This window comes from Lucilia cuprina, chromosome 4, assembly GCF_022045245.1.
Source record: "Lucilia cuprina isolate Lc7/37 chromosome 4, ASM2204524v1, whole genome shotgun sequence".
Taxonomy (NCBI): Eukaryota; Metazoa; Arthropoda; class Insecta; order Diptera; family Calliphoridae; genus Lucilia; species Lucilia cuprina.
Window position 1 is genome coordinate 46,855,780 of NC_060952.1, and position 72,089 is coordinate 46,927,868.

Sequence of the window (72,089 nt, forward strand, 5' to 3'; positions counted from 1 at the left end):
TCCACTTCAGAAAATAAATTTGTTATTTTAATGTCCAAATGTAAACATAAAACAAATAAAAATAATTTTGTTTACTTTTTTCTTAATTTGTTTATTTTTTTTCGAATTTTGGTTAGAAAAAAATTATGCTAAATCCGGGAAAAATAGTATTTGTTGAAATTAAGTTTTCCCTAGTGAGTTATAGAAGGTTAGTTATTAGAAGTTAAATGTCGAATATATTCGATATACGAAAAACTGTCACCAAAAAATACCACCAATATTTTTTATGAATATTGTTTTGTAAAATGTTTTCTTACACTTATATCAATGCAAGACAATTTAAATCTGGATAGCCCGATCTCCTAAAATTTTTTGACCATTAAATGAAACCGTTTTTTTTAACATTTTTAAAAGGGTTTTTTAAGAAGTAGACATTAAAATACTTTAAAAATACCGAAGATCTTTCAAAATCTCAATTATACATATAATAAAGTCTTAAATTTCAACTAAATGAAAAAATTAACAAGTAAGAGTGTTATATTCGGCTATGCCGAATCTTTTATACCCACCATCAAATCACTGATACACAGAGAAAACAGATTCGTTGTGATAACCGAATTTGTTTCCAATCGAATTCAGTCGGTTCTCACAACTATGCCAAGATTCGATTAATGTTTTTATTAACTAGACTGTAAGATCAATTATGTTTAAAATACACTATGGTGAAGGGTATATAAGATTCGGCACAGCCGAATATAGCACTCTTACTTGTTGTTATTATTATTATTATTATTGTTAGATCATCTAATGTTTTGTAAGTATATTCTGCGTCGTCATGGTCGGGGGACCCGGCAATAATTTTCCAAATTTTTCCTAATGTATTAATTGATCTAGTTTTTCTTTTTGGTGCGTAGTTCTTAAGTGTATCTAACAAGTCTATAGTTTGAAATAATTCGTATTTTAGTGTTGGTTGTAGAGGATTCGTCTCAGGTATGTACAGTGTGTGGAAAAAATAAGTTTCCAAAAAAAATATATATTTTGTAACTCGTTTTATATTATTCAAATAATAATATTTATTTCACTTTACATAAAAAATATACAAAATATTAACAAAAAAATATTTCAGTATTTTCTTATGAAATTGTTTTAGAGAAAATGGATGAAAATGTAGAAAAAATAAGTTTCCATTTTATTTAGTAACCGCAGTGACCACCTCAACGGAGTGACATTTTAGCAAGTCGATCTGGCATAGTGTCTATTAACTTTAGACATTCTTCTGAACTATTTTTTTTTTCCAGTTAGAAATGATACAATCTTTGAGTTGGCTTAAATTTTGTGGTGCTTCCTCGGCAATATGAATTTTTAGCATAGCCCAAGCGTTCTCGATTGGAGAGAGGTCCGGACTTTGAGGTGGCCACTTTAAAATTGTAACATTTTTCTCCGAGATATATTGTACAACTTTTTTTGCAGTATGAATTGGTGTATTGTATTGTTGGAATACAAAATGTTCACCTATTAAGCGATTTCCCTCCGGTATTGCGTATTCTTCTAAAATTTTTAAGTACACAGATGCATTTACTTTTCCTTCTAGTACTACTATTTCACCAGTACCTCTAACGGAAAGGCACATTAAACCTTTCTCAACTGCTTTTACAGTCGGTATAGTGCATTTGTAAGATAAAGCATCCCCTGGTTTACGCCAAACGTGAACCATACCATGGGAATATTTTAGTCTTATCATTGATTCATCAGTCCATAAACTGTTATACCAAAATTCTCGTGGTTTTAAAACATGTTGTTCGTAAAATTGCATTCATTTCTTCATATTTAATTTGCTAACGTAAGGAATTTTGCGTGCCACTCGACCGTGTTTGCCACTAGCTCTGAGTCTATTACGAATTGTGAATGTGGAGGGTGCTTCTTTGCCTTCGTTAAGTAGTTGGGATCGAATCTTTGGTACCGAAATTAGTGGATTTGCCTCTGAGATTTCAAGAATTCTTCTATCAACTCTATCGCTGGTTATTTTAGGGCGTCCTGGTCTCTTTTTAGCAAAAAGTCTGTGTTCATTCTCATAAGCAACAATGACTTTACGGACAGCTGTACGTGACTTGCCAAATTTTTGCCCAATATAACGCAAGTTATGGCCATCTTTATACAGATTAATTATTACTTTACGTTCTTCAGTTGTCAATTGCTTGGATTTACCCATTATTTTGTCCAATTTTAATATTTCCTGCCAATATTTAGAAATTAGTACTAAAACTCCAAAAAAGTAAAGATTTTTCATATTTGCAAAAATAATTACCTTATTATTTGTTAAACGTAAAGAATTACAATTAAATTCAATGAAAATGTCTATAAAGCAACTCTAATGTGTAAATTAATGTTCTGGAAACTTATTTTTTCAATATTACATTACATTATAAAAGAGAATTTGATGTACCGTTATTTTATTTAAAGTGAAAAAAATTTAATTTTTTTCACATATTACTAAAATAAATAAAAACGCAATCACATGTTTCAATATCCCAGTTGTCCAGTGCTCAAAACTTCCAAATATTTAAATATGCTGTTGGAAACTTATTTTTTCCACACACTGTATGTCTTAATATATTTTTTTGTTTTTTGCAAAAAAATCGTCATAAGAATTTAGATATATTTGATGTATAAATTTAAATGTTCCTTCCTGAATTTTTCCGTATCCGTCACCTATCATCACAACGTGCGAGTCCGTGTAATTAAGTATTTGAACTTCTGCTTTAAGCAGTGGTAGGAACAGTATGTAACCAAAAAAATAATTTATAAACAAAATAGAATGTAAATTTATTTAAAATATTAATTTTTTATATGGTCTTTATGAACCGTTCTGTTAGATTCTGTTAATACGGTACTCCTGTTATTTTCTTTCACTATTTCTTCTTTATATCTTGATGACAATTTAGATCCTAATATTTTATTAACTTTTACATTAATTTTCTGACCTGGGGTATGGTCCTTAAAAGGTTTTCGTTTTTTGTTATGATTTTCAATATCTTTTGCTTGTTTCTTGACTATGGCTTCTATATTCTTCTTTCTTGCGTTTTCATATTGTTCTGGACTAGTACTAACTCTTCTTCCAAAGAATAATTCTATGGGTTTTTTTGCCTATGTGTCTTCTCTGTTTTAAGGCAACGCATAATTTCTGACAATGTGGAATGAAATCGTTCCACTTGGCCATTAACGGTACTTTTGTAGGGAGGAGTCTTGAAAACTTTTATGTTCAGCTGATCTTCAAGCTTAAATAAAATTGAATCTGAATTTAAATATGTTTCGTTATCTACACTACCATTCTGGGGACACCAAAATTAAATAATATTTTCCTTAATGGCTCTCTAATATCTGCTATTGACCTTGAATTTCTAATTGTTGAGTGTGCGTATTTTGTAAGCTTGTCTATTGCAGTTAGTGTTAAATGTTTTTCAGTGGACCAAATGTCTACGTGTAGTATTTCTCCTGCATATTGTGGGATTGGAGTAGGTGATATATTTGATTTATTAGGGTGTCTATCGTATTTTCCTTCTTTACAAACTTTACATTGTTTTATTATACCCTACACCACTATAGTAGGGAGGGTATTATACGCTTGTGCTGATGTTTGTAACATACAAAAATATTGGTCCAATACCCACCTTAAAGTATACCGGTCGACTCAGAATCATTTTTTGAGTCGATTAAGACATGTCCGTCCGTCCGTCCGTCTGTCCGGCTGGCTGGCTGTCCATGTAAACCTTGTGCGCAAGGTACAGGCCGCAATTTTCAAGATAATTTGATGAAATTTGGACCAAGCATGTTTTCTGGCACAGGGACGAAGCCTATTGAAAATGGTTGAAATCGGTCCATTATTTCACCTAGCCCCCATACAACCGTACCTCCCGATTTGAACTTTGTATGTCATAATTACGTCAAATATTCTATTATCTCTCTAAAAATTGGCACAAATAAGTTTTATATTAGTATAAATGACACTGCAGATTTTCGTAATGATCGGCCCTTATTTGACCCTAGCCCCCATACAAAACCCCCTTCAAAAAATATCTTGAACGTCTAAAATTGACTTGTAACCATTTGTATCGCAATTAAACTCAACAAAACTAACCGTTATTTAACAAGTAAGAGTGCTATATTCGGCTGTGCCGAATCTTATATACCCTTCATCATAGTGTATTTTAAACATAATTGATCTTACAGTCTTGTTAATAAAAACATTAAAAAAATTTGAGTCGATTTAAGCCGAATGTTTCGGCGGCGGCTCAAGCAACTAAATATAGTTCGGCGGCGGCTAAGCTCCGACTAGAAGTCGGTCGACTTCGACCTCTGATTCATTGCTGGTAAACATTGACGAGACGTAGATTTTGTTTTTGTTTATCGTAAAAAAAATTGTTTTCAAAAGCACTTGGGAAAAATTTGTGTTAGTTTTAAATTTCAAACTTACATTATTCGCATAAAAATTATTGTACAATAACTCACAATCTACTCTCATATAATTGAAAACGTTTTAAATACTTTTTTCTATTCATTAAAAAATATATTTGCAATACAAAAGGGAATATTATTTTATTTTAACAAAAAATGCATATCATATTTTTTTGCTGTGTATTTTTTGTATGTATGGATTCCAAACAAAACAAAAAAATACACAGCTGAATAAAACCAAATACATCTACACACACACATGTAAATCTTTTTCTATATTCAGTGTTGTTGTTGCTTTTATAACAATTTTTTGATGAAATTTTCAGAGGTTGTCTCGGATTTTTGTTCATATCTCCGTTATTTACCGACCGATTTTGCTGATTTTAAATAGCGATCTTCTCGAAAGCATGTCTAATAGAATTATTGAAGATTTGGATTTCGCCGATATCTGGGGTCCTCTAAAAAGTTTATTTATACAAAGTAAACATTTTAAAAATATACTCATAGTGTAGGGTATTATGGTCGGCCATGCCCGACTATACTTTCCTACTTGTTATTTTATTAAGTTTGTCACTCATCTTTGGAAAGTAATATTTTTCTAATAGTTGCAACTTATTTTCTTTAGCGTTTCTGTGGGCTCTTTTATGCACTTTCAGAGATTCTTCTTCCTGTCTAGAGGAGTCAACCAAATCTTCTACTTGACTTTGTGTGTATTTTATTTTATATTTCGAAAAGTGAAGGGGGTATACTGATTGTATCTTACCCATTATGCTTTCGCATGTAAACAAACTACACTTGGATTAAGATACCTCTTCAGAATATCCAAAAGAGAGTCTTCTGAAAAGCTTGGGGTTGTAATAATATGCCTATGAAAAGTTGGAAAAGGTAATTTGAATTGGTATTCAGTCGTTTCTCCTATAAGGATAAAAATCTGATTTTTAAAGACGTTTATAGGACATTCAACTGAAGGAATCATATTCTCTCCAGAACTATCATCGCTGAGTAATGTAGCCGTTAAAGAGTTAACATGAGTATCGCTTTGTGGTGGTCTAGAAAGAGCATCTGCAACCACATTACTTTTACCGGGCTTATAATGGAGTTCATAGTTATATTCTTCCAATATTGCCTTCCAACGCTTCATTTTTGCGTTGTTGTTTTTGTTACTTAAAGCGTATGTAAGAGGTTGGTGGTCAGTAAATATTATGACTTTGACGTGGCCATACAGATAATTTCGCGAGGAATCAAGTGCCCAAATTATGGCTAACATTTCTTTCTCGTTTGCTGCATAGTTATCTTCTGTTTTATTCAGAGATCGAGAGATAAACGTAATCTCGTAATTGGTCTGTTTTCCTGACTAAGGACAGCGCCAATAGCGTGGTTTGAAGCATCTGTTGTTAATTCAAAACATTTAGTAAAGTTTGTGTAAGTTAATATTACATCTCTTGAGGATAACATCTTTTTTAATTTGTCAAATGCTACTTTTGCAGATTCATTTAATTCTATTTTTTCCTACTTGATTGATTTCGGGATATTCGTCCCTCTTCCCCTCTTAAGAGGTTTGTCAAGGGTTTTGCTATTTTAGCGTAATCCTTTACAAACCGACGATAATATCCGGATATTACCAAAAAAGATCGAAGATCTTTTAATGTGTTGGGATAAGGGAAATTCGCAATTGCTTCGACTTTCTTAGGGTTAGTTTGAATACCCTTGTGAGTCACTAGGAAACCTAGAAATTCAACTTCGTCCTTAAAAAACTCACACTTATCGAGTTGGACTTTCATATTTGCATGTTGTAAAGTGCTGAATACTTTAGCAATATCTTTAAAAAGTTGATATTCGTTTGGACTAAAGATTATTATGTCATCTATATAGACATAACATCTCTCTTCAATGTGAGGACGCAAAATGTCATCCAGCGCGCGTTGAAAAATAGCTGGCGCGTTCTTTAGCCCAAATGGCGAACGTGTAAATTCGAATTTACCATTATTAATGGAGAATGCTGTTTTCTCAATATCTGTTGGTTTTAATGGTATTTGGTGAAACCCGCTTTTCAAGTCTAACACAGTAAAATAACGACTTTTTCTTAATTGTGCAACTACTTCATTAGTTTCAGGCAATGGATATTTATCTGAAATAGTGATAGAATTTAACTTCCTGTAGTCTATAACCATCCTGAACTTTCGTTCCCCGCTTGCGTCAAGTTTTTTTGGAACAATCCATACGGGTGAATTGTATGGGGATTTGATGGTCTGATTATGCCTTTAAGTAATGTTGTAACTTGGTCTTCAATTTCCTTCTTAAGGCTCATGGGGTACGGATAGATCTTTGAGTAAACTGGGTCATTTGTCCTTGTACGTATTTCGCCTGTTATACGTGTAGTGTAAGTCAGTTTTTCGTCTGGAGATGAAAAAAGGTTGTGATATTTCGACACAATTTGGCTTAATTTGTCCTGTTGTTCATGAGTCATGTGGCTAGTTCTGAGAGCAGTCATGTGAATATCGTCTGCTGGGAGCTGTTTAAGTGCAATTCTTTTCCCATTTTCAAGTGCCATGTAATTGTCTTTCGCATAAATGATAGCAACAAGGTCTTTTAATGTGTCATTTCCAATGATTCCTTGGAATGTTTTCAGTTGTGGTAATAAATAGAATTTAACCGGAACGTCCGTTTGTCCGAATAAAAAGGTATTTGTGTGAAATTTAATTTGAGTCTGTCCACCTACGGAATTTGCATAGAAATTTTCCTTATTTGGAATAGGGTTTCTTACTATATTCGGTGTAATATAATTTTTGTTTGATCCAGTGTCGATTAAAATTTTTATAATCATTCCGTCATCCATCTTGCACTCAAAATATGGCAAGGTGGATGAATTTAATCTAAAAAATGAATTTCGTTACTTTTTAAATTTTTCTACACAATATTTAATAATATATTTTTTATCAATTTAAAATTTATTTAAATATATTTTTTTTGTATAAATTCTAGGATTTAGCTAGGATATAATTAGCTCTTAAATCTTGTTATTGTGTTTTATATTTTAGATTTATTACACTTTTGTTAATTTAACTCTTAAATCTTGTTATTGCGTTTTATGTTTTAGATTTATTACACTTTCGTTAATTTAACTTTAAAATTCATGCCTTTTACTTACATTAAATATAAACTAATCATCCTTAAATATAAGTGGAGCAGCGGCAGTTGATTTCCAACACCCTTTCCTCTGTCCGCACCAGCTACTCGGGGGCCCTTTTTGTTTCTGCTCACTATTCTTCGGGATACCGCGGGAACGTGCTGTCTTGTAAGACGATTTAATTTTTACGCGTACTGGATTATACTTTTAGGTAAACACTGCCCTATTCTTCAAGGACGTGGTAACGTGCTGACTTGCAGGACTATTTGTTTTACTACCGTACTAGGTTATCCTTTTGGCAACAGCAGTCCCTGCTCTGGCGCCAATTAAACTAACGTTTTATTATTAGTTTTTTTTAAATAGCTTCAGACTAATGTCTGAAGCGTTCTATATTTTTTTAATATAAATTAATAAAGATTTACAATTGAACTGATACTAAATTATGTTTTTACTTAAAATAATAAATAATGCAATATTCAATAAATTTCACCCAGACGCAAAGTCAGCAATTATGTTTAAAGGTATTGCAACATAAGTTTATTACATTTGATGCTAATTTACTTAGGTAAGCTTTAACGTGCAATGACCTGAAGTATTTAAATTTAATTGTAAATATTTTGGTTCTTAACTTATATACTTAGCTGATGGAACTATGTTTAAACAAGTAGGAAAGTATAGTCGGGAATGGCCAAACATATAATACCCTACACCATGAATTTATGGATAAAAAACAAAATTTTCTAAATGAGGCTTTATAAAGAATATCGGTCAAACATTGGCCGACCCTCATTAAATTTGAGAAAAGGGTATAATTTTAAATAACAGTTTTTTTGAGTTTTGCGATATAAATGGTTGCAAGTAAATTTTAGACGTTTAAGACATTTTTTGAAGGGGGTTTGTATGGGGGCTAGGGTCAAATAAGGGCCGATCATTACGAAAATTTGCAGTGTCATTTATACTAATATAAAACTAATTTGTGCCAATTTTTAGAGAGATAATAGTATATTTGACGTAATTATGGCATAAAAAGCCAAAATCGGGAGGTACGGTTGTATGGGGGTTTGGTGAAACAATGGACCGATTTCAACCATTTTCAATAGGCTTGGTCCTTGTGCCAAAAAACATGCTTGGTCCAAATTTCATCAAATTATCTTGCGGCCTGTACCTTGCGCACAAGGTTTACATGGACATGTCTTAATCGACTCAAAAAATTATTCTGAATCGATCGGTTTACTCTATGGTGGGTATTGGACCAATATTTTGTGTTACAAACATCAGCACAAACGTATAATGGGTAATGGTGAAGGTTTTTTAATATTTAAAACATAATAAAATATTGGCAAATAATGTTTTATTCGTGCAAAACTTCAAATGCAACTTGTTATCAGTAATAAAACTATTATTAGAACGTTATACGCTAACAAGTGATAAAAACAAATGCGTAATATCATTGAATGGAGTATAATGTGCTATAGCAACTTTGACGAATAGCCTATTTGAGCTAGATGAAGATAACTTAGGAAGAATAGTGAGTGATTGCATTAATAAATGGTATATACGTTTTGGACATAGAGACATAAACGCAATTAAAACCGCAGTAAACAAATCATTATTTAAAGGAGTAGGTGTTTCTAATTGTAATTGTAGTAATGTTCGTGAAACATGTTTAAAAGCAAAAATACCTAGAAAGCTATTTCCGAAATTTTCCTAACATCGATCTTTAGAAACTTTAGATTTAATTCATAGTGATTTATGTGGATAGTCGATACATTTTAACATTAATTGATGATAAAAACCGTTTTACTTTAAAATAAAAGTAAAACTATTAATAAGATCAAACAATTTGTTGATTATACTGAAAAAAAACTAGCAAGCAAATAAAAAATACGAAGTTTTAGAGGTGGTGAATATTGTAGTAAGAAAATGGATATATTTATTAAAAGTAAAGGCATTAGACATCAATTTACAACTCCATGTACACCACAACAAAACGGTGTAGGAGAAAGGAAAATAGGAGCCTAATTAAAATGGGAAGGTGTTGAAACAGCAGATTATAATTCAAGTTCTGAAGAAAATAATCAACTAAATCAAAGAGTATCATAAAGATCCACAAAAGCAATAGCACCTAAAATATACGCAAGTATCAAAAGGTTATTCGCAAAAATATGGTCAGTATTACAATGAAATATTTGATTCTGTTTTTAAGATAACAACACTAAGAATTTTGCTAACAGTAGTTTCTTACGAAAATATGTTTGTAAATCATATAAGCTGGAGGTCCACACCACGCGTTCTACGCTTTCTTGCATTCTATGCGTCTGTCAAAAAAGTAAAATCAAGCCTTGACGCGTAGAATTCTTAAAGTAGATCTACTTTCTTCTTTTATAAGCGTCTCAAGCGGAGCACAAACATGTCACCTGATTTTGACATTTAATATTCTTTATTTAATGCCTATTTATTAGAGTTAATTAATTTAACGATTAATCGTTCGAATAAATGAAAATTGTCAAATTTCAAATAACGAATAAACCGAATAATTTCTATCAATTAACCGATTAAGAAAAACTCAGTATTTAGTAGTAAAATTGCTATGTATTTTCTACAAAATTTAATATTTTTATAATAAATTTTCTTCTTTTCTTAATTTTTTAATCAATTTTCTATAATAAAGAAAATTTATTTGATGATTTTTGAAAAGAAAACATGGAAATAATTATATCGCTTTTATTTTTTCAACCAGTTTTTTTTGGGAACATTCTTGTATTCTTAAGAATTTCTAATAAGTTTTCAGCAACAATTATAGTTGAACTAGTGTTCAATGGAACGTATGAATACTAGAACTCGTTGAAAATCTTAAAAACAGTAATGTCTTTATATAGAAAAGCATTTCACATAAACAGGATTTCTAGTATTTGATAAAAAACTGAACAAAGAATTGAAGTGAAAGAAGTGAAAATAATATGTTTGTTTATAAACCGTGCAAAAGTTATTTTCAAACATGGAAAAATCTATGCGTACAGGAAATTGTGGACCATTAGTATTAATTCTGTGCTCCTGTAAAAGGACTTTAAACTTTAACAGACATCCAATTTCAAAAGATAGATTTCCAAATTTATATTAAAAAGTTGGTGTTAATATTAATTTCAAATGAAGCTGAGTTCCTTTACTTCGAAATAATATAATTTATTTCAAATCATCAAGATCATCAAAAAAGAATTGGAAATCTTAAAGAAAATTTGTCACAAAAAAGTAGTTAAAAGTTTTTTAGTCAAAAATAAAACCTTTCTAAATTTAATTTCGTTTTTTCTCTAAGTGAGACAGGTAAATAATATAGATAAATTGCCAATATAAGAATTATATGCATATAAATATTTTGAATATTCGTTTGTAGTCCTTTAAACTTTGAAATTCTTTTATAAAGACATAAAAATCGGAGTACGCAATTCTATAAGTGGAATCTATTTTCACATGCTTATCAACTTTTCTATGTGTGAATGCTTTTTTCAAAATTGTTACAGGGTGTATATGAAGAAATTTATTGTTAAAAGCAATAATAACATCTAGTTTCCTTTTATTCGAATAACCGAATAATTTTTAATTATCCGATTATTAACCGGATAACGTAAAACCTCAAATAATTATTTGTCGAATAAACCGAATAAGACAAAAACCCGAATAATTGAATACCCTACTATTTATCAATTTGAATAAAATAATGGAAGTTTTTTAAAAATAAATCAAAAAATTTACGCTTAAAAAGTATAGAACGCGTAATGCTTTGACGGGAAGACGCGTAGTGTGGACCTCTGGCTATAGATGTTAAAACAGCATTTTTAAACGGTAATATTGATGCCGAAATTTACAAGAAGCAACCAGAAGGTTTTGTAGAACCAGGAAAATAAAAAGTAGTATGTTAATTAAATCGTAACATATATGACATTAAGCAGTCAGCTATATGCTGGAATCAACGAATAAATGATGTTTTCATTAAATTTAGATTCAGAAGAGGAAAGCTGATAATTATTTATATGTTAAGAATACCAAAATAATTTTATTTATGTACTTATATGTACATACACTGAATCAATTAAGTAATTTGCTTATGAAAAATTTTGCAAATGTTAAGAAAAAACTTTATCTGATCAATTATTTTTACCAAAATTATAAAATTAAAAATTTTTTACCATAAAAAGTAAAATCGTGATATTAATTAACGAAATTTTTGATAAAATGTATTGCTAATGTTTTAGTCAATAAAGTATTTAGTTTTTTAGGTTTTCTGTTAATTTTTTTAATATTGCTGTATTATTTTATATCTCAAATTTTTGTTACTCCTATATACCTTAATAACAACTTTTAGAGATTTTAGTATAGGTACGTATAAATTTCGAAATTTTTTAACCGATTTATTACCCTTTGTACCAATAAGAATTCATATATATTGACTTAACATAAAATCTAACGTTTCTTTGATTTTATTTCAAAAATAATAAGTAAGTAATTTTGAATTTAATACATAATATATTAGAAAATCAGTGGACCTATTTTGCATATTTCTAACATTTTTATAGAATATTTGGCCTTATAGGTAGCGGAGTTGATTAAGCTATGTCCGTCTGTATGTCTGTCTGTCCGTCTGTGTGTTTGTTGAAATCAGTTTTTAGAGGACCCCAGATATCGGCGAGATCCGAATCTTCAATAATTCTGTTAGACATGCTTTCGAGAAGATCGTTATTTAAAATCAGCAAAATCGGTCGGTAAATAACGGAGATATGAGAAAAAATCCGAGACAACCTCTGAAAATTTCATCAAAAATGTTATATTTTTTCATGCTTTGTTAAATAAAAAAAGATGTACACGTGTGTGTTGATGTATTTGGTTTTTCAGCTGTGTATTTCGTTTTGTATGTTTGGATGCTGTTGGCGTCATTGAGTTGTGTATTTTGTTTTGTTTTTGTGAATTCTGTTCGTGTATTTGGATGTAGGTTCGTTTTATTGCGTTGTTTATTTTGTTTTTCTGTGTTTTTCGTTATGTATTGGTTGGTTTAGATGCCTTGTGTTTTTTATTTCGCAATGCTTAACACGTGTCCTTTTAACAATAAAACAATAAATTCCCAAAACTAATTAAAAAATGATTTGAAAAACAAAATTAACTCAAATTTTAAAAATGCAAAATTACTTATTGACCTGTAAATTCTGATGAAAAATAATAAAATGCAACAACAAATGCAGCAAAAATTATACTTTAATATTATTATCTTGGTTTTCCCATTTTACATAATCTCTATTTTTAATTGGAAAACATAAATTTACTTTTTACCGGTTTTTTTTCGAATTTTATTTATGAACAAAAAAATCAAATTCTTTTAATAAAGGTCGGCAAAAAATTTAGTTGATTCACTGTATGTTTAATGAATCACCATCAAGAATTAAATTTTTTTAAATTTAGAATAACAAAATATTATGTTATTGAGAAGGGGTGTTAACTTCTTAATTTGTAAACTTTGTTTAATTCAATAACTTTATAAATTTTGTTATTATAATGATCCAGTGTTTATTAATTTTGTATATCAAATCAACGCACAATCATTGATACATATTTCTAATATGAGATCAAAATACAAAATCAATTATCAAAGAACGCTTCCTACAATACTAAGTATTAACATACCTACTTCAAATTAAAAATATTGTAAAAAAACTGATTTGCAAAAACTAATTTTCACTAATTTTCCATAGTTTATGCTCTTTTTGTTCATATTTTTAACATACATAAATATTTTTAATATATTTTTTACTTTTTGTTTGTTTTTTTATTTTAATTATTAAATACATAATATATACGTATGCAAATAAAACGTTTTTAATTGTTATAAAAAAATTCTGAATACCGACCTTATGCCAAAAAGATCAGTAATATTTTTGAATATTAAATTACAAATTATGTTGCGTGACCTTCGAATTAAATGAAAAACCATTTGAAGTCATGCAAACAAAAATACAATTAGAGGGTTAAATGAAAACACTTTATTTATTCAAAATCGCTAGAATTTCATGAAAAAAAGATAAACAAAACTCGCCGAATTGCCATCACTCCAAGCAAGCGTTGTCAAAAACGTTTTGATGTTTTGGAAAAACTAAATTAAAATACACCGAAATTCATTAAAAATAAAAATAATTTATTAATACACAAAACGAACATGCCGCCAATAGAAGTAGATGTGACGGTCGATAATAACCAACAGTCCAAGCCAATGTCTGGACCCATAATTGGCATTATCTATCCTCCGCCGGAGGTTAGAAGTATCCTTTTCTATATAAGCACTTTTTTCTTAGTAAATTTCCTAGGTTTTTCAGACTTAATTAAGATTTTTTAAAAAATAGATATTGTCGATAAAACTGCTAGTTTCGTAGCACGTAATGGTCCAGAGTTTGAGGCACGTATTCGTCAGAACGAATTGGGCAATCCGAAATTTAATTTCTTAAGTTCCGGTGATCCATACCATGCATACTACAGACATAAAGTTAATGAATTTAGGGAAGGAAAAGGTAATATATTTAAAACTATATTTACAACATATTTTTACTTTTAAATTCAATATTTTAATATATTATTTACAGATGCTAGTGCTCCTAGTGTAGTTAGTGGTATTAAACAGTTATCTGTGACCAGCGCTGCTCAACAAAAACAGCAAGAGCTTTTAAAACAAGTGGCCGAGCAACAATTTGTACCAAAAGATCCTCCGCCAGAATTTGAATTTATTGCGGATCCACCATCAATTTCGGCTCTCGATTTGTAAGTTAAAAACCAAATATATTTTAAAAATAAATTGTTAAACAATTTTACTACAGGGATATTGTTAAGTTAACAGCTCAATTTGTGGCACGTAATGGACGTCAATTCTTAACAAATTTAATGAATCGTGAGCAGCGCAATTTTCAGTTTGATTTTCTGCGCCCTCAACATTCGCTTTTCCAGTACTTTACTAAACTTTTGGAACAGTATACAAAAATTTTAATTCCTCCAAAGGATTTACTTGGCAAGCTAAGGGCTGAAAGTAATTCAGGACGATCGAGTATGAATCTTGTACTCGATCAAGTTAAATATCGGGCAAATTGGCAAAAACATCAGGAAGCACAACGTCGTCGTGAGGAGGAAAAAATTGAAAAAGAAAGAGGTAAATAATATATTTTGTATTTGTATAGTAAACGGGTTTAAAATAAAATTGTATTTGTTTGTTTCAAGTCGCCTATGCTCAAATTGATTGGCACGATTTTGTGGTAGTAGAAACTGTCGATTATCAGCCATTCGAAACGGGCAACTTTCCACCACCAACTACTCCCGAGGAAGTGGGCGCTCGTGTTTTAATGGAGGAGCGATTGCAAGAAGATGATGGCGACATTGAAATGCAAATCGAATCGGATGATGAAGACAGCCAGGATGCTCCCAGTACAGGTGGTGCTGTCAAATTGTCACAAATGGAGAATCGCATTGGTATTCACATGAAAGATGTTTCATATCAAAATCAATCATCTAAAAAGGATAACATTCAAGTTCAAGATATGGATGAAGCTTCGAGTGATGAAGAATCACCCGCCGCTAATAAAATGCAACCACCAGTTGCTCCACTATTACCGCCCACACACGATAAGGTTGTAGTTAAGAAATACGATCCTAAAGCTGCTCAAGTTAAACCACCTAAACCTGCGCCAACGGATGAATTCCTTATTTCGCCAATTACAGGTGAAAAGATTCCGGCCTCCAAAGTGGCTGAACATATGCGCATTGGTCTCTTGGATCCACGTTGGGTGGAACAACGCGACAAGCATACCGTGGAGAAAATCAATCAGGAAAATGTATATGCCGCTGGTACAGCTATTGAGGCAAGTTTAAAACAATTGGCCGAACGTCGTACAGATATCTTTGGTGTTGGTGATGAGGAAACAGTGATTGGTAAGAAATTGGGCGAAGAGGAAACCAAGAAGGATGACCGTGTCACTTGGGATGGCCATACATCTAGTGTTGAAGCCGCAACACGAGCAGCTCGTGCCAATATTACTTTGGAAGATCAAATTCACCAAATTCATAAGGTATTTAGCTAAATGTTTCAAATTACTACAGATTTCTTTATTAAAAAAAATAAATTTTAAACAACACAGGTAAAAGGACTTCTGCCCGATGAAGAAAAGGAAAAAATAGGTCCTAAACCCGTTGGAGGTAAACCAAATAGTGGAGGTAATCAACATCATAGCAATATTTCCAAGTCAGTGCATAATCAACAGCAGCCACACCAGCAGGTTCAACATCATCACCATCATCAACAACAGCACCATCCACAATCGCAACCACAGCAACACGCATTGCCCCCCCAACCTCCTGTCATGATGATGCAAATGAGACCTCCCCCTATTATGCGTAAGTGTTATAATTTCATTGTAATTACCAGATAATACATTTTAATTTATACATATTGTTCCACTTAGCACCGCCATTTTCTGTACCAGGTTATATGGCCCCCTTGGCAGCAGCTGGAGGCGGTCCTCCGCAAATATCGCCAGCTCCACCAGTACTTGATCAAAACATTATTCCAGTACCACAATCAATTCCGGTCGATGATGAACCACCCAATAAAAAGTTGCGATCTGAAGATAACTTAGTACCCGAATCAGAATTTATTGCAATGCACAAGGTAATTAATGACATTTTATGATGAAAGAAATTTTGTTTGTATATTTCAACTATTCTTTTTCATATTTGTTGTTTAGAGTCCCATAACTATACAGGTGCAAATTCCAAATGTTCTGGATAAATCTGAATGGAAATTAAATGGTCAGACAATAGCAGTTTCTCTAGCTTTAACCGATCCTGTTTCATTACTAAAAAGTAAAATACAAGAGGAAACTGGTATGCCACCAGCTAAACAAAAAATTTCGTATGAGGTAACTAAAACTTCTAGATAAACTTATGTTCATATATATTAATCTATTAGATTTATTTACTTTGAAAAACTTGCATTTTAGTTGATCATAATTATATCATAATTAATTCCTTGTTAGGAATTTAGGATTTCACATATTTTGAACTAAAAGAACAAATTACACAAATTGTGTTTTTATTTCGTTTTAGGGCATGTTCTTCAAAGACAGCAATACAATGGCTTTTTACAATTTGCTTAGTGGTGCTACTGTTCACTTGCAAATTAAAGAACGTGGTGGACGTAAAAAATAAATTCAATTGCTATTTGGCAAGAAAATAACAAAAAAGTTAATATTATATTCGTCAACATATTGTTAAAATGAAATATAAAGTGTTTTTGTAGTTTTATTTTAAAAATATTCAATTGCACTTTTATCAATAAATTCGAAAAACAAACGTGTCTTGTTATTTCTTTATAAATATGCGTAAGGCAAATTAACAATAAATGAAAACTACACAATAGCTTTAAGGAATTTGATTTGTATGAAAAAAGATTCGGTTCAAATCTCTTTATAATTATTATTACTCTTTTATAGTTGTATGTAGTAAGTTTTTTTTTATAATATCCGAAAGTATTAATATCATTTGGTTGATTGCAGTATATTGGCCATTTGACGATAACGTTCTAACATGGGGGTGTATATTTCGTCGCTGTCTTTACTAGGTTCGCATACACGTTCCAAGAAATTCGGAAGATAACTTATTATAAAATCATAATAACTTAAAATGTCAACAGTGGACTTTGTATCCTCCTTTTCTATTTCATCGCCCGCATTCTGATTTGTTTTACTCATATTGGAAATATCCTGCCTCAAGTCGTCTACATATTTTGCATACTTTGCCCGATACGCCGCACCCTGCAAGGCGGCCTCACTTGCTTTCTGAAAATATAGAGGATAAACATTGAATTATGTCATATTTCTGATTTATCTGTAATTTGTAATGATTTTACAAACCTGTATATAAACTGGAGCATTAAAAACATCTGAAATTACTTGCAATATAGACTTATTCACAGATGCCCCTCCAGTGGCAATGATTTTTGTCTCTTCGCCAAAGTGAAATCCCATGTCGGCTGCAACTGCTCTGCGATGTAGCATTTGCCCCTCTATCAATGCTCGGATTTCAGCTTCGGGCGATGTAAATCTTCAAACAAATACCTAAGTCTAATGCACTTGTCATAGAGGATTGAGATTAATTTATACATACTTGCTAATTCCCTTTGCAGCATCTGGTGAAGAAGCTGTATGATTTTTATTCCAACGCAATGTACCTTTAGCTGTGGGAATTATTTCCATTGTGTGGAAATGTATTGCCATATTCCCATAGTTACCGCGTGGTGTAGAATCCAGCAGTTGACTAAATATTTGCCAACTATTTTGAGCCTCTGAACGTTTAAAAGCATCTCTCACCAACGAACCATTACGAAAGCTAAACCAATAACAGCTCAGATAAAATAACTTAAAGATTTATTCATACTCATAAAAATTTACAAACCATAACAGTCCCATGAATTGATCTTCATCGGTGGGATGGCACAAAACGTGACCTTCCTCTAATACAGGTGGCTTTTCTAAATTCATCATTAATGTGTCACTGGTGCCCAATGACATTACTAGACAATCCTTTTCAACCAACATACCAGACAAAGCAGACGGATTGTCACCGGTAAAGGCGGCCACTTTGCATGTTTCAGGCATGCCAAAACGTTGGACAAAAAACTCACATATGTTTCCTATAATGGAACTTGTTTTCACCGGTGTACCCAGACGTTCCTCCAAATCGGGGGCACACGCATTCAAACATGCTTTTGACCATGTTTTTGTATTAATATCAAATAAATTCATTCCCGAAGCATCTGCGTAGTCAATAGGTGCTACATCGCCTAAAAATATTGACGCTAAAAAGCTGCTAACCAACGAAATGCGTTTTGAATCTTCGTACGCATGTGTCCGTTGTTGATAGACTTTTCGGATCTGGGGTCCGGTAAAACGTGGATAGCATTTACTTCCCGTTAAGCTGACCATTTCCGTACGACCCCCAATAGCCATTTCCATTTCAAGGCACTGGTTCTCTGCCGATCCATCCATCCATATCGGCGTACGTGTCAGAACGAATGCTGAATCATCCACTTGTAAATGCAGGAATTTACCTGGATCAAGGTTTTTTAAAGTCTCTACGCCATGACGTGACCAATATAATGATCCATGTTGTTGTGCTGAGCCTCCAAGTGCTACCACAGTACTTAAATCAGCGCCTTCCATAACCAAGCGATCCATTACAATATCCAACGCTTTCACCCACATAACTGGTTGTACAAAATATCTAAAGAAACCACATTTACAAGCGACTTTCACAAGTATACATGCTTTGCAGTTTTATTTTTATGTATCTTACTCATTCTTTCTTGAACCAGCATTAACACCTCCCGTGGTACGGAACTCTGGTAGATCTGAGTCGAATTGCACTTCAGCGGTAACTAAAACTTTAAGTTCATTATTTAGCTGCACGGCTTTAAGCTGAAAAATATTAAATAAAAATGTACGAATTATTTACATATTTAGAATTTATTCTAAAATAACAAGTTCAAGAACAAGTACAAATAGACCCACTTTTGATTCTTGAATAACTTAAACATTGATATATTATCATATGAAATATTATCATTAGTTGTTACTTTTTTGCATTAATTTAATTATTTAAAAAAAAAAATTATCCTTTTGATCATAATCAGTTAAACATTTTTGCTTAGAATACAAAACTCATTTCTACGAAGAGTTTTGTATTCTAAGACCTGTATTTTATCTTGCACCCAAAGTTATACGGACAGCCAACCGAATAGGAGGCCAACATTTTACAAGATCAATTCAAGATTTTACCAATATGTATTTAAACAAGTAAGAGTGTTATAGTCGGCTATGCCGAATCTTATATACCCACCATCAAACCTTGTTGAATCGAATGAAACTTACTTATATCGAATTCCATCTATATACTCGTATTTTTAGTCCATTTATAAGCGTTAAAGTAATATTCTGAAGGGGACCTTATATGGGGGGTAGGGTCAATTTTGGACCGATCCTCATAAAATTTTGCATAGTGATTTTGGATCATAAGAATCTTACTTATGTCGAATTTCATCGCTATATTCGTATTTTTAAACAAGTTATGACTGTTAAAGCAAAATCAATATATCTCCAATCCGTTCTTGAGTTGCGATCAAGACCCTATTTAGTTATTTTTAATTGTTAAGAGTTTCGAAATAAAATTCCGTTTTTAATTTGGTCCATAATAAAGCAAATTTTGAGACAGGTTACAAAAAGACGATTTTGCTACATTCAGAGTGAGTCGGTCTAATTTAAATATATAGTTATTTTGAATGTAGGATGTGTTACATAAAATCCGAGGAAATACACCTAGGTCACCTGTTGTGCCTCAGGTGGCAATCGAACTCAGTGTTGTAACAGGCTATAATACTTAGTCAGTGCAAGATTTTTTTATATCCCTGTAAAATATGTATTCATATCCTGAACACACCCCCATTCATTTGACACTCCTAAATAACAAAAATTAATCTAATGTACGTCATAGGGTGCGTTCTTTTTTCTGGTATTTTTATGTTAATGGATTTAAATTTAATTAAAGTTAATATAGAGTAACGTTATCAATTTTTTCTTTACACTGAGTTCATTTATTTGATAATAGGACAAGTTGCAAAACATATTCGTACATACAGTGTCTCACATGTTAGTTAGTTAGTTAGTTAGTTAGTTTGAAAGGAGGATGTATAGACATCAAATCCGAAGAAATACACCTAGGCCTCAATAGGGCCTGTTGTGCGCTCCTCAACCAGTGCCACGGGTGGGAATCGAACCCACCACCTCCGGTCTACCAGACTAGAACACTAACCACTAACCTACCGGAGGCCACAGTGTCTCACATAAATTTGTACATTTTTACATCGATAATAAGATAAGAAATACCGAAAAATATAGAAATATTCTAAAAAAGTAGCTTGTTGCTCCCTTTCTATAAAATTAAAACAGTTATTATTGAAAATGTACTATATTGTAAAGGTTCTGCATAAATAGATCAAAATTTAGAGAAATTTTGATAATTTTTTTATGTCTACAACTTTCAGAAACTTTTGTGAGACCCTATATATGTACATATTCACATAAAACAAACACAATTTGTATGTGTTGTAAAATACAACTGTTATATCAATATTTTTACAATTGTACGTGATTAACTTTTAGAGCTGATAATTAAACCTTTTAATTTCAATTTGTCTTATCAAGAATATACTAATGAGAGCTTTAAATGTTTATTTATTACTAGTTGATATTATTATTTTATTTGCAAACAAATTATTAGTCCAGCATCATTTGACCTTCAAATGATTTTAAGATATGTACATCTATACATAGTACATATGAATATTTAAATTTAGTTAAACTACAATTTAAAAAAAATTAGGTTTTGCATATATTAGTTCTTCAAATAACTATTTTTACGCAGATATAGGGATAAAGTATACAAAACGTGCAGTTTTTGATAACACTAATAAAAATTCACGTAATTTTTATTCGTTAGTTATCTTAAAATTATCCTTTTTTTAATTGCTTATTTTTTTACCTATATATAATAAATTTAAATTTGATATACTAGTCTTTAATATCATGTGCTATATTTAAGGGATGTCAAAGGTCATAAAAATCTTTTTTTTTACATTTCAGTTGAATACTATTTTTACATAACATTAGTTGTTCTCGAGCTCTACTATAGTGAAGAATGTATTTTGGATTTGAGCTGATATTTGTAACGCACAAACATTTTCGTCATATAAAAATTATACCAATTGGCTTAAAATCATCATCATCAAATCTGAATATTTTTAATGCCGATACTGATTATGTCACAATTTGTCCATGATGTAATAAGTAAGGATAGAGCGTTTGGGCAACAACCGCAACAAACACAATATTTTTTTGTTTGTTTAGAGTATGGGGTTTGTCAAAATGAAATTTCTAAAATTAAAAAATAGTAAATATTTGAAAGAAAATTTGTTGTGTATTTCATAATATTACATATAAAACTGTCGTTGTATTTAAATTGTATTCGCAGCAGGACAATGTCTTATTGGTGCTTCATCTGAATTTCTTCATTTGGAACCCCTTTATCAGCATTTTCATTCATAATTTTTAATTTGAAATTTTTTCGTTTGAAAACACAAATTTAATTTTTATGTTACAATAATAATAAATAAATTATTTTTGACAAAACCCAAGCACTTTTACAATAAACAAATAAAAATCAGCTGCCTTGACGATTTCACCTTAGTGCATCCTGAATTTGTCTTTGTAATATTAGAACATTTTTTATAGTTAGTAATATTTTTTCTTTAATTAATATTATGAAATCAATTTTCAATGTTTATTTTATATTTTTCATATTTCATCGAAATCAAAATTCTTCATCATCATTTGATCTCCTGATAAATCTACATAGGTATTTGTCAGATAATTTGATAGTAAAAATGTAAATAAGCAAAAACGAAAAGTGAATACCTAGTTTAGATTATGAAAGAATATTTTTTCCACTTTTAAAATATAGTCTATAGTCATCTCTATTGTTTATAAAGTTTGGATCCCAGATCTTTTATAATTGTGTATAAGAATTTAGAATGTTTTTTAAAAAAAAAACTTTTGTACTTTTTCTTGTTGCCACAGAATTATTAAGATAAAATTAATATGATCTAAAGCCAGGAAGTTATTATAATAATTTATAAGTTATTAACAATGTTGTATTGTATTTCATTAGCTTTAGTTTATCAGGAATTTAAAAATTTATTAGGAATTTAAAAATAAAAATAATATTAACATAATTTTCCGGATACATACATTAGCCCGACTTTTGTTACCTAAACCTGGGAGAATTCCTTCACTGATACCTCAAATGTGTATGTACGTATGGATCAATGGATGTATATATGTAAATTTTTACGCATTTTATTATCTCACTATGTTTTCATTCATTGTATTTGCTCTTGATTTTTTTGTATAATATTTTATGTACGAATGTATGTATGAATTTATTTTTATTTGTGGTAAACTTTTAATTTCCATATAATAACCCAGCAAAAAAAGTAAGGAAAAAGTAGAATTTTCACCACAAATAACATACTTGAAGTAGTATATCATTGGTGGGATGTTGTTAATTTTTAAAACTATGAATCTTATTCATAGATGCAATAAAAATTCGATATTGGGATGTCAAAAATAAACCGAATTCGTTCAATGACATGCTTATGTTAATTTCACTGGTTTTTCACAAAAGTTTGATGTACTTCGAATATGTTATTTGTAATGAATTTTCTACATCTCTTTCCCCACTTTTAACTGAGTTTTCATTTGCAAGGAAATATTTGGTTTATAAAAGCGAAAAATATATTTTCGCATTTTAAGATGTGATTAAGGTGTCGTTTGTAAAGTATGACATCAATTATTTTTAGCTGGGACATAATGTATAAAGTTAAACAATTATGTACAACATATTTCAATAAATACGTACAACACTTTCTTTAAGCAGGAAAATTGAAACTTAAAGCAACTTACCTTTTGGGTACTTAAATCAAAGCCCAAGTATGTTGACTTTTCCTCATCCACTGCTGTGCTGTTCACTTTCATGGTGTTTTTTATTTTTGAAGATTCAATAAATTTGTAATTGATCTAGTAGTATGTATTTGAATGATAGATGATTAATTAAAATGTGATTCTTGTTTTAGATCCCACGTAATTTTTTTGGAAACATTCAATAAAATATAATTACACTCCATTTAATAAGAGTCTTTCAACTTACTACAAGGTAATTAAATAAATCACTGTTTTAGTTATGTCTTTAATCAAGTTTTCTTCTGTTGTATGAATAAAATAAATATTTAAATAATAAAAAAAATATTGCAAAACCGTACCGTGTGCTTTCTTATTCTGCACATAACAATTTAATAAACAAAAAACACTTGTTTAGGGAGGCTTCTGTAAGGTGGTGGCAGCTGTTAAAAAAATAAAGACACCAGATGTCAAAAAACAGCTGTAGACACTGCGAAAAATAGTTGAAATTTTAATATACATTTAAATTTGTGAACAATTATTTTTAAGCTTTGTATGTAAGAAAAATTTAATTTTTTTATATTCGAACAATTGGGGGGATTTTATGTCAATTGGCATAACTTTTGAAACCGAATTTTCAACAAGATCGGGCAAGAAATCTATGAGTTACAGTGAGATAAAGTCTGGCAATTTACCTAACAAATTGTCAAACTTTACTTCAACAGTTCAACCGTCACAACGAAGTCCTCAAACTTTTGAAAATTTACAACAAAATATTGGAAATAGTCAGAATCGAAGTGATCCTAGAGCCTTAATGGTTGAAAATCCATCGGTATCAATTCCTGAAATTTTAAAATATTAAAAAAAACTTTCTTAACATATAATGTTACAGTAATAAAACATTAATTAATATTAGAAATCTTGGTTTAAAATGTATTTAAAGAGCCTTAATGGTTGAAAATCCATAGGTATCAATTCCTGAAATTTTAAAATATTAAAAAAACTATCTTAACAAATAATGTTATAGTAATAAAACTTTAATTAATATTAGAAATCTTGGTTTAAAATGTATTTACATACCTAGTTAAGATATTTTTTTTTAATTTTGACTTTATTTTTTTACTATCTGCGAATTCAGTCAGCTGTAGAAAATCGTTGCTGGATAATATTTACAAATCATAAAGTTACAGGATATTTTTTACTGGAAAGTACGCGAACACACCTAATATAACAAATTGAATTGATTTAACCATTTTTAACAAATTTCGTCCTTAGATGAAACAAAAAATGCACATGTGCCCAAAATTGCGAAGTATAGTTTTAATACAAGGTTTACATAGATGGGCAGTCGGACGAACATTGCTAAAATGCTATAGTGGTGCTGGGAATGTAACTAAAAAACAAAAATGATTTCTGTTTCAAAATTTATTTTCAAAAAATATTTAAGACTATTTATCCTGGGAAATTTCGTCTTGTTTAAAACAGGGTGAACACACGTAATTCAAAGTGGAACCCTCATATATTTCAATGCACTGTTTGAACGTAAAAGAGAGCATTTCAAAACCATACGTATAGCCAAAATTTCAGATTTTTAGAGAGGACCCAAGATATTAGAAGCTTGTTTAATGGAAAAAATTTGTCCGCTATGCCTATATTGTTCTTTGGGTTGAAAAACTATGTAAAACAAAAAATTTCCCTGTTATTCACTTTTTGTCAAAATTTTGACATTAAATAATTAATTTTACACATTAATGTAAACGAATCGAATGCATAGAATAAGCATTCGAATTTAGGTATAATATGAAAAGAAACTAATTTTAATAACATATTTTGTATGAAAAATTAATAAATAAATTTATTAAATTCACTAGACAGTCCTTAGCTTTGATATTTCGCTTTTTAAAACTGGTACAAATACTCCAAAATTGTGGACCAAATGGTCCAAAAATATATCCATTCGGTTGATAGTTACCCCTTAAAACAATTTTTAGCAAAAAAACATTCGATTCTAATTTTTATGTTTCGTATAATATAGTCAAATATGAAATACAGAAAACATTCGTATACTTTTGAGAGTAATTTTATGGACTTTTTTTAATTAAGGCTAAATTAATTTAAATAAATGTGAATTTTTAAAGTTTCAAAATGCGTGATATCAAAGCTAAGGACTGTCTAGAGAATTTAACAAATTAATTTATTAATTTTGCATACAAAATATGTTATTAAATTTAGTTTCTTTTTATATTATACCTAAATTCGAATTCTTATGAGAGACACTGTATCTATACCCAGCAAAAACGTTAGGAAAAAGAAGTAGAATTTTCACCACAAATAACATACTTGAAGTACTTCCAGTTTTGGTGAAAAACTTATGAATTTTACATTAGCGTGTCATGAGGGAGGGATGTTGTTCATTTTTGACGACTATGAACTACATCTAATCCTATTCTTAGATGCAATAAAAATCCGATATTTTAATGTCAAAAATAAACCGAATTTGTTCAATGACATTGTATTTTTACCAAAGTTTGATGTACTTTGAATATGTTATTTGTAGTGACTTTTCTAAATATCTTTCCTCACTTTTAACTGGGTTTTCATTTGTAAGGAAATATTTTGTTTATAAAAGCAAAAAATATATTATCGCGTTTTTAGATGTGATTAAGATGTTGTTTGTAAAGTATACAGCAATTATTTTTTGCTGGGTAATTTTTTAGTTTTTGTCCTTATAAGAAAACGCAAACATTTTTCCAGTTATTGCAAAAAAGATTGATTTTTTAACGGATTGTTCAGTTTGTTTGTAACTTTGTTAAACATATCTTAAAATTTTTAGGAGATTTATGGACAATAGCTAATAAAATAAAATGGTGGAAAAATATATCAATGCATTTTACAGCGTAGATGTAGGTGTATCTCGACAAAAAAAAAAACTGAATAAGTAAGTTTTATACAATCCTTATAAGGACCTTGCTTTAATAAGTAAATAATTATTTGAATTGTATAGTATCGGACAATAATTTACCCATATCCTCATAAACAAACATAAGTGCTCCGTTTTAAATAGTCAAAGAAGACTTAAAAATAACAGTATATCGATGAAATTTGTGAGAAACTAGTTTTATAGGAAACACAAACACTCTACCAAATTTTATGAGGATCCTCCTATAATTGACCCTACCCCCAATATATAGCCTCCATCCAAAATTACTTAAATTCTTAAAAATGCCATTACAATGATGAATATCGAAGTAAAAAAGTTTAATATTTATTCTTTCACATGTCACATGCACATGAGACCAATTCCGATGTGTACAATAGGTTAGAGCCAGTAAATTCTTCTAACCTCTAAATACCCACTATTGAGATGGCTTCGTTGTTTCGGCAGAGGTTTGGCTTTGTGCTAAAAGGAATAAAGACTTCCTTTAGAAAAAATTTTTAACGATCATACAGCGAGAGCAATATGTTTTACATAAATCTCTTCATAAAATCTAATTGGAATACGACCTCAACTGACTCAAAAAGAGTTCCCGCGACAAATAGTTCTTCGCTTCGAACCGAGTTATACTCGGCAAAAGATTGTCAACCCAGCGAGAGCTGTCAACCGAAAGTTTTTTCCCAGAAAAAAACGAATCTTCGTATCTTTCCCGAAAAAAACAAATGTAGATAATTAATAGACCCAATTGCCAAAAGGTTTTTAAAAAGTTAGCTCGAATTGTTTTTTTAGTACAATTTTCTCATATGTATAATCATAAAATTTTAAGAATAATCCCCTCTAATTTTGATGAAATTCATATATACAAAAATTTTATGTTCTCCAAATTTGATATTGTATATATTCTAACATATTTATCAAATTTTAATCATTTTAGACTGTAATTAATGCCTATGTGTTGTAGTTTGACAATACATATATCAAATAAAGTATTGTCAAACTACAACACATAGGCATTAATTACAGTTCTATGGTTCTAAAATAAGGATAATTATAAAAATGTTCTTGAGTCACGGATATCTTAAATTTAATTAAACATTTTCAATTTTATTTTTTGTTAAATCAAATATAATTTGAACATTTCTAGTAGAGTATTTACTAACAACTATTAAAGTAGAAATATAGAAAAAAAATCATAAAATTATATATCTAAGACCTTAAGTAATAGAGTAATTTACATACTGACTTATTTCATACATATAAAATACATATATGGGAAAATTTTTAACAAAATTGCAAATCTTAAAATGCCTATAAATTAAAAACTCGAGGGTTGTAAAAAGTTACAACCCTTTGGTGATTTTACTTTTATTTCCCGTTGGTCTCATTCGGGAAAGAGTTTCTTGTTGCACATTTTTACTGTTCTAAAAATACTTGTAAAAGCAATGAAATCCTGCATAAATAAGTTCTGACAAGAACAAAAATTTTAAGAGGATCAGTCCATATTTTACTCTATCCTCATGTAAACACTCTTTCAAAGGCAATTTATTATCAATGCATCCAAGTGTTAAGTAGTATGATAGAAATACTCAACAAACTAATTTGATTTTAAACAAGTAGGAAAGTATAGTCGGGCCTGGCCCGACTTATGTTTTTTTTTATAAAGAAACTTTTAAATTTCTAAATGAGGCTTTATATAGGTCAAATATGGGGCGATCCTCGGTAAATTTGGGAAAAGGATATATTTCTAAATAACAGTTAGTTTTGTTGAGTTTCATTGTGATACAAATGGTTACAAGTCAATTTTAGTCGTTTAAGACATTTTTTGAAGGGGGGTTTGTATTAGGGCTAGGGTCGAATATGAGCCGATCCTTACGAAAATCTGCAGTGTCATTTATACTTATATAAAACTTATTTGTGCCAATTTTTAGAGAGATAGCAGAATATTTGACGTAATTATGTCATAAAAAGTTCAAATCGGGTGGTACGGTTGTATGGGGGCTAGGTGAAATAATGGACTGATTTCAACCATTTTCAATAGGCTTCGTCCCTGTGCCAAAAAAATGTTTGGTCCAAATTTCATCAAATTATCTATCTATTTCTCTATCACTTTAGTGGGGAGGGTGTATTGGGTTTGTGTTGATGTTTGTAACTCACAATAATATCGGTGCTATACCCGGTATACTGGGTATAGCACCAATATTATTTGTATACAGGTGTAGGGTATTTGTATACAGGTGTAGGGTATTATATTGTCGGCCTATCCCGACTATAACTTCTTACTTGTTTTGTAATGTTAATATAGTAAAATAGTAAAAATTTATAAAAAAGTAAGAGTAAATTTTTTTCTAGTTGTCGCTTATAGAGTTAATGGTTATGTCATATGTATTTTGAAAGCTTTTCAAAAGCCCTTTCGATTGATATATAAAACGAACATATTAAATAGATAATGCGGAAGATATTTAAGATTATATTATAACCGCCTTATGCAAAAACGATTATTAAAGTAAACGATGGTTTACTACACACTTTTTTTATATAAAAACTGGTTTTAACAGCCATTGTTAACTTAAAAATCGTTTTTGCGTAAGGCGGTCAATCTTTAAATGTCTCTAACTCCTAAACCAATTGAGAGCGAGGAAAAAGTTTTACACAAGAAAATTTAAAATTAAATGGTTAAAAAAATCACACAAATGGAAATTACAGCCAAAATGTTTATTAATTATTATGCCCATGTTCTGTAACTTTCAAGTCAAAAAAAAGACATTGAAATATGAGTCTTTTACTTTTTAGTTGCGTGATTCAAATAATATTTAAACTGCACACATTAACCAAAATATATTTGAATTACGTGTGTTAACCCTGTTTTAAACAAGGCGATTATAAATTTTTAAATTTTTTTTGTCGAATCGAAAGTTACAAAACACAGTTATTAGTGAAGGGTATAGTAAAATTTAAACATATTAAATTTCCCATACCTGCTTTGTACATATTTTATTTTTAGCCGGCCAACAACTGACTTAAAAAATCGGCGGTAGAATTCTTAGAGCAACCAGCCGCCACTGTTAAATTTTGGACGGCGCAGGTCTCTGCGGCCATATTGGCATGACAAGTCATGATAATTTCATATAAAATAAACAAAATTTATCGATGGAAGACTCATTTTTTGGATTTGATACCTCTGTGCCGGTAAGTGGAACCCTCATTTTATGTGGAACATGTAAAATAAACGACGTGATATTAAAATCTTTGGTAAACATGCGTTAAAAAATGATAGGAATCTAGTCGCAATGGTGTTGCTTTGGTCGGTCGCAGCGGTCACAATTTATGTGCTTACGAACAATAATACTTCACGGGGTTCTCAAAGAGCACCCGTGGCACAAAAATGCAAATGGTTTTGTAATCGCTTAAATGTGTACATTTTTATTTTCTCTTCTTTGAAAATTATAGTTGGACGACGATGGAGGAGGGCAAATTGCTGAACCATCAGAAGAAGAATATGATGCTTTAAATGACGAGACCTTCGGATCAGCAATTAACGGGGACTGGGAGGAAGTTCATGAAAATTTAGTACGTTTGACGGGAGATGATGATGGAGATGGCGATACTTTGGACAGCGGCGCCCATGCAATTTCTAGTGGTGCTTATGGCTCGCTGTCGGGAATGAAAAATAGCCGATCTCAACGCTTGGCGGACTCAGACCTTGAATTAAATTTGTCAGGTATGAAATTAGACGATGTTGATCTAAACTATGGAGACAATGAAAGTATGAGTGGCCTGTTGGGTGATACTGTCAAAATGGATCCAAGTGTTTGGTCTTTAGGAGTAAAAGATAGAACGCTCGGAGGGACACCAAGTAATGCTCCGATTGGAAATAGTATGTCTTCCAATCCAGAGGAATTTTTACGTGAGCATTTTCCCACTCCGTTTCAACATCACCAACAACAACAAAATCAGGTTCAAAGCAATCAGCAACAACTTCAAATGAAACAGCAACAACTGCAATCACAAAATCAGTCTTTTGGTTTGCCTCATTATCCCAATATGCCCTCTCTTCAGTCACAGCAGCAACAACAACAACAGCAGCCGAAAATTTGCACTTTGGAAGATATCGAACGTAATATGATAATGCAACAATCCATATCTAAGCAACCACATCAACAAAATCAACAGCAGCAACAAGAGGCTGATATGATTGCAAAACAACAAAAAATTTTGCATGACATTTTAAGACATTCATCTGAAACACCAACCCCTTTGCAACAACAATCCCAACACCTACAGCAAGGGCATCACCAGCAACAGCAAATGTTGTCTCAACAATATTCGCTACTTCGCTTGGCGCAAAAAGGTAGGTTATGAGTAAGAATTATAAAGTACATATGTATGTACATAGTCTTAGCAGTAAGTATTTATAATCTTAACAAAAATATTTAAAATTTGTTAAAAATGAACAATAACACAATATTATTAAAAATTATTTATGGAATCTATACTAACTAGACCAAGTTCGCCAATTTTTCAAACCGTATGTAGGTTTCCACCGTTCGCTGTTACTAGGCCGTCAATTTATTACTCAAATTTTCAAATTGATGCCAAAGTTCTTTGTGAAAAATTTTTGATATTAATTAATATGGGAGGTTCTGTTCTCCTTTTTGCTAGTTCTCCAATTAATTACCAAATGTTTAAGTAACTAATGGTATTTAATTGATATGAAAGGTTCCAAGCCCCCATACTTATACATATTGACACTTAAGTAGTTCCGACAAAATTTGAGAACTATATCTGTTATATTTTCTAAAATATATCAACTTGTGTTTTTCTTTGTATGAGAGGTGTCACGCCCACTATAGATAAGCGTCGAAATTAAAAGCAACCTATAATTCCTTTGAGACGTAGAGAAGTTATTGTAAAATTTGAAAAAAAAAATCGGTACAGAAGTGTAGTTGTCTATAGACTTCAAAGAAACAATGTCCACAATATCGACTACAATACTGAGTGTTCAGCTCCACCACAATTTCCCAAGATTTTATGAAAATAAAACAAAATATTTGCAAATTTAATGAGACGTAGATCTCTCTGTATTTATTTTTTATTATTATTTTACCTCGTAGAAGTAATAACGTCAAGAGCACGTAGTGCTTATGTTGACGATCAGAAAAGAAGTGTTTTTTACTTTACAAAACGTAAATTGGTGGCAAACAATATTTAGGTACCGTTAACGGTTTACTCGTTAGAATTTTCCAACAAAGTTGTAAATAAAGCGGAGCTTAGTAAGATTCTAACGTCGCGAAAAATAGTATTTGCATATGTTATCAAAACAAGTGTAAACCATAAATCGAACTTGAACATTGCCGGCCACCTTGCAACACTAAAGAGTGTTGCAATTAACATTGAGATCTATATCCATAGATTTTTTTTGTTAATATATATTTTTTCATAAAACAAGTGATCAAAGGTATCACACCAGACTGGGCTGGTAAAATAATGGTTCCCATAGAAGAAAGTCTAAGGAATGTAGTTTTCTGCAGACTACATACTGCTCTCAAAGGGAGAATGGTTTTAAAGCAGATCATGAACTGGGTTCGTAGAAAAAATGTTCCCATAAGACAAAGCGATGAGATGTAATTTTTCGCAGCCTACATACTGCTCTCAAATGGAGAATGGTTTTAAGCAGACCATGAACTGGGCCCTTTAAAGAGGGACATGGTCATAAATGACCCGACCACAAAGTGGTGTATTTAAATTTAGTATGTATATTAAAGTAGACGTAAATATATTCTTGTGAGCATTTTAAGTGATATTCAAACAAACCTTAAGAAGCGTTAGACCACGTAGTGTATTGTAAATTTGCGATATGTGATTCAAAGTCCCTGGGATTGGCTGGTTCTGTCAGAATCCAGCCAAATACAGTTTTTTGTGCCAATAATGACCCTAATATATTTTGCTGTACTTCCGGTAAAATTATTCGATGATATAAATCCGCACCAATAAGAATATCTACAGGCCTACTATCTAAAAGATTTGAATCCGCCAAACGAAGATTTGGCAATAACTTTTTAATATCGATATTTACGGAAGTTGAAGGTAAATTTCCCGAAATTTTTGGTAAAACAAATGCGTTTGTACTAAGGTTTACTGAAGAGTCTAAATCGGAACCAATTTCCACAGGACATTATTTAGAAACTCCAATAACTACATTATTGATGCCAGAAACTTGAGAATGTGCAGAATGCGTAGGAAGTTTTAACCTATTCCGTAATCGTTCAGAAATGTAAGAGCATTCCGAACCCGAATCAATTAAAGCGCGGACCTGATACTTATTGTTATTATGAATTATATTTACCGTAGCTGTCCCTAATAGAACAGACTGGTTTTGACTAGTATGAAATACTTGTGAATTGGACGTTACATTATTGGACGTATATGATTGTTGGTAGTGGGTGTTAGTAGGTCGTAGAACCGCACCAGAGTTCTGTTCCGTAGAAACAGTAGGTCTTTCAACCACAGAATTTTCTAAATGTTGTAAATGAAGCATCGAGTGATGTCGATTATTGCAGAACTTATGCTCATTCACTGTTGAAATTCTATCAGATATTGAAAGACTTTTAAAACGACGACAATTTCGCAAAAAGTGGGACTGATTAGGACATAAAATACAAGAAATTTTTCCGGAAGAATTGTGAGATTGCAATGAAGATTCCATATTAGTGGAGTTTGTACCTTTAATTTCTTGAAGACATTGCAAAGTCAGAATTCTTTCCTTCAGAAAATTATCTAAATCTTTCCATGAAGATAAACTTAATTTGTCCTTAATGCCCTGTTCCCATAAAATAATTGCTGAACTAGGTAGACGTTGAATACACATAAACACGATAATTGGGTCCCAATTATCTGTAGGCACATTATAAATAGAAAGTGCCGTAAGAAAACTATTGATTCCGCGCTGTAAGGTTTTGAGTGCTGTAATCGACTCCTTGTCAAAGGCAGGAAGACTAAATAAAAGCTTTAGTTGGTTATGCACCAACATACGAGGATTCTCATATGTATTCCTTAAATCGCGCCAAGCTAACTCAAAACTATTATTATTTAATGGATATCTTGAAACGATTGTTTTAGCTTCACCCCCGGTTATCCGTATTAAATGGCAAAGACGTTCTATATTGCTAAGCCTCGAGCTATTAATGTAAATTGCAGTAAATAAATCCCTAAAAGCGGGCCAAGAAACATAATCCCCTATGAAAGAGTCGATATCGCATGGAGGGAGCGTCAGATTATGCTCTGAATTATCGGAATTCAAATTCGCTGTTGGAAGTTCATTAGTTTTTGAAGCGGATTCCAATGTTTGTATTTTCTTAGAAATGGATCCTCCACATTCAATATATTCATAAGATGTGGCTTGATATTTTTCCGCTACCACTTTAAATTCACTAGACTCTAGAGTGTTAAGACATACTTCGTACGTCGAATTAACTTTGTCCCAAAGTCTTTCTAACTCCCGTTTCCGAATCTCCAACTTAAAAACGTCATGCAATTCATCATCTAAATTATCAAACCTCACGCGATATGCAACGAGAGCATCCGATGCTCTAATAAACGCATTTAGTGATGTGACCGACATTTTTTAATATTTAAAAATTGTAATAAAAATAGATGAATTAATAACTCGATATTAAACTACGAATTGACTACAGAATTTATATCAACAAACTTGATAATAGTCAAACTGACCGACGGTAGGGTACCCGATATAAGGGAAGAACAATAATACACCGTAATGTATTTTGTTGGTAGAATTTACAAATGTAAATCTGTAAACAAACAAACAAACAAACGTACAAAAGAAAATGTAAGAAAACACTAATTTAAAATAAAATAAGATCAACAATATCGCTTTAAATTATTGTCCGTAGGATCAAAAGAATTTAAATATTTTTTTTTAATATAAATTATACTTAAAATTAGTGCAAAATATCCACAAATACAACAAGTTTAACCAATTGAAAAATCACAAAAAATATGTGTGTGTTCGCGAAACAACTATAGAATTTTTATCACTTGCTCACAATAGAAATATATTTACGTACCTTATTTCGTAGAAATTTCTAAAAATTAATAATAAATATATCTTCGGTGGACTGTATGTTTTCCAAGGGCTGATGGAGTGAAGATGCCAAAAATCCGTATATGATACACAAAAATCCGGTTCGCTAGGACCAAATGTTCAGCTCCACCACAATTTCCCAAGATTTTATGAAAATAAAACAAAATATTTGCAAATTTAATGAGACGTAGATCTCTCTGTATTTATTTATAATTATTATTTTACCTCGTAGAAGTAATAACGTCAAGAGCACGTAGTGCTTATGTTGACGATCAGAAAAGAAGTGTTTTTTACTTTACAAAACGTAAATTGGTGGCAAACAATATTTAGGTACCGTTAACGGTTTACTCGTTAGAATTTTCCAACAAAGTTGTAAATAAAGCGGAGCTTAGTAAGATTCTAACGTCGCAAAAAATAGTATTTGCATATGTTATCAAAACAAGTGTAAACCATAAATCGAACTTGAACACTGAGTATTAGCATACTTCAAATTAACACAGGTAAGAAAGTATAGTCGTGCTTGGCCGACCATATGATACTACAACAGTTATGAATATTAAATATGATTTATTTTTCATAATAAAGCATTTATCATGCATACTACCTTGATTTCGATATATTTAAGCAATTTATTAACGAAAAACTTATTTTCTAAAAAAAACTTTGTATGGGGGATAGGAGCAAATGTAGTCCGTTCCCGATAAAAATAGGATGGATAGATTTGTATTTATATAATATTTGTCTGTGATAAATTTCATTACAATAACAGTGCTAAAAATTATTTGTGGATATTTAAGTCACTTTCTGTGGGGGGCTTTGTTTGGGGCTAGGGTGAAGTCCGATCATTTCAAAATTCAAAGGCAAAGCTTGTGTAAAAACTTAGTTGTGCGATCTTTTATCGAGATACATTTATATTATACATAATTATGAGCTCAAATGCCTTTTCGGGGGGTTCAGTTGTACAGGGGCGATAGATCGATTTTAACCATTTTCAATAGGCTTCGTTAAAGTAAACGTGTATTCATCAAATTATATTGGAAATTGCGACCTGTACTTTGACAGCAACGTTTACATGGACAAATGGACGGTCGGACGGACGGAAATAGTCCGATCGACTAAGAAAGTGATTTATGGTGGGTATAGTACTAATATTTTAATGTGTTACAAACATCAGCACAAACGCATAATACCATTCCCAGAAATAAGGAATAAGTTCCTAAATTGTATGAATTTTTTCATTTTTATTTTTCAAACATAATCTAAAAGCCTTGAATTATATATTTCAAATATATTTTTGTTTTCTTTTTGTTAAAAAAATGTTTGAAATTTTCGTGTAATTGGCGGGATTTTATGACCAAAAAATATTTAGGTATGTTTTCTGATGTTTTCTTATTTAAGATTTAGTTTTTCAGCATTTCAATTTATAAATTTTTATTATACAAAATACGCTAACAAAGGATTACTATCTCTAAATTAATAGATAATAGACTATGTTAGCAATTTGTTCATAAATATTACAGAAAAAAAGTAAAAATTCAAAAAAATTCCGTCATGTATAAATTAATACATTCTATGAACTTTTAATATTTTGAATTAAAATGGTTTGGAAAAAAGTCATGTTCGATTCATACAATTTATTACAAAATTCATTCCAGTTATGCATTATTTTTTGTGTGGTAAAACGTCTGTTCTTCATTAAAATCATAAAAAAATAAAAAAATTTCCAAAGAAAATTTCAAACATTTTAAACAAAAAGAAAAATATACATACAATTTGAATTGATTGATAATATATTATAATTTAATACTTCAGAATTATTCTGCAATGATTTTTTTAGACAAAAGCTTAATTTTAAAGGTTTTATTTTTAACTCTAAAGAAAAATAATAATAATAAAAATATATTTAAATATTATATTTTTAATGGAAGAGAAACATATATATGAAAAGTGGCTGCGACCTTTTACGATCTTCAGAGATATTCAAAAAAAATTAGAATGTCCTATAGAATTTAATGCTTTTTTTAATTAAGTGTAAACTCACGTTAGGGGTATACATAAATTTTGGACTTGGCACTATATATTAGCCCACAATTACTGCTTTTAAAAACAATTACTTAAGCCAATAAGGTGTCATAGCTTTATTCAAAAAGTAAAATTTTCTGTTTATTTCCTGATTTAAATTCATTGATTATAAATTTATTTTTTCCTTTGTAAAAAACGTGGAATTTATATATTATTTTAAATTTTAATTATAGTATAAATTGTTTGTTAATGTTGCATTCAATTATTTGCAAATATTTGTACAATTTGATAAAATTCTAAGAGCGACAACCGTAATATTCGTTAGGGTGGTTCTATAAATCATGTTTTTAAAAATTATAGAAGAGCATGCTCTTAAACTGCGATGCAGAGTATTTAAGACAAATCGCATAACACTTTCCCGTTTCAAACAGTATCTAATCGTTGAAAATGTGTTTAAATAGTAAAATAAAATAAAAACTTTTTGCAGAGACTGTGCTACAAATATGCAAATTTTACATTTCTTATAAATAAATAGCAATCTGTATAAAATTGTCTTTCTAAAAATATATAAAAATTCAAAATCGATTGCAAAAGTTTGCGACCAAAAATTAAAATTTTATTCAATATATACTTGTAAAAAATGGGCGTGGCAGCAGTCTTATTGTGCTGATTATTATGTGAAGCGTTTGGTCAACTGTTTGCTAACTGTAACTAAAATTAGAACTCAATATCAGTTAGATTTAATTAACGTCGTACTAAAAGTGCCAAATGTCTCACTGTGCGTCGTCTGGATTTTGTTTGATAAAATTATAATGAAAAAAATTCATACCATTTAGGAACTTATTCTTAAATATTATTAACTTTTTTCAATAAAAGAGTTCATAATATTTATTTTTTGTGTACATATTAATTTCATAAGACAATTTAATTTCATAGTTTTAGAAATGAAACCTCCCAAAAAGCTAAAATCATTGAAATGATTTAAATATGTATTTGAAAATTTCTATACTAGACTTGATGACCCTCACGAGTTCTATATTAATAGGTCCTCATATGACCCTATCCCCTATGAAAAGCTCCAACAAAATTTCACTTAATTGTACACAATTTTATTCAACAATAAACGTCTTAAGTGTGTATATCTGAGGCAAGGTACAATTCAATTTAAATGCTTTATTATGACAACTAAATCACATTTAATTTTTGTAAGCCATATTTAGGCCTATGGCCTTGGTTATAAAAATTGTATTAAATAAAAAAAAATCAAACGTATTTCAAGTACAATATCCCTTATTAGTATTTTCATGCCTTCTTCAAACCCTAATTATAATGCTAAATATTGTAAAACATTCATGGGCAAACACATACCACCATGTGTATATTTGTGTTCGTTAAGCAGAGAGATGACTGCGCGTTATAACAAAATGGTGGTACACTGAGAAAAGTTTTGAAATTTGTTTTCTATTGAAAATACTTTTTACGACGAGAAAAACTCATGAACTTTTGGGCATTTTAAACAAAAATGGAATAAAGGGAAAGAGTTTTTCATTTAAGAAAAGTAGTAGTATTTTTAAAAAGTAGTATTAAATAAAACTACTGAAATATCATTAAGAAAATCACGACTTTCTATTCGATTTCGAACTTTTAAGGGATATTACCGAGATATTAACTGAACTTAATTTAAAGTTCAACTAATCTATCCAAATCAATGTTTCCTTTATATTCCTTAATACGCAATAAGTCACCAATGTGTTGATCGGTTAACCTATTCCGCAATTTACTTAAAATCAGTTTCATACTTGAGAATGCCACCTCACAGTTATATGTGGTGCCAAACATGGAATATAGCTTATATATTTCGTTTTTTAAATTGAAATATTTTGTATCATCTATCTTTTGCCAAAATTTTTCCCCAGATTCCATAGGAACTTCAAAATCATTACGCATTTTATGCAATTCTTCGTGAAGAAAAGCATCTTGCTCTTCTATTTCACATCTAAGGGGATTATCATGTATTTCTATTGTTTTTTTTTTATAAATTTTAAGTCTTGAAATCTGTCATTGTAATTCTTTTTTATGGACTCAACTATTTTGGCGTATTTCTGAATACAATCAAACGTATTAAAATTAAATTCTATGAATATTGATGAAGTTTTCTTAAGATTTGATATACTATTACTTTTTAATTGATTTATTAAGAGATCTAATTTTGTACTAAATTGGTGAATAATTCTATTCAAATGAAATATTTTTATATTTTTACCTTGCAGGCATAAATTAAGGTCATTTAATATCTCGGTAATATCACATAAAAGTGCGAAATCTAATAGAAAGTCGGGATTTTCAAGACAATTAGTAAGGTGTTTTGTATCTTTATTGGATAAAGTTTTTAAAAATTCAAGTACTTCTTTTCTTAAATGGAAAAGTCTTTCCAAACTTTTGCCTCGACTTAGCCAGCGGACTTCGGTATATAAAAGTAAATCTCCATAATCCGAATTAAGGTTTTCTAGAAAATCTTTAAATTTTCTGTGTGTCAGAGAATTGTGCCCCCTCTTATTATATTTATTATTTTTACAACAACATCCATTGTATTTTTCATACCCAACTCTTTGTAGAAAAGAGCTTGTTGGTGTATGACACAATGGAATGCTGGGCAATTTATTCCATTTTTGTTTAAAATGCCCAAAAGTCCTTTATTTTTGCCTCTCATTACCTTTGCTCCATCCGAACATATTGAGGCTAATTTATTTTTGTCAGCAAATGCAAAAACATTAACATCTAATGCATCATACAGAATTTGTCCTGTTACATGACCATGAAGTGAAACCACTTCAAACATTTCTTCGAAGCACTCTAAATTTGCATTAAGTGTTTTAATACAAATAATTAACTGGCAAATATTATTGATATCCGTACTCTCATCTAGAGAAATCGAAAAATATTTGCAATTAATTAATCTTTCTTTTGCTGACATTTTAATAAATTTGCTTATATCTTCCGTTCTTCTTGTTATAGTACGACGAGATAATGGTATATCTTGGCAGAGTTTCATAGTTTCATGGCATTTTTCTTCAAAACAACTCAAAATATCTGTAGTTAAATTTAAGAAAAAAATGCCATCCTCAAATGGGCGACATTGTTTTGCTAACGATAAAGCAACTACATAAGATGCCTTTTTATGAGGCAATGATTTTTTTTGGCTATTTAAAGGAAGATTGTTGCAATTATTTGCTGTTGTTTCATTAATTATAAATTTTAAGAAAAACTCTGCTTTTAATTGCAACAACTTTACTTTTCTGTCATGTCCCCTAAGGTCATTTAAGGGTCCATGGCAAGTTTCATAATGCCTTTTCAAAAAAAAAAATAAAGCTTTTCTACATATAATTTTATAACATACGACGCATTGTGCCTCACCGTCCATGTTTTCTATAAAAAAGAAATCATTTTCCCAATTTATATCAAACATTTTGCTAGGTGTAATAAAAGAGAAAAAATCATAAGCATAAAAAAATCCGCAACGTGATCTTGCTTCTACAAAAGCTGAACAGCAACTGATTTGATTTTGATCTCTGAGATCGTAACAAAGCAACAAACAATTGGTCATTTTAGTAAAACACAGACACACTAATACACACAAGCTTATAGTGTAGGTGTGTCAACAAAGCGTCAGCAGAATTTCTTGGCCTATGCACGCGTGCATTAGAATTTCAGTTTTGCTCGTGACTGTTGTAAAATGTATATATTTTTTTACATCCCTGAAAATAAGACATTATTTTATACATTTTATTATTTATTTTTTTTAATTTTCCTATATTTAACGATATTTTGCTCCCTTGCTGTAGAAAAAATGTTCTGTTATTTATTTTCTGTTATTTATTGTCTGTAGCAAAGGCTTGTAGCTACACTTTTTTATGAAATAGTTCCCTTAAAAAATTATCATTATTTAAGAAATTGTAAAAATTAGTATAATTTTCAAAACACATAAATAATTAATAGTAATTTTAGCATTTATGTTTTTATAAATTTTCTTTTCTGTTAAAGGTCAACAGGGCCCACGTTCATTTGTTAATCCTAACCAGCAATCACCACCAAGACCATCTAACAATTTTGCAAATAATTTGGCTCAACATCCTTTAGGAAATTTACTACAACAAGATCAACCGCAGGCACAGCCTTTGCATCCTCAGCCTCAGTTAGGAGCTCCTGGAAATCGATTGCCTCCTGGATTCTATTTTCAACAATCTGGACATCCTCAATTGCCACCACATCCTCTACTAAACCAGCATGGTGGAATGCCAAACAATTTTCCCAATCAACGTCCACTGCCAAATGCACATCTACCGGTTGCACTCAATAACTTTGCAATGCATCCAAACTTTAATGCTATGCGTGCACGTGGCATTCATCCGGCGGCAATATTGGCCCAACAACACCAGCAGCAACAGCAGTCTGCTGCTAACCGTATACCTGGTCATCTACCGAATCCGATGATGCTTCTTAATCAAAATCCAAACACATCGAACTCATCATTTAACATGTTTAATATGCGTCTTGTTCAAGAAATCCAACAAAATCACCCATTACTCCAAAACGCCGCACGACAAGCTCAACAACACCAGCAACAAAATGCACTTGTCCAAAATCATGGTAACATCAACAATAATCATAATCAGCGTACAGGTGGACCAAATGCTGCTCTTGCGGGAACTGGCATCGTTGGAAATCAGAAGCAAAATCATAATTTGAGACGTGACGGAGTTTCGGCTAATGGAAATTTGCCGCACGAAGAATTCGACGAGTATGCTAATTTAATGAGCACTCGGGAGAAGCATTGGTTGATTGGAATTCAATTGTCACAGCTTAACACTGATACACCATACATTGATGACTACTATTATACTGTCTACAAGGAACGTAAGGTGGCCTTGAGTGGAAATCTTCGTCACAGCCAAGCTCATAAGGACAACCAGCTTAATCATCCACTAACCCAACCTAAGGGCCATGCTCAACTTATTCTTGTGCAACTGGGCAATAAGAATGGCCAAAGAAATGGCCAGCACCGTGAACGTCGAAATTCAGAAAATCACAACCAAAATCAAGAGGTGAAGTTGCCAACGTACGTTTTCACTCCTCTCAAATTTGAAAATTCGCTAGGAAAGTTGCAGTATGGCAGTGTAACGGCACCACGTAAAATCATTGATGCAGAAATCATGAGTAATGAAACCAATTCGGCCACAGCTGGTCCAAATAATATCATCGCCAAGGATGGTACTTCTGTTCAATCAGGAACCCTTGCTGCAATTGGAACAACTCAGTCCTTAAGTAGTGTTATTGGTGTTAAATCGGAAACTCCGGCTATGGTTCAGATGTCAAATACTGTCGGAGATATGACTACAGCCAATAGTCAACGGAAGTCTCGTTATATTCTATTGCACATTGAGACATTGTATCGAATTCTTCTAAAGTTGGAAGATCTTAACAGTCCCAATGTTATTGCGACCATACTGATGAAGAAGAAAAAAGAAAGCGAACGCATTGCGGCACTAGAACAAATGGAAAATGCCAATAAAACACCTGAGGAACGGGCTTCTGACTCATCAAATAATCCATCTATGAAGAGCAAATTTAATTACGAAATCGAAACGAAAGAAGCTCTTATTGACAAACTAGTTGCAGGTCTGCAACATGACAAAGTCGTTGCGATGATGAACGTACGCAAAGGAAAAGTGAGTCTATTATTAAATGGTCGAATATTATTATAAAGAATACAATAAACATTTTGTAAATAATTTTCTTAACAGGTTTTGATTCGACGTATCATGTCGAACATTGAAAACCATGACGTTCGTTGGAATGTGTGGATTGGGGTTTTCAGCTCATTGCAAAATGTTATAAAAAAAGATCGAGACGATACAGAGGGTGTACTATACTCCTTGTATCCTGAATTCAATAAGCAAATCAAATCTGCTAACTTTGAGATTATTGTTAAAATTTCTTCAGCCATTACAATCAATGATAAAAAATTTAATGGAGTATTTTGTAGCAAGGTAAGTTGTTTGTTGGAAATAAAGAACAGTGTCTCTCATAAGTATTCGAATTTAGGTATAATATGAAAAGAAACCAAATTTAATAACATATTTTGTATGCAAAATTAATAAATTTGGTCAATTCTTTAGACAGTCCTTAGTAAACAAATGCCTAAAATTGTGATATTTATATAAATTATTAAAAAAAGACTAAGAAATTTGAAAACTTAAGTGTAATTTATTACCAGTGAGAATTATAAAACTCAACGTCAATGCTTCCAGAGTATGTAGTGAGAATCATTTCTATTAAACATACATTTTTATTTAAATCAGTCACAAAAATGCCAATAAACGTTATTCCAATAACAGTTTTTTATCATATAAAAATTTTGTATTTAATTAATTAATGTGGTGCCAATCCCCCAATTGAAAGTCCTCCCGTTATTTTCTAAATGTTCACATGAATATCAGAGTTCTTCATTTCTTCATGTGGCGCTTCAAGCTTCCCAGATGAAAGTCCGGACTTTTTCCTCAAAATGTTCAGACGAATTTAATAGTAATTTATGCAAAATTTGAAAAATCTAGTTCTATTAGTTTCCCAGATAAACGAAATTTTGTATTTAATTCATCTGGGAGGTGCCAAGTTCCCCACTAAAAGTGTCACAGTTTTTCAAGTAAAATTTCAAGATTTTAGCTCTTATAGTTTCTTAGATATATGCATTTTTCTATTTAATTCATATAGAGGCTCCAAGTTCCCCAGATGAAAGTCCGCCCGTTTTCCTCCAAAATGTTCAGAAGAATAATAAAATAATTTATCCATAGCTTAAAAATTTAGTTCTATTAGTTTCTTAGATAAATGAAATTTTATATTTAATTCATATGAGAGGAGTCAAGTCCCCCATTATACTCTAAATGTTCAGATGTATGTTAAAGTTCTTCAAATAAAATTTGAATATTCTAGCTCTAATAATAACCCCTTTTCCTGCAACATGTTCAGATGTATATTTAGGTTCTAATTGCCAAATTTGAAGAATTTAGATACAGTAGGATCTTGATTATCCATGATTCGATTAGCCGGCAACATCAATTATTCGGATGGAAAAATAAATATTTTTGCATCGACTTAATTTTATTTTGGATCGATTTAAAATTTTCTGTAACGTTTAACCGTGATTATCTCTATTATCTGTGGTTATAAGCAAAATTCTATTAATTTTTAAGAATTATGAACAATTAGAACAAATTTAAAAAGGGAATTCCCTTGAAACGATTATTATTATTCATGGTTATTTTTAGAAATTACATAACATGAAATCCTTATCCCCTGTTAACTGTTTTCTGACAAAATTATTATTTTTTAAATTTTTTAAGCATATATAAAATATAAAATAAATAAAATAAAAACATAAAAAAAACAATATAATAACGGTACAAATCTACTTAAGAATCCTACAACGAACAACATAGCTAACTTTGTATCAACATTAAAAAAGAATGCTTCCGGTCCCTAACATCAAGTCCCTATTAGTTTCCCAAATAAATGACTTTTTGTATTTAATTAATTTATTACCCATATTGTTTAAATTGCTGTTAAAGTTATTCGTACATTTTCAGGTTCTAACTGTAATAGTTTCCAAGATAAACGAATTTTTGTATTACATTTATATGGGAGGTGCCATGCATCCTAAAGCAAGTCCGCCCATTGACACTAACATTTGAGGACTCTAACTGTTATATTATCTCAAATACACGGATTTAATATTTTCTTAAATTAGCATATTACCTATTCCTGATACACAAAAATACGATGAGAAAATTTCAAGAAAATTGGTTCAGCCATTTAGTAATCTATAACGTTCAAATATACCAACAGACACACAAATTGTACATCCTAAATTTTTTAATATTTTTTTTTTTAACTTAAAGGGCCAAAATAAAGAAATCCCTATAGGTTGTATATCATAAGCAAAATCCATGTAAACTTGTTTGATATTTTAAAGAAAGAACGATTTTAATCAAATATTAGTGATATTGAGTTCTAATTTGGCCAAACATTCCATAAACAAAATTATCACTGCTGACACTCCCCATTTTTAACAATTATATATTAAATAAAAAGCTAATTTTTTTTGGTCGCATATATCTCAAAAATATTGCTATCGATTTTGAACTGTTATATAATTTGTCTCAAATGCTCAGCAATGTAGTTTTAGTATAATATTAGGGTATAAACTTTTCATTTTTAGAATCTTTTGGGGAAAAATATATGATTCTTTAAAAATAATCATCATAGAAATATTAAGATATGTAATAGAAAGTAGACATTTTTAGAGGATTATGACGAATATTTTAAAAATAACTAAATTAAAATTGGTTTCTTTAATAGAGTAATTTTTTGTAAAAAGAAAATTAGAATATTGTATTAAATATATAATATATATTAATACTAGTTGTATTGTATGAATTATATACTTGATCTTGCCAAAATTAAACATGTTTATAATTATTATATTTCTTTTCCAGTTTGGCATATCATCTTTGGTTTGCTTAATACTACAAGCTGAAAATATTTATGTAGCAAATGACGACGCAACACTAACTGAGAACAATAAAGATAGTTGGCGTCAGTTTTTGGATCAAGTTGCATTATCTTTAAATCGAACAATACAAAATCAAACAATTTGTGCCGCCATCGAATCTGATTCTATACAGCCTATAATGAATCATTTTGCGCGTTTTAAAGATTTAAAATTGGACTCGTTATTGGCGTTAATTACTGAAGCCAAACAACAAATCAATTAAAAAACTGATTGACAAATCTTACAAGCAATTCATAGCACATCGTTTATGATAAAATAATAATGAACAGCAGGCAAGTAGTAATTAAACGTTATATATATACTCAATACCCGAAAAAATATTGAGGGCAAAATGTAGACTTACATTGAAACATGAACAAAAAGATTCCACGCACTTTTATTAAGGATGGCGTTTGGTTAATTTATTTACTATCTTCTAATTCTTATTCTAACCACATACACACCTTAATATTCAGTATATACAAAAACCTTTAGATTGATTTGAAAAAGTGAAAAGTATAAAAAAGTAATGAAAATATGTATTCACTTGCATATTATTTCCATACGTACTTTCGAGAAATTTTGTATGAAACAATTAGTTAACAAAACCTTCAAGCAGAAAACCTTTCAAAAAAAAAAAAATAATTTATAGCATTTTTTTAATGTGTATAACAATTAAAACAAAATTCATAAATGCATAGATGGAATAATGTTTAGCTTCTTTAAAAATAATTTAGTTGTGTTATTTTTCTTTTTATACTATTTTATATTTATCTTCTTTTTAAATAATTATTATGTGGTGCTAATTTGCAAATGGCATCAACAAAACAGTTTAATTTGTATAATTTTCATTTTTTCTTTCTTTCTATAAAACGTAGCTATTTTAATGAAGAAACAGATATAGAACACACAAACAAACGATTTTATACATACACATATTTTTAAATAATTTTTCCTTTTCATTTTTATTTAAACTAATATAATATTTATGCATTATTATTATTATTTCTTTTTCATTTTATTTTTATTTTTTTATTGGTGTTTTGTAAATATTTGTAAAAGCAAAACCTTAGTATTTAGGATCTAAATTTTATTTAAAATAAAAAAATAAAAAAAAACATAAAAATACAAAACAAATATATTTACTAAAATATAAACAAAAAAATCGGAAAATAAAATTAAATAAATGATTTCTTGATCGATAAAAGCGAAATACATAAAAAATATATTCAATAAAATCAATAAATTTAGAACTTCGGAATAGGCAAGTTTTTTATTTAATAAATTTTAATATAAAAAATAAAATATTTAAAAAATCCAATCGTACATATACTTTTCTCTAACAAATCAGTCAAAATAAATTATTATTAAAATTTGGATTGATATGGTTACCAAAATGGAAAATAATAACACACTTTATTGTTGTATAAATTCAGTTCAAAATTTTTATTTAAATTGGTTTCTTAAAATTGCATACAAATTTAAATGATTTTAAAAAGGCTAAATAAAATTCAGCCATTTTTTTAATATATTTTATTTATATAATAAACACGTCATTGATTTCACAATGGGTAGAAATAAGTAAAACAATTATAAACTTATTTGTTTAAAGTACATAGTAGACTCCTTACGTTTAACAATAACAAATATTTTATGTATTAAAAATTAGACAAATTGTGTAAAAATGGAAACGTATCGTTTTTATAGATTATAAAAATTATTAATAATAAATACATGTATGTCATTTTATATACTTTATGTTTTAAAGGCCCTTTTTGAAAAAAAAAACTTAAGAAAATGAAAATGTCTGTCTGCCAGCATTTTTACCCATTGTGAATTGGATTTTGTATAGTTCGTTAAGAGTATCGACTCATAAAAATATACATATATAATTACATAAAATATGTATTTGATAGTCAACATTTTTCATTTACTTTTTTAATAAAAAAAATATATATTTTAAGAAAAATAAAAAAAAATAAAATAAATAAAAATTAATTAAAAGGCCCAAGGCTTCAAAAATAAACAAAAGAAAAAATATCTATTTCTGTAATTAAAATGATATAAACACCACTCACTACTCGTTTAATAATAAATATAAACATTTGCGGTAACGGATCAATATTTGTTTAAAAAATCCAAAAAACTGCTATATTAGTAAATAATTTATGTTTCATGTTTTTATTTTGTTATTATTATATCTTATTGATTTGATTGAATTCTTTTTTAACGGATTGCTATTAAAAAACATGTTTATTTGATTTAATTTTTTTAACTAAATAATTATCATAAAAAAATCTAAATAATTTTTAGTGTCATGTCATTTTGATAAAAAATATATAAAACCTATATATAATAACATTTTAAACATTTGTCTCTTTTGATACGTGTGTGAAAGAGTATACATTTTTGCAATAATACTACTGCGCACTTACTTCCTTTGAGCTTTCATTATTATACTTTTTAAAATAATATTAATAAAAAAAATTATTAATTCAAATACATATGTAAACAAATTAAAACAAATGCTTTCACATATTTTTTTAAAAGTCAAGTATTTGTTTTACACATTTAAATTTTAAATAAAAAAATAAAAACATAATTATAAAAAAATGATAATGTCAATATACATATAATATAAATATAAATATATAATAGTAAAGTACATGCTCCTTCTGTTTAACAATATTTATGTATGTATTTTTAAATTTTGTTTCTTTGTTTAATTAAATTATTTTTACAAATTAAATCTAGGTACTTTTGTTTGTTTATATACATACATATATTCTATTTTATTACGAAAAGATAAAAAATTGTAATAAAACTTTTAACTTTTTAACAAATTAATAAATTCGTTGTTCTTAATCTGCAAAAAAAAAAAAAAACATTAAAGTCATATAACGTTTTATTTATACATACATAGATACATAAATACATACATCCACCCATTTGTGTGTATGTATACAGTTTACATTTCTACAACACAAATTATATATTAAAATAATTATAAATTTTGTAGCAACTGTAATAATAAAACAACAAAACAAAAAATAAAACAAAACTTGAAATACCGATATCATTAAAAAATTATTATTTGAAGTTAATATAAAAATAAACCTTTAAAAATAAAACTGATTACATAGATGTTTTATATTTCAATCATGTGGGCGTAATATAATGTTTCTCTCTAAGGGTGACTATACATCGTATACTAAATCCAAAGCAATAAAACTTTATCTCTATCTTTTAAGACCTTCGAAAGTATCGTCAAACTTTACTCCAGATCTAGGATGAAAACCGTTATCGCTAAGCTAAAATACCGATACTGAAATAGGGACACTGCGTTGCTTTTTATGGTAAGTAGTCAATGCTGAAGCAAAATAATCTGATTCGCTGCGTAGGTTTTTTCTTACATTTACAAACGCTTTAATGGAAATAATCCTTATGGAACCAATTAAAATCAAAATACCTACCTTATTGATCGCATCTAGAGTGAAACTTTAGTTGTGTTGCCAGAAGTTAATTAATTTTATTTACGATCGTAACTACAAAAAAAAAATAGTTTTTTGTTACTCATTTTCCTTTTTTTTCATTTTTTATATTTTGTATGAAAAATTTTAGAACCTTGTAATTTTTAAAAATAATAAAAATAAATAATACATTTAGAAAATTTTATTTAAAATTTCAAATTTTCTCGCATAGCACGATATTTTTGTATATGACTATAAAATATATATGAAACTTTTATTTGTATCACGTTTTTTCGTCGATTTAAGTTACTTCAGTAACAGCTGAAAACCACTGCGGATGATTTATTTGGCCGAGTAAAATACAAAAAGCCATGAATGATTGTGGTCATTAAAACCAAAAATAACCGAAATACTCAAAATCATAGGCATCTGTCACAGTTGTCACAGACGTCAGATGATATGACATTCATCTTACATAAGAAGCATGACCAGAAAGTAGTCAATATTCTCACTCTATCTGGATTCATCCCACCTGTTTTCCCACTAATACACTCAAAATATTATGTACAGTTAATATCAAAAATAAGTATACAGAAATACTGACAATTGGATTTATTTAAAAAAGAATCTTATTTTTTCAAAAATAAAAAAGTAATACATTTATTTATTAAAAACCATTATGATAATTATTATTCACTACTTACTTGAGTTCTCATATAAGTTAGTTAGTTTGAAAGGAGGATGTATACACATCAAATCCGAAGAAATACACCTAGGCCTCTATCGGGCCTGTTGTGCGCTCCTTAACCAGAGCCACGGGTGGGAATCGAACCCACCACCTCCGGATTACCAGACTAGAACACTAACCATTAACCTACCGGAGGCCACAACCTACTAGAGGCCACTAAGGTGTAGTTAAATAGGTGCAAAATTTACGTCACAAAAGTAAGTATACAGATAATTTCAATATGTATTTGGCTTAATGATATTAACAATATTCATGAAAATTTTACCTGTTTAAATGTAATTATTTTATAATAAAATATTCTGTATAAATTAAATTTTTGGTAATTGATCTGAATATTATAGCAGTATTTTTCGTATTAAAGAACATCAGACTTATAAAACCCACAGATTTTTGGATCGGGTATTCAATAATATCCCTCGTTTGTTCATTATGGTGCATTGGAAGACGATATTTTAACTTTTAAATTAATTGTATCTTTACAATAATTGTAATCCATTGCGGAACATTGCCGTTTTTAACATAGTATATCGTTCATATTCGATATTTAACGCGATTTCCTAAAATTTATATCTTACAATGGGATATTAATAATATTTATACTAGTATACATTAATTAAAACAAGTTTTTTGGCTCCAATCATCCATTACACACTCCTAAATACTACCAATAATACCTTTTATAGAACGAAAATGTACCAAAAAGTCCCTTTTTCTAGGTTCTTACCTAGTCAAGGCCCTACATGCTAAATTTCTTAATTTAATTTTTTTAGGTTCAATATTATAAAAAATTCAAAAAGTACCTTTTGTAGACCGAAAAAGTACCAAAAAATCCGTTTTTCTATGTTCTTACCTAGTTAAGGCCCCACATGCTAAATTTCATGTTTCTAGGTTCAACCTATTGTAGAACGAAAAAGTACCAAAAGGTCCCTTTTATGTGTTCTGATCTAATCCGGGCTCTACATACTTTATTTCATGTTTCTAGGTTCTATATTATAGGAAATTCAAAAAGTACCTTTTTTAGAACGAAAAAGTTCCAAAAAATACCCTTTGATTTGTTCTCATCTAATCCGGACCACAGGGTATACAGAGACGTCACGAGCAAAAAGCTATTTCCCTCTCTTTCGCACAAAACGAATTCAATTCTTTTTTTGTATCTGTATTTTATATACCTCTTCTCACCAAACAATTTCAAAATCAAACAAAAGCTGATTTTAGACTTTTTCAAATGTCAACAGTGACATCTCTGTATACTTTGTGTACGGACTCTACATACTTAATTTCATGTTTATAAGTTCATTATAATAGAAAACACAAAAAGTAGCTTTTGAAAAACGAAAAAGCACCAAAAAGTTACCTTTTATGAGTTCTCATCTAATTCCAAATCAACGTACTCAATTTCATGTCCCTTGGTTTAATATTATAGAATATTCCAAATGTTTCTTTTGAAATTCTCACCTAATTCAGACTCAACATACTTAATTTCTTATTTCTAGGTTCAATATTAGAAAAAAATCCAAAAGTACCTTTTAAAAACAAAAGAAGTACCAAAAAGTTCCCTTTTATGGTTTCTAACTTAAGCCAGGCTCCACATACTTATTTTCATGTTTCTATCCAAAAACACTAGTGCTGCTCTTGCTCTCGAGCATGAATAAAAAAACTCAATTTTTGATGAAATTTTCAAAAGTTGTCTCGGATTTTTGCTCATATCTCATATGGACCGATTTTGCTGATTTTAAATAGCGATCTTCCCGAAAGCATGTCTAGCAGAATTATTGAAGATTCGGATCTCGCCGATATCTGGGGTCCTCTAAAAACTGATTTCAACAAACATACAGACAGACGGACATGGCTTAATCGACTCCGCTATCTATATGGATCCAGAATATATATACTTTTTGGGGTCGGAAAATTATATTATACAAATTACAAACGGAATGACAAACTTATATATACCCTTCTCACGAAGGTGAAGGGTATAAAAATAAAATGTCCGATCCATAAAACATGGTTATTGTATCGAGTATATCAAGATATGATTGGTAGCATTATTGTATGCTTTGGAAATCGGAGTATTTGGAAAACCTGTTTAAATAAAAGAAAATATATAGAATTATCCAAATTTTAAGGTTTATGTTGTATGTCTTAAGAAATCGGAGTTAAATTTCTGTTTTTTTAGAACGTACTGTGTTCAAAATGGCCAAATCCATGCATATAACATTAATTTCGATATAACAACTATTTTCAAAAGTTAAAAATTATATTTCCAATGCATCATTTGAAGGGTTCAATGACCACCAGATCCAAAATCCTGGGTCTAAAGTGGAAAAAATCGTAGAAATGAGAAAAAACTGTTCTACAAATTAATTCGGGAGCCAATCGGCCTAAATTTCAAGATTTCGGAACTACAAGTAAATTTTTTCCAAGTTATTGTGTAAAAAATATTTTATTGAAAAGTAAATACATTAATAGAAGTAAAATTTTCATAAATTTTCTTAATATCATTAAACCAAATATATACTGAAATGAAAGTAGTGAATAATCTTGTTTAGTGGGTTGGAGAGGCATAGCTCATACAGAAAAAATTTTTATGAAATTTTTATGCCCCTTATAATACAATATATGTCTTTTTGCGTATTAGAAATACGTTAACAACAATTTTAATTATTTGTCCCGCGAAAAGCTTAAAATTGCGGAATATTTGACACCAAATTCTAAAAGTTTGCAGATAAAAATGTTTGAACATATTGTACTGAGATCAGGATTTTCAATCGCAGATAGGGAACTGAAGACCTTTTCAATTTTTTTTATTTTTCCCGTATTTAGTTCATTGAAACGCATCTTTATAAAGGTATTCTCCTAAAAAGTGTCCACAGGACACCCTATCGTTGTATTTGCTGTTATCGGACGTGGAGCTCTTCTCTTGATATATTGGAGAATTACAAAATATATAACAAATTATAAAATATGTTTAAATTATAACCCTAAATATAAAAGGTTTATAAAACAAAATTTCCATACGAAATTTGATTTATAAATCGTTTATAAAATAAAACAAGTACGAAAGTATAGTCAGGCGTGACCGACCATATGATACCCTACACCAATTATGAAAAATATACCCAAGCCCGAAAAAGTTTTGTGAATATATTTATATAATATTTATTTGTGCTGAAGTTCATCGCGATATTTGTGTTTATAAGATAATTTTGGACATTCAAGTAATTTTCTGAAGGGGACTTCAGAATGAGGCCCGAAATCTGGCAAGGTCACCAAGGCTTGTATAAAACTTATTTGTGCCGCTTTTTATCGATATACAGTTATATTTAACATAATTATGAGCTCAGAAGCGCTTTTCGGGGGATTCTGTTGTATGGGGGCTAGGTGAAATAATATACCGATTTTATTCATTTTCAATAGGCTTCGTCCTTGGGTCAAAAAAATCGTGTGCCAAATTTCATCCAATTATCTTAATACTATATTAATACTTTTTTATAACTTTATTAATATTTATAAAAATAAGTTTTCTCATATCTTAAATGGAATATCCGCAAAATTTAAACATCTTAAATCTATTACAATTGCAAGATTTATTAAACATTACAAACGCCATTTTCCACAAAATTTAAACATCTTAAATCTAATACAATTGCAAGATATATTAAACATTACAAGCGCCATATTCTTTTATATTTTTATTGCGCCTTCTATATCTATATCGTATTTAAGTAAAAAGTAATATGTGTTTAAGTGACTTTCGGAGGCATTAAATTTTCGGAAGCACCTTTATTATGAACCAAACGTAAAAAAATCTTGAAATAGATGGTAAAAAATTCTATCGTAAAAAATTACACAGTAACACAGTAAAGAAAAAATTGTGGCTGAATTCTGTATCTTTATTATTATTTGGTAATGAATATTGCACATTTAAGTGACTTTCTGGAGGGGACCTTGTATGAGAGCTATGACCAAATATGAAACTATAGTAAAAAATGTTAAAGTCTCATTTCTGTATATAAGAGCAATTTTTGTGCTAAATGTATGGATATCAATATTTGGTATTGAGTTATGTGATTCGATTATTTACAAGAAAAACTTCCACTAATTCCTTATTCCCCTTCTTATTTAAACTTTGTGAATTGTACTGCAATATATACATTTTGATGACCATCCTCATTTGAAATCACTCCTCTTATTCGGTCCGCATAAATACAATGCAAACTTCTAAGTTTCTTGGTATTTCTGGCCTTTGCCTCTTCTCAACGTTTATTATCATTATTCTTAGCAACACGAGAATAAGCAAGAATATTATGCAGCTCTATTACTGCTTCCTGATGATTGTATATCGTTTAAGATTTCCGACAAGATGGGTTTAAAGCAGGCAATTCATCCTCATAGTCATCCAAAATCAAGAATCTATTCGAGAATGCATTCGAAAATCTCATGCGTGCCTCTTTGATAGAATGATTTTCAATAGTCATCAACTTTTTTACTGTAAATGCCTTGGCCCGATCCGGACAATTTCTATCGGTTGTGGCATCACTTCCCTTACAATTAGAACATATTACAATACCACATTGATCTCCAGCATTATGATGGTTATAATAGTCTCTACATTATTCATAATTTTGTTTGCAGTTTGCTAGTTTTCTTGCAAATAGTATTCGCAAAAACATTCGCTAAAATTTAGCGAAGTATGGCGAGTATGTTATCTTCGGATTTGATGTAATTACATCCTGTTATCAACCTGATGGTTGGTTCAAGATTGGAGGTAATTGGCTTAAAATTGTAGCGTGTCCATATGTTTTTGATTTCCAATTGCGTTTGAAACGCTAGCGTCATTGTGTTCTCCTAAAGAACCTAAGGCGGTTCCGTTGCAAGAAACACTATGCTCCTAATCTAAATGAGACTGCTGAAAGATACAAATTTTACACCCGCAATCAAAAAGAGGGTGAGCCGCTTGGTGAATATATTGTGGAATTGAAGTCTCTGGCTAGTAGCTGTAATTTCGGCACATTTTTATCTGGAGCATTACGAGACAGATTGGTATGTGGTGTTATTGACAAAAAGTTAAGAGCAAGATTGCTAAATCAGATATCTTTATCATGGGAGGAAGCAAAAAATATTGCCTTTATAGAAGATCAAACCCAAACTAATTTAAATTCTATGGAAAATAGGTATAATGAAAGGTATAATGCTGCCACTATCCTCTCTTCCTCAGAAGGAAGTGAGGATAGTGGCAGCAGTAACTACCCAATTAAGAGATTGTCCAAGAGAGGAATGGTAGAACACGGTAAACAGAATGGGTTATGCGAGAGGTGTGGAAGAAAACATCTGCCAGAGAAGTGTAGAGTTCGTGATTGGAATTGCTATAGATGTGGACTAAAAGGGCACTTAGCAAATATGTGTAAAACAAAAAGAGTTAATAATGTATTATCAAATTTGAATAGCGTAGGTATTGAAAATAATTCAATTTTTGTTTATCTTTTAGTCGAAAATGTAAAAATAAAATTTGAAATTGATACGGGAGCGGCAGTATCAGTGGCGTCTGAAGAAGTTTATAAAAAATATTTTGGCTCCAAAAAACTTACAAATGTGGAAAATACATTAGTAAATGTTAGCGGTCAAAAATATCTTTATACGGGGTGATTAAAGTAAAAGTAAGTGATTTTTTGTTGGACTTATTTATAATTAGAACAGAGAAGAAATTTGATTCATTATTGGGTCGCAATTGGTTGGATGTTTTAAAAAAAGGTTGGCGAGAGAACTTTATTGACAAAATTAACTTAATCAAGCCTATAAAAAATTTGGAGAAACTAAAGAAAATGTTTCCCGTAGTTATTGCAGAAAGTTCAGCAGAACCCATTAGAAAATTTAAAGCATCTGTAGTTATAAAGAGTGAAACAGATCCTATTTTTCGTTCCTCCTATGTGGTACCATATAGAATGCGTAAGTTAGTTGAAGAAGAGTTGGCACGTTTATGTGACAGTGGAATAATAGAACCCATAAAGTATAGTGATTGGGCAAGTCCAATAGTGGTAGTTCCAAAAAAGGATTCCATAAGGATTTGTGTAGATTTTGTTTAAGTTGTTTGGCCGGTTCGAAATATTTCTGTGTTATAGATTTGGCGGGGGCATACCAACAAGTAGCGGTGAGTGAAAACTCAAGTAAGTATTTGACAATAAATACACACAAAGGACTATTTCAGTTTAAAAGACTTCCATTTGGATTAGCATCTAGTCCATCTATTTTTCAGAATATAATGGATCAAATTTTAATGCGTTGTGAGGGTGTTGTTTGTTATTTATATGATTGTTTGATTTATGGAAATACGCGGAGAGAATGTGAGAAACGGTTACTGAATGTGTTGAGTAGATTCCAAAGTTACAATGTGAGAGTAAAGGAGGAAAAATGTAAGTTTTTTGTTAGTCAAGTAGAATTTTTAGGATATAGAATTGGAAGCGAGGGTATTCGTCCAAACCCGGAAAAGATTAAAGCGATTATAGAAGCTCCTGTTCCTCAAGATATAAGAAGTTTAAATCACACTTAGGTTTATTGATTAAATTAGGTTTATTGATTTAGCCCCGTTGTATGCGCTAATAAAAAAGGAAGAACATTTTTGTTGGACGAAACGTAGATTGGAATGTTTTGAAAATAGTAAACGTTTATTAACGGATGAATCTGTATTGAATTTATTTGATCCCGATAAACCAATCATAGTCTCTTGTGATGCCAGCCCATACGGTGTAGGAGCTGTTCTGGCAAATTTAGTAGAGGGCAGAGAAAGGCCTGTTTATTTTGCGTCCAGGACTTTGTCATCGGCAGAGAAAAACTACTCACAGATTCATAGGGAGCAATAGGGTTTAGCAATTATTTTCTCATTGGAAAAATTTCATAAATATTTGTACGGAAATAGGTTCGTAAATTATACAGATCACAAACCATTGAAGCATTTATTTAACCCCAGAAAATGTTATTCTGCAGTAGCGGCAGCTAGAATACAATGGTGGCAGGTCATTATTTCAATGTATGACTGCGAAATCAGGTATCGCCCGGGAAAGGAAAATTGTAACGCAGACGGCTTGTCCCGGTTACCTGTAGAAGCGGCTAAGGAAGATTCTGAGGAGGGAGATATAGCTATTAAATATTTTACTAAGGAAGATCCGATTAGAAAACAGGATGTTGCTAGGGCATTGGAAAAAGACTCTGTATAAAGTGCAGTAGTAGATTATGTCGCAAATGGTTGGCCTAGAAAGGATAATAATTTGTCAGCAGAGTTAAAATATTTTTTTAAGCGAAAGGAGTCATTATCTGTAGAAAATGGGTGTCTATATTATGGATTTCGTCTTATTATTCCACATAGAATAACTGGTTTAATATTAACATTGTTACGTGAAACACATGTGGGGATAGTAAGAATGAGGACACAAGCGAGAACATATGTGTGGTGGAAAGGAATGGATAGAGATATAGAAAATTTTGTCAGAGAGTGTCAAGTATGTCAAGTAAACCAGAATGAGAAACCTAAACGATTAATAACAGTACATCTGGATTTTTTTGATTTCAAGGAAAAAAGGTTTTACTGTTAGTAAATGTATTTTCAAAGTGGTTGGAGTTAAAGGAAATGAATAGGACTACGTCCGAAGAAGTAATAGATATGTTAGAAAGGACGTTTTCGTATTTTGGTCTACCTACAAGCATCTGTACTGACAATGGTCCACCTTTTGGTTGTTTTAAATTTATAGAATTTTGCGATAAACTTGATATTAAGGTTCTGAAAAGTCCATCCTATCACCCAGAATCAAACGGTATAGCTGAAAGGGCTGTCCAAAATGTCAAAAAATCACTTAAGAAATTTTGGATTGATACTTCGAATCATCTTTCATTTTCAGACAAAATTACGCGTTTTTTATTTTATTATCGTCATACGCCAGACGCCATCTCAAAAAAATCGCCCTCCCAAAAGTTATTTAATTTCTTACCAAAAACTAAATGTGACATTTTAAATCCTAAATTACAGCAAATAACCAGTGATAACGATAAATCTAAATCTGAGATTGTTAAAACAGGAAAGCAAACATATCATAGCTTTAAAAAGGGTGATATTGTCCTTTGTAGAAATGTTTTTAATAATTTTGTAAAATGGCTTAAGGCCGTTATTATTGATGTTTTAAGACCTCAGCATTATGTAATTTGTGTAAATAATAATATTAAACAAGTGCATTTAAATCAAATAAAAAATATTATCGCCCACGATATGAAGTAATCAGAAAACCTAATACAGGTGAATCAATTGTAAACGAAAATTCCCCAACGTATAATACTACTGAAGTAATTAAAAGAAGTCGGAACAATCTTTCAGATAGTGATGAAGATTTTAAAAATCGACCAAAAAGGTCAGTTAGAAAACCTGATTGGTATGTTCCTGGCTAAATTATTTATAAAATTATATAAATATACATATATATTAAATATATTAAATTCATTATAATATTTGACCACATTATAAATTGTTTATAAAAGGCTTTAAGTATAATAGTAAATTTATCAGTGCATTTATCCTATTAAAATATTTAATATATTTATCCTAAATATATGGATTGTATATTAGGTTTATAAGTATATAGGAATACATTGTGTTTACTTATTAAATTTCTTAGATATTTAATGAGAGATTTTATTATCGGCATTGTTTATATGTTTAAAAAAATATTTTTTTTAGGGGGGAAAAGTGTAGTATATAAGTATGCATCTAAGGTACCTTTTCCCTATGTACATACATATTTTATGAAGAATAATTTAATAATTTAAGCATGTAAGAACATGATTTGGATTCAGTTGTAAAAACGTAATAAAGAAGAAAACAACTTATCAGTAATAAAGAAGAAAACAACTTATCAGGTAGGATGTGCAATATAGTGTTCAGAGCTTCTGAAGGATTAGTTCTTAGAGCACCTGTTATCCCTATACATGCTGAGATCCATATGTAAGAATAGGACGTACTATAGTTGTGTACATCCATTTAACTATGTTGGGACTAAGTCCCCATTTCATTCCAAACATCTTACGACAAGTATAATAGGCAACCGTTGCCTTCTTGACTCTGTTTTGGATGTTGAATTTCCATGATAATTTGGAGTCTAGAATAATGCCTAGATATTTGTCATTGTTCGATAAGGGTATTTCGCAGTTTTTTATCCGTGTCAAGTTGAAGCTTGGCCTTTGTCGTGAATAGTACCAGTTCTGCCTTGCTTGCGTTTACCAAATCGTTAGACATGATATCACTTATTACGTCTGTGAACATTCCTGATACAAATATCAAAATATAATCGCGTAAGCAACAGTTTTTAACCCTCTGCTGTCCAGTTCAATGAGAAACTAGTTAACGATGATGAGCCAAAGTAGTGGGGTTATTACGCCACATGCTTGGATTCAATGATGTTACCAAGACTTGAAGGCACCTTCTATATCTAAGAAGGCTCACATAGTATATTGTTTAAATTCGAGAGATATTGCTTTGGTGAATTTTTTCCAAATGAAAAAATCAGGTTTTGCTTTTATATCTTTTATGGAAGATATCTTTCTAATGTTTGTAGGATTATTACTTTTAAGGCCGTAAACTATGAAAAATTGTGTGATATTCTACTATTATAAATGTTTCCTCTAGAGAACCATAAGGTAATCACTCTAGTCCACTCTTATTTATGCTTTGTTACTGCAAAAATAACTTAATGGATCTTAATACTATGAAACATATTCCACGTCCACTAGTACGAATTATAAAATGTCAGGCCCGTTTAGTAGTACCGAAAAATTCGTATTATTGAACAACACATTTTGTATGTTTAAATTAAATTAGTACACGTAAAATATTAGATTTTATTTATTTTTGTTTTATTTTTCATGAAAAATTACATAACGAAACAAAATATAATAAATGAGTATTATTTCAAATAAAGTTCCTGTACATAAACAGGCATAAAATTTTAATTTTGAAAGCATCGTGAGTCCAATGGTCCACTTAAAAATATGTGTACCAAAGACAATTTGCATGTACATATCTGTTCTAAAATGTATTAAACATTTCAGATTACATAAAACTTTTATTAGAAACTTGAATGGAATATACCACTTTCAAAAACAATTCTCTAATTTAAAAGTTTCTTTTAAAAACTTGGAATAGTTAAAGGATCACTTATAGTAATGCTTAAACATTGGAATGTGGAGTACTACTTTTAAAATTGTCAGTTCATACATACAGTGGACGTCCACTAGTACGAATTATAAAGTGTCAGGCCCGTTTAGTAGTACCGAAAAATTCGTATTATTGAACAACACATTTTGTATGTTTAAATTCAAATAATACACATAAAATATAGGATTTTTTTATTTTTGTTTTATTTTTCATGAAAAATTACATAACGAAACAAAATATAATAAATATGTATTATTTCAAAATTTCTTGTAAATAAACAGGCATAAAAGGCTTATATTTATGTATACGAATTGTTAATGAAAGTATCGTGAGTCCAATGGTTGAAATAAGATATAGAAGGTTTTAAATTTTAATGTTTTTAAAAATATGTGTGCCAAAGACAATTTGCATGTACATATATGTTCCAAAATGTATAAAACATGTTCAGATTACATAAAACTTTAATTAGAAACTTAAATGGAATATACTTCCAAAAACAATTCTCTAATTTAAAATTTTCTCTTAAAAAATTGGAATAGTTAAAGGATCACATATAGTAATGCTTAATCCCATTGGAATGTGGAGTCATACTACTTTCAAGATTGACAGTTCATACATATATAAAAAACATTCGTACTATCGAACAGAAAAATTGTGACTTTATTCATACTATAGAGTAGACAATGCAACAATTTTGCCATTCATATTATTGGACATTCGTAATAAAGAGGGTACGTACTATTGGACGTCCACTGTACATAGATTTTTCAAGATCTATTGTTTAAGATGTTTGTGTTTTGTGATTGTGATCATATATCGAGGAAAAAATAACTCAACTGGAATGCTGGACTTTATTATTCTTGTTAGACCAATCCTCTAATATGGTTCTATTTTATTCCGTTATACAATGTATATTCCAATTCCATATAATATTTTGTGTCCGTGGATTTGGGTCAAGTATTAATGTTAGATTATTTTATATAAAAGTCGCCATGCTTTCTATACTCCACAATTTAATCTACATTTTACTCAATCTCTTTAACGGAGAGTTACATTATATGTTTCGCATTACAAATATAAACATACCTAGTCTTTGAAATGAACAAAAATTTCGCCATTGTACAGAAATATTGATAAATATGAGAGGATGTTTTAAGCAAAAAATAATGACAGCGTCAACTTTACACTATCGAATCTAAGTGGAATTTGGTTAATTTATTTTCGAAGATATCAACGATTAAAAAAATTAAAATCGACTTTTTGATTGGTTGTGATGTACCATATCAAAATACATGTTCCTGCTAAATTTTACACTCCTACTCTATAAACGAAATTCTAAAATATCATTAGAATTTAAAAAAATATTTAAATTCATTTAAATATTAATTTTCGAAATTGTAAAATGTCGTAAATTGGAATCAAAAAAAAAAAAAAAAAAAATTCGCTTTTACGAATCTTTGTGCTTAGAGCTTTTTCACAGTTTTAGAAATTTTTCAAATAAAACTATCGTCCTGTTTGAGCGACAAGAAAACCAACAGTAAAATTGTTATATTCTAGCCCAAGTTTTGCTGCAGAATTTTAGATAACTTAATCAAAATTGGCGCATAAATTATCCTTAGCATAGTTAGTAAGGAATTAAAAAAAATATCTCGCTTATTATGCATCGTACACGTTTTATTGTTATTATAATTTCTATACATTTTGGTTGAGGAATATTTTCGCATAATACGTTTTAATTAGGGATTTTACGTTTAGGGAAAACGTTTAAGTTTGTAGAAAATTAGTTAACAAAAGATGTATTTAAATTAAATCAATATAATTAATTATAATTTTTAAATAAAAACTTATAGCATTTCATAATTTTTTAAACTTGTTAATAAATACTTTCTAAATAAAAACAAAGAAAAGAAATTATAGTCTCGAGAGGCCGACTATAAAAGGTTGTATAAGGTCTAGTTGAAATGATGGAACCATAATGATCGGACGGCGGACGGATATAGCTAAATATAATAATATGCTCGCTGGGACCGCGACCTGAAGTTTGATTACAAGGTTTACATGGACAGACGGAAATGCGGACGGACATAGCTAAAACGACTCATATAATGATTCTAAGCTGATTGTTGTGCGTTACAAACATCATCACAAACCCACTAAAGTGGTGTAAAACATCATACGGTTCCATGCATACTAATAATTATAACAAAACATAATTTAATTATTTGAACATTATTTTAGATAATTTTCTTTGAAAAAAATGCAATTTTACATAAATTTATGAAGGGCTTATTGCAGTAACTAGATAAGCAACCCACCATCACAATTCGTTTTTATGTGCTTTTTGTTCAGATTTTCAAAATGATCTCGAAGCTGAATATCTACTATGCTAAATAAACGCATGACTGTCTCAAATTTTTATCTGAATACTCAGTTTAAAAAAAATATTATTTGCCTATACCATACCATACTATAGGACCTGTCTTTTACTGCAGAATAATTTAGCTATATTTAGCCAAATTTATTTTCAAAAAAGTAACTAAAATATAACAATATATAAATTTCATATTGAAAATAAAATTTATATTTTTTGTAGCAAGAACATGATAAGCCACTTTAAAAATGTACTAGAACTTGGTTTTTGAAAATAAAATATATTCAATTATTTCTAGGCAGTAACTTGATAAGCCACAATTTTTTGCTAAAACAGTGGTTTCCACTGTATTTATGATGTTCATCTATTGGCATTCGATAACTATCGACCTTATATGATTATTTAGTACATAAAGTACAAATTTAAGAATTCCTGTTTTTGAGAATTTTTTTTAACTTTAATGTCGATTTACTCAAAATTTTATTTTTGTGGCATAACGAGTTACTGCAATGAGCCAGCCCTTCATATATTCGTTTTGGAACATAACATATTCGCAGTATTTATTGAAAATTGTATGTACATCTAGAACAATCTAATCTACCATTACCTGTATTACTCAGATTTGTAGAAAGTTTGAAATGCAAAATCTTGATAAATAAAACTTGTATTCGACTGTACACAAATGAAATACCCACCATCAAAATATTGTAATGTATTGATACTAATTTTTTTCGGAGGAGGTCCTATTAGGTATTCTTGCGTAATTTTTTGTCCAAATTGAATATGTCTTCTTACTCTCATTTTCAACTACAGACACATAATGTGTATACTCCCTTCAAACATTTAGAAGACAAAACTATAGCGCATCACCCCACACGCCACGTCAGAAACACTTCTGGGCAATTGTCAGACGAGAACGCACATTTTACAAAAACAAAATACATTGATTTCGAATTTTCGTCTTCTAGAAATATACTTTTAAGTTACATCCGGATGATAGAAGAGTGCATCCATTTTGCTTAAACAAAAAAACATGACTGTTGAATTTTTTTCATCTGGAATGTTTTAGTGACTTCTGAATGAGAGTTGGGTGAGAACACATATTTTACAATAACAAAATACATTGTTTCCTAATTTGTATCTTCTTGATTTGTATGTTTATGTCACTTCTGGAAGACAGTATGAAGAGTTTTTACATTAATGTTGTATTTTATTTATCTGGAAGTGTGGATTGTAGTCACTTCTGGACGATTGTCAGACGAGAGCACACATTTTACAAAAACAAAATACATTGAGGTTACTTCCGGATGATAGTAAGAATAGTACAAAAACGAAATAGTATAAATACTCCATTTTTTAGCGTGAACGCAAAAAAATAAAAATAAATAATCCTGAAATTTCGCTAAGTTCAGTGATGTTTTGTGTTTTGTCCAGTCATGTTCAATTTTAATTATTCATTGTAAAACTTAAATAGAAAAATAGTGTAATTAATATATTGTGAATATTAAGCAATAAGAAACAATATGACAGTGTTGTGTTAAAAGTCAACTGTTAAAAAATATTTAAGAAGGTTTTGTTAATTGGTGAAGTTTATTAAATATATTCCAAAAAGTAATTACAGTGCACTCGCGGTAACGTGAACTAATTAAAACCAAGGGAGTTCATGTTAGCGAAATTGTTCACGTTAGCGATTGTTAAATTTCATGAAAAAATATCAAATTTTAATTTATAAATCACGCTTGAGCATGATATTCTTTAATTATTATTTATATTATACAAATATATAACTAAAATTTTATTAAAATCCATTACAAAACAAAACAAGTATGAATGTCTAGTTGGGCGTAGCCGACCATATGATACCCTACACCAGTCAGTATGTATATTAAAAATGGGGATTATTTAAAAAAATAAATCATTTGGTTTGTTTTTTAACTTTATTTCGGAATATTTTTACTTTTTTTTGCAAAAAATGATTTTTTACAAGAGGACTCAAAGGGGAGTAGGGATCCTATGGACCTATCCTTAAAAATGTTGGTAGGGAGAGTTAAGTCTTCTTCTATGTAGAATTTAAAATTGTTATTAGTGTTTGTAAGTGAATTTTGACCTTTAAGTCATTTCTGAAGGGGAGTGTGTATGGGGGATAGGGTCAAATAAAGCCCGATCATTACAAAAATCGGTAGTGGAATTTAAAGTTCTATAAAACTAAGTTTTGTCGACTTTTGATAACATAGTACGGTTGTATGGGGCTAGTCGATTTTAACCATTTTCAATAGGCTTCGTCCTTGGGACAAAAGAAGCGTGTATGCCAAATTGCGGCCTGTACCTTGCGCACAAGGTTTACATGGACAGCCAGCCAGACGGACGTACGGACATAGCTTAATCGACTCAGAAAATGATTCTAAGCCGATTGGTATACTTTAAGGTGGGTATAGGACGAATATTTTGGTATGTTACAAACATCAGCACAAACCCAATATACCCTCCCCACTAAAGTGGTGTAGGGTATAACGAGATAACGAGAAAATATCAATTAAAATAAAATTTTCAATTGATATTTTATACTTTTTTGCTAAACTACATTATACTGTCTTGTGTTTTAACTGCAAACATTTAAATTTTTTTACATTCATGCCGACTGATTCACTTCACATAAGAAACTAACTTCAAATTTCTTTGCCATACAAACAAAATAATTTAGGGGATATACACTCATTTATATAAGGGGATTCCCAAAATTTTAAAATTCGGATTTAATGAATGTATTTCAAAATTGTCTACATGCATAGAAAACATATACTGTGAAAAAAATTGTTCACGTTATAGAGCTTTCTGTGTTTGTTCACGTTACAGAGTAGTCAATGTAAAAAACATCTTGTTCACGTTAGGCGGTGTTCACGTTAGACGGTGTTCACGTTACCGCGAGTGCACTGTATCTTCAAGGATTATATAAATATAATTAAAAAGGAAATTGTCATATTTTACATTAAAATACAATTTTAGGAATAAGTTAACAACTCTAAACGGCTTCCATTTCCATTATTTTTAAACGAAGTCTAATATGTTTAATTAAAAATATTTTTATATTAAATTTCGTCTCTCTCCTAATTGGTTTAGGAGTTATTTTATTTTTCAAGTTGTATGTTTCGGCTTTCATTTGATGAACATTGCATTTTTTAACCTATTTAGAGTTATTTGAGTTAAATCTTAACTTTCAATATTTTTTTTAAACTATTTGCGCGTTTAGGTCCTGTTTCTAGATTACGTATTATCACTTTCAGCTAAAATTTATTTGTATTTCATTATCGTAACAAAAAAATACATTAAAATTTTATTTATAGTATTTAAACGTTAGCTGAAATCATTATATTCAAATTAATACTACAGTTTTATACATAAATTATTGTTTGACTTGGATCAGGTCACTTGACACGAAATTGCCCATATAAGATATTTAATATTAAAATCAAATATTTTAAAAACTACCTTTTTTAAATACAATTTTACTAATTTTTATATAGGTTTGGATTTAATTATTCTAATTGTAGGTACTTTTTTAGTTATTAACACCAGGTCTTTCAATGAACTTTATATGATACTAATATTCTTAAGTTTTTGAAAGTGTATAACACCTTAATTAGAAGAGAGCAAACAAAAAATAGTATTGGAGTATTAGTGTCAAAAGCAATATCCCGTTTAGAGTCGTTAAGATGTTTCTATCGTTAGTGACTGTACATAATTTTAAAAATAATCCATGACTTAATAATTTCAGATCTTTAATTGCAAGTTATTTAAATAATCACGCGGTTCCATTAAAAAAGTCGATTATTTACAGAAAATGTAAAAAATAGTTCTGACCGTTTAAACTTTGGTGGGAAATGTATTGATCATAAGAGAATTTTATTGCTTCCTAAAGTATAACAGGTAATTTCAATAAATACAAAAGTATGCATATGAAATATTAATTATAACATTATTTTTGTTTATTTCGTTGAAGGATTAACGCGTTCCAAAATATAACTTTTACAATTTGATGGATTGGTCATAAAATTTATGAAGAACTACAAAAATATTTTAAAGTCCAACATTTTACAATTTTTGTAATTTTTGCAAATATTTTGAGGGGGTTAAGTCATGCACCATTTTTTGTGAGTCGGTTTTACTTAAAGTAACAAGGATTATGTATATAATATAAAATGGAAGCACAATATTAGCTTTGTTTTGAGGTACTAAGCTTGTTTTTATTATATACTAGCTTATACCCGGTGTGCTTCGCTACCCCTATCGAAATTAAATACATAATCAAAAAAATTATTTAGTTAATAAATTATAAAATTTTTCTTAAATGTTTATTATAATTTCTCTTGGTGACAATATATTTCATTTAAATTCTAAAATAATACATTAATGATATATTTGCTCTTACTTGCTAAAATTTAATATATTCCTTTAGTCTTAAAGAATAATTCTTATTCTAATACCTTTTTTACCCTATAGTATAAATAAAAAAAACACTTAACGATTTTGAAAATTCTAACCACAATAGTTTTCCAGATTAACAATAGATTTGTTCCTTTACTTGTCAAGTTTGCATGTTTGTACCAGAAATTGTCAAAGAGAACAAATTTGAACAAATAAAAATATTTTCTCTTTAGCCAGAACTTTTTTCCTGGCAAATAGAAAAAAAAATTGTCAAATAGATTATTTATTTAAAAAGTACATTGAAAACAAAAAAATTTTTGAAATATTTTAATTACTGAAAGAGAAATTTAGTTTTTTCTGTTCCCGTACTTTTTACAAGTACGAAGAGAAAATTCATTAATTCTCTTTAGCCAGAAAAGTTCTGGAAAAAAGTTAATATGTTACATATGAGAGAAGCTAAGCAAATTCTATCTATCTATGAACAATTTGAATTATCTAGCAGTTTTCAAGATATACGAAATTTTGTATTTAATTCATATATGTGGTGCTAAGCCCACCACTGAAATCCCGCCCGTTATTTTCTAAATGTTTACATGAATGTCAAAGTTGAGGATTCTAGCTCTAATAGTTTCTTAGATACCTACTTTTTCTATTTAATTCATGTGAGGGCTTTAAGCTACCCAGATTAGATGAATATTAATGTAATTAATTATATGAATATTAATGTAATATATAAGCAAAATTTGATGAATCTAGTTTTATATTTTCCTAGATAAACAATATTTTGTATTTTATTCATAGTCCCCATTAAAAGTTCGCTCGTTATACTCTAAATGTTCAGATGAATGTAAAAATTCTTCAAGTGAAATTTAATGATTCTATCTCTAACAGTTTCTCAGATATACGAATTTTTCTATTTTATTCATATGGGCGCTGCAGACCCCCTCAGATGAAAGTTTGCTCTGAATATTAAAGTTTTTCGTGCAATTATATAATAATTTATATGAAAGGTGCTACGCCCCCTAACGCCAGTCCTACCACATTCTATCCTAAACAATCATATTGACATTAAAGTGGCTCCGACAAAATGTTAGGGCTTTAACTGTTACATTATCTCAAGATAAACGAATTTTTGTATTTAATTAATATCCGCCAATTTATTACCCAAATTTAAACATGAATGTTAAAGTTATTCGTGCAAAATTTTAAGATTCTAACTGTATATTGACACTAACTTGCCTCCGACAAAATTTGAGGGCATTATTCCAATATAAACAAATTTGTTTATTTAATTATTATGGGAGGTGCCGCTCCCCTCATGGGTAGTCCGCCAATATATTACCCAAAATGTTTACATGGATGTTAAAGTTATTCATGCAAAATTTTAAGATTATAACTCTAACTGTTATATTTACTCAAGATAAACATTTTTTTTAATATATATGGGAGGTGCTGCTCCCCCAATTTATTACCCAAAATATTTACATGGATGTTAAAGTTATTCATGCAAAATTTTAAGATTCTAACTGTAATAGAGTCCAAGTTAAACGAATTTTTGTATTTAATTTATATGGGAGGTACCACACCCTCTAACGCTAGTCCGCCAAATTTTTATCCTAAATAATCATATTGACACTATGATATGTTATATTATCTCAAATGTACGAATTTTATATTTTCTTAATGTGGGCGTAGCTCACATACAGAAATTCGCAGTGAAGAAAATCGGTTCAGCCGTTTAGTAGTCGCGTTCAAACATACAAACAAACACACATTCATTTTTATATATAGATAGATAACAAAATCTTTTTTATTTAAAAATAAACGTTTATGTTAAAATTTTATGGCCCGAACTGATTTTTAACAGTTTAAAACATTATAAATTAGATCTAATCCGAGCTTTTCCTAAAATTCCTGTTTAGACAATTTTCATAGGCATTCCAACACATCAATAATATTAATTATTTTAATTGGAATATAATCTTAAGATTGATAAAATTTTTTGAAATAGTTATTCTAATAAATTTTAAAATAAAAACTTTAACCAAAGGTGCGTTAGAATATTTTTAAAATTATACGTTCCGTATTATTATTTTCTTTAAAATTTAATTAAATTAATCTTTGAATTCGAAACCGTTTTTTAAAAGTAAAAACCCGGGTTATTCGATATTAGAAAAATCAACATAAAAAAAGAAACCGACAGTGGAAAAGCAGAAAAAACTAGTTAATAAACCAAGTCGACCAAGTCGAAAGGAAAAAATGAACGGTGGAAAATACTTATCCCATTATGCGTGGTTCAAGAAAAAGACATTTGTGTGCATTTATATACATATATAGTATTTTTTGTTTTTGTTTTTAATGGTATATATTTTTTGTTTTCAATTTCATTTATTGTACAAAATTTCTTAAAACTTAACAATAGCCGTACATTTAGTTTAGTTAATTTATTTAATTTAGTTTTGCATTTCTTCATTTTAATGAAAATGGTTTTATTTATCATTTTATATTTATTTATATTTTATACAATTAAAATACAATTTGGAATATAATTTATTGACCCGTTTCACACAAAGTTATTAATTGACATTTGAATACAAGTGAATGCACCAAATGCACTAACGACCTGGTATGAAATTGATCGTATTTTCTTTATCTAATTTAGTTTAATTAATTTATAATTTTCATAATGGATTTTCAATGGTATTTATTTTTAAGTTAATTATTTTCTTGTTCTCTCAATAAATAAAAATAATACAAAAGTTAACTATTAGTTAAAATATTTTAAAATAATATCAGGAATTGACGATCGCATTAATTTAGTAAACATTTTTATTTATTTTGTGAAAAAAAACTAAATACAATTGTCCTATTCAGAATCGACGCCTTATCGTTGTAGCATTATATGTTATAAAAATTTTTCGAATATATTTTTTGTGAAACAAAAACAAATCAATATTGAAAAAATTACGACATACTACGATACAACCATACAACACCGATTGTGAATTGGACAAATGTTTTTTTTTAATTTTCATGAAAAATCTGGATTTTAATCAAAATTTTTAGAGAGTTCCTAATAATTGTGTGTATGTATATATGTATGTATGTACGAAAATGTGTCTTTCAAAAACATTCGCGTTATTTACATTAATGTTTCTTTTATATAAATCGAATGGAATGAAATATTTTTTTTATTTTCTTCTTTGCTATTTATTTTTTATAATATATACTCATTACTACTCGATTATGTAAGTGATTTTTTTCAATCGCAGTTAAACAAAAATTTTGTCCAAACTCTACAAAACATTCACTGGTTTACTAACTACGAATACACTATTTTGAGACATTAGTCTTTAGGAAAATTTCAAAAAAAAAAAAACATAACGAAGTAATAATTACCCCAAAAGTGTGTATGTACTTGAATAAAAAGTTTTTTTGAAATAATATCAAAACTTAATCTTCAAATTTCAGTTTAACCAAAACATAACCAACCTTACTATCTAAATATTTAACCAACATTATTTTTAATTTATCTCACAACATACATACATATATACATATGACTTCAGATAAATACATACGTACATATGTATGTATATTGAGATATCATTCTTAACACGATATTCGACTGATTTGAGGATATTGACAGGACGATGTTAAATACAAATATAATTTCTATTTACTACTACGGATGAATGACAGTATCTCATTTTGCATTTCCGCTTGGAATGAAATGCAAGTGAGTCTTTTTGCAAAAAAATTTTGAATCGCATACACTTTTGCAATTATGATTCGTATAATGATTATGAAGTTGATGTTAATGCCTACAAAGGACAATGGTTAAACAAGTACAATGACATATAGATATGTATATAAAAAATTAAAAAAAAAACAATTTAAGTTACTTTCACATTATTAAGATAACGAAATATTTATAGGTAATTCCCACATATATGTTTGTCCAATTCACAATCGATGTCGTATCGTTATAGCATTGTATGTCATAAAATTTTCTCAAATAAATTTTTTTGAAACAAAAACAAATCAATAATCAAAAAATACGACATATTACGATTCAACTGTACAACATCGACAGTAAATTGGACAATTGTTTTTCTCTCGTTCAGTTATTTTAACAATATGAAGTTATCTTTAGGTTAAAATGAAAGAATTCAATTCATTAACATAGAACAGAAAATGATGCATATCAACATAAAATAACACAATGTTCGTATATGATCATTTTTTAAATTAAAGGAAAAAAAGAATAAAAAAGATTTTTTTTTAATTAATTAAAAAAATATTTTAATAACACCGTCACAGTTCTTTGTTTTCTAAATATCTTCCTTCTCCTCTCCCCTATTTAATTACAATTTCACTCTGCAATTTGAACGTAATGTGTTTAAGAATAGTAAACTCCGTCAAATATCGATTGTTTTTTATAAATGCATCTATTGTTAAAAATATCAAAATGGTGTTTTTAATCAAATAACTGGTGTTCAATTCTGGACCGAATAACTCTTTCATATCGGTTTTTGATAGGACACACGTAGAATTCAAAAGTTTCGATTTCTATTTTGTTTTGAATGGTACAATCAAAACAGCATAATTAAAAACACAATTAACGCGAAGCGTTCTTTTACATATGTAAATGGTGTTATAGTGGTAAAAAAGTGATACGCAATTTAAGAAAAATATATAAAGTTGATATCTGGCCAGCAGAGTATCAATACTTAAATATACATAACTACAATATACACATTTGTACATACAAACACAAATACACTCAAAGATACACATATGTACATAATTTGGATACTCTGAAAATATTTTGAATCTCTTTTTTAAATATGGAATTTAAGTGTAACGTCAACATATTCTTTATCGTCGTTTTGTAAGTGCAAATATTAAATAGAACCAATTGATTTTAGCAGAAAAATTAGTAGAATTGTACTTAATATATAAATTAATTTAATTTTTTAATTTTTTTCCTCTTTAAATTTATTTTGTTACTTGGATCACAGGATTTCCATTTTAAACAGTTTAACCGTTTTCTTGCAGAAAAGTCTAAAACTAAATAATTAATTTATTTAGTAATCAATTAATTATTTATTATTGTTTGTATAGCCTATTCGTACTCGTATATCTGTTTGTTTATCGTTGATGTAAAGTTGAAACACAAAAAGAAAACACTTCATATAAATTATAATTGCAGTCCTTGAGTTGATTTTTTTTTAAATGTTGTTATTCATGTTCTTTTTTCTCCCTTTTTGTGAATTCTTGAAATCACATGGCCATTTTGTTATTTCTCGAAATCGACCCATTTTCCAGCAGAAGACATTTGATCAATTTGACTAGGGTGGTTTGTAGTTTAAGCTTTAGAAGCTTACACTGATGTATTGGATACTTATGACCAATAAAAATTGTAGACGACCATTTCTTTTTACGAGCTTTAGTTTCGATGGTTGTGGTACTGTGACAGAGACCATTATCGTCATCTCTTTTCACTCGTTGTCGCGATTGCAATTTTGCTTTTTTGATTATTTCTATCATTACTGCCGATTTACTATTGGAGATCACTGCTTGACGGTTTTTACTATCCGTTCTTGCCGTTGATTCCAATAATACAGATTTTTCACCGTTTGTCAGCTGCAATGCCTGTCACCGTTGAGGTTTGAAAAGCACCTCCAACCAGCAGGGGCAGAGTGTGATGTCGGGACGTTTGTAATAACAGCCCCAACCTTTGCCAAAACTGATGCGCATACTGAATTTGTCGATTGGTCCGGTTTGTACGCCTGGTAATTGGCCAGGATGTTCCAAGTTTTGAGCCCTTAAATAAATAAAAATATTTGCATAAATTTAAAATGATATAAATGTTTAAGCTATGCATCATACCTGTACTTGTCAAAGGCTCTCAGACAGTCTCCTGGTTCAACTCGACAAACTCTGTACCAACTTTCGGTCAAGGTAGGAGAGTACACAAATATAGGTACAGTCGAACGATTATACAGCCACACACCATCAGATTCTTGGCTAAGTGTTACACCTGCAGAAACATAAAATATAAGAATACAAATG

The 72,089-nt window shown here is 29.8% G+C and overlaps 4 protein-coding genes across 5 annotated transcripts in view; 2 read left to right on the top strand and 2 right to left on the bottom strand.

Moving 5' to 3' along the window:
- The first annotated feature begins 13,653 nt into the window (after window positions 1–13,653).
- On the top strand, window positions 13,654–16,880 carry LOC111679983 (splicing factor 3A subunit 1). Its single transcript, XM_023441586.2, has 9 exons — window positions 13,654–13,860; window positions 13,942–14,106; window positions 14,179–14,353; window positions 14,410–14,735; window positions 14,804–15,648; window positions 15,718–15,973; window positions 16,042–16,247; window positions 16,324–16,497; window positions 16,685–16,880. The coding sequence occupies exons 1-9, from the start codon at window positions 13,758–13,760 to the stop codon at window positions 16,784–16,786; spliced, it is 2,352 nt and encodes a 783-aa protein (XP_023297354.2). The 5' UTR covers window positions 13,654–13,757; the 3' UTR covers window positions 16,787–16,880.
- Window positions 16,862–23,542, bottom strand: LOC111679988 (xylulose kinase). Of its 2 annotated transcripts, XM_023441592.2 has the most exons (7): window positions 23,396–23,542; window positions 23,152–23,265; window positions 18,932–19,053; window positions 18,032–18,859; window positions 17,744–17,965; window positions 17,491–17,680; window positions 16,862–17,415 (listed from the first exon to the last, which is right to left on the bottom strand). In XM_023441592.2, the coding sequence occupies exons 2-7, from the start codon at window positions 23,221–23,223 to the stop codon at window positions 17,116–17,118; spliced, it is 1,734 nt and encodes a 577-aa protein (XP_023297360.2). In that variant the 5' UTR covers window positions 23,224–23,265; window positions 23,396–23,542; the 3' UTR covers window positions 16,862–17,115. The 2 variants fall into 2 exon arrangements, with proteins under 2 accessions (XP_023297360.2, XP_023297361.2); XM_023441593.2 differs by having other exon boundaries at window positions 23,152–23,499.
- A 5,583-nt stretch (window positions 23,543–29,125) lies between these two features.
- Window positions 29,126–45,934, top strand: LOC111679992 (transcription factor mef2A). The gene is made up of 5 exons (XM_023441597.2): window positions 29,126–29,266; window positions 29,528–30,428; window positions 40,245–41,929; window positions 42,005–42,250; window positions 44,753–45,934. Exons 1-5 carry the CDS (start codon window positions 29,228–29,230, stop codon window positions 45,029–45,031), a joined length of 3,150 nt encoding a protein of 1,049 aa, XP_023297365.2. The 5' UTR covers window positions 29,126–29,227; the 3' UTR covers window positions 45,032–45,934.
- Window positions 45,935–69,218: 23,284 nt separating this feature from the next.
- Window positions 69,219–72,089, bottom strand: part of LOC111679991 — a 36,952-nt gene continuing 34,081 nt past the window's right edge. Inside the window, exons 6-7 of the mRNA XM_023441596.2 lie at window positions 71,907–72,057; window positions 69,219–71,841 (exon numbers count right to left, since the gene is read on the bottom strand). Of these exons, the coding sequence (XP_023297364.2) occupies window positions 71,673–71,841; window positions 71,907–72,057 (320 nt within the window). The 3' untranslated portion in view covers window positions 69,219–71,672. The remainder of the gene's footprint in view (window positions 71,842–71,906; window positions 72,058–72,089) is intronic.

Excerpts from the sequence above, each read along its gene's own strand:
- LOC111679988 (XM_023441592.2), bottom strand. The coding sequence starts at position 23,223 with ATGAAAGTGAACAGCACAGCAGTGGATGAGGAAAAGTCAACATACTTG. Across the intron at positions 18,860-18,931 it reads GCTGGTTCAAGAAAGAATGA|ATATTTTGTACAACCAGTTA; the intron begins GTAAGATACATA and ends TGGTTTCTTTAG. Across the intron at positions 17,416-17,490 it reads ATGCTCCAGTTTATATACAG|AAAGCAAGTGAGGCCGCCTT; the intron begins GTTTGTAAAATC and ends CTATATTTTCAG.
- LOC111679983 (XM_023441586.2), top strand. The coding sequence starts at position 13,758 with ATGCCGCCAATAGAAGTAGATGTGACGGTCGATAATAACCAACAGTCC. Across the intron at positions 14,736-14,803 it reads AAAAATTGAAAAAGAAAGAG|TCGCCTATGCTCAAATTGAT; the intron begins GTAAATAATATA and ends GTTTGTTTCAAG. Across the intron at positions 15,649-15,717 it reads AAATTCACCAAATTCATAAG|GTAAAAGGACTTCTGCCCGA; the intron begins GTATTTAGCTAA and ends TAAACAACACAG.
- LOC111679992 (XM_023441597.2), top strand. The coding sequence starts at position 29,228 with ATGGAAGACTCATTTTTTGGATTTGATACCTCTGTGCCG. Across the intron at positions 30,429-40,244 it reads ACTTCGCTTGGCGCAAAAAG|GTCAACAGGGCCCACGTTCA; the intron begins GTAGGTTATGAG and ends TTTCTGTTAAAG. Across the intron at positions 41,930-42,004 it reads TGAACGTACGCAAAGGAAAA|GTTTTGATTCGACGTATCAT; the intron begins GTGAGTCTATTA and ends TTTTCTTAACAG.